Source organism: Spea bombifrons, chromosome 13 (genome assembly GCF_027358695.1).
Source record: "Spea bombifrons isolate aSpeBom1 chromosome 13, aSpeBom1.2.pri, whole genome shotgun sequence".
NCBI classification, from domain to species: Eukaryota; Metazoa; Chordata; class Amphibia; order Anura; family Pelobatidae; genus Spea; species Spea bombifrons.
The window spans coordinates 15,849,063-15,918,508 of NC_071099.1; the positions used below are offsets into that span (position 1 = coordinate 15,849,063).

Genomic DNA, 69,446 nt, shown 5'->3' on the forward strand with positions numbered 1-69,446 from the left:
TGGAGGTTTGACAAAGGCAGTGCACACTTGGCTCTTGGTAGCCCTGGGTTTGGAGGGTCACAGCAGACAAGAAAGTGGGGAAATAATATAGTTGAGAAGTCAAGTGCGATAGGGCTGTGGTTGATAAGTAGACAGCCAAAGGATTATTTGCCGGGGATGCTCGTGAATACAGCAGAAGTAATGAGCGAGGAGGATAGAAGAGAAAGAATGAAGACTATGAGAGCAGAAGAATGAAAGATGAGGAGCGGTTGAATGAAAGATGAGGAGCGGTTGAATGAAAGATGGCTCTCCAAACAGTTAGCCATAGGATGCCTTTAGGAGTAAAAAAATATGGGATAACCCGACAACAATATGGTCTGGTGGACTATGATGATAACACAAAGAGGATAACAAAAGGAGATGGACTTCAGAAGGACCACAAATTAGAAGAACATGGGACGCAAAGGATGTACCAGTAGTGGGGAAGCACAAAGGCCCAGTGTCTTTACCCACTTCATAGATTAACCCCATAAATCATCCTTATACGATGGCAAGTTCCAAGCCACCCTATAAGACCCTAAGAGCCAAAAACAGGGTTAAAAAGGTATCAGACATAGCCTATTATTCCCACCCCCCACCCTTTAGAGCTGGCGTTCAGTTGGAGTCTGAATCAGAAGAGTCTCCCGAAGAGGAGGAAGAAGAGCTGGAGCCAGATTCATTATCATCTTCCTCTTCTTCATCATCCTCTTCATTCTAAAAAGGAAAAAAAAAAGTATTAAAATTAAAGACTACGATTAACTGGTGACCCAGATCTCTAACTCTGTGGCTGGCAACTTACCTCTTCTCCTTCATCACTGTCTTCTTCACTGCTAGATTCAGAGGAGTCTCCTTCCTCAGAGGATTCCTCCTTATCGTCATCTTCGTCGTCATCATCATCGTCATCATCGTCGTCATCATCATCGTCGTCGTCATCCTCATCCTCCTGTAAACAAAGGAAATAAATAAAAAATCTCCCCAGGAATCCAGTCTTCATATGGAAGACGCCATGTTAAATGTGATGGAGGAGCTGTGAAAACTGCATCATGTCTGTGTTAATGATGTCATCGAGAGATAACGGGACACTTACGGACACGACGACCTTGCTTTTCGGGGGAGGACCTTGTGCTTTTGTTGTGCTCTTCCGCTTCTATAGATACACACACACACACAAAAAGAAGAAGAAAGATAATTAGATAATGTTATAGGTTTGTCCCAAACGGTCATGTATTTCTACCTCCGTGGACCAGAACTCACATTGTTTGTCTGCTCCTTATACGCTGCACGGTCCTGAGATGATAAACCCTATTAATAAATAAATAAAATCAATAAAGACATGAAACGTGGTCACACAAGGCAAAGAGAGGCTTCAAAGAAAGATAACCGTGACGCTCCAACGCCCTGAAAGAACATCAGCCCGATAAAGTCCGGGGCGAAGTGGATTTCCGCAGGCGACTCACCTTCATCCAAGAATCGAGCTGCAGGCGGTATGCCTTCTGCTGATCCTCAGCCATTTTTTTGTAGTATTCCTTCTGGGTAGGAGAGATCCTCTGCCATCGGCTGCCGATCTCCACCATGCGCTCTTTAAGGGGAAGGTGATTCAACTCTCCATTTGACAGAAGCTCCTGGGAAAACTTTTGGTACCCGTTCCTAATGGCACAAGAACAGCAGATGGGGGTTACAATAAGGAAGGACCACAGAATGGACCACTTGTTGGAAGACTGTTGGCCAAGACTTTCAATAGCTAGAGTTATACACGGGATGAGTAAACTTCCTGAAGCTTATGGTGGGGACAGACCTTTAACTAGATATATCACAACACAGCCAAGCAGAGTGGACACTCACATGGGGGCTTTCTTGGGTTCTCCCAGGAATTTAAGCTTCTTCCCAGCTGTAGTCGTGGCCGGAACAGACCTCATGTCGCTTAACTCTCTCTGTGGAAAAAAATTGGATTAGAAACAAAAAAACAAACAATGAAAAACTGAATACACTCAACAAATGACTTTACTGAAAAGTGGAGGAGTAACGGAGAAAGTAATCATCGCTGCAAAGGAGATTTTTAACTCTCCAAGGGATTCAGAGCATCACAAGGTACCTCATAGCGCTTCTGGTCTTCTGCTGCCTTCTTGATCCACATGATCTTCTCCTTCTTTTCCATGTTTGCCCACGTGGATTCCATAGCCTTCAATGCTTTGGCTCGATCGTTCTGAAAGGCAGAAGCAACGCTTAATCATTCAGTGCCGCTCAAGCCATGTATATGCCCCCTCATTCTCTTAATTACTAAAGCGTATAGGTAATTTCCCTTCTCACCTTGAACCGGGCTAGGTAGTCCCCAATCACGCTTTGCTGCCATATTTCTTCTGCTGTTTTGGGGGTCTCGGGGAGCTTTCCTCTCTCATCGGCCGCTTTCTTCTTTTCTGCTTGCGCCGATTTGCCTTTCCCCTGCTTTACACAAACCAGAAATCAAGAAGAAACCCAACAACAGATAAATCCATACCACCTATACACAAAACGATGGTTTTGCAGTCACTATGGTACTAACTCTAACCTGCAAAACGCACCCCACCATGCAAGGTTGCTTCTAGATGGAGCTGATGCTTTTATGCCACAGAGAAACACAATGGTGTTTGTGACACAGACTTAAAACAAGTCACCTTTGCAGCTTCCTGGGCTGCCAACTTTGATGCTGGACTGCCTATTCCCTTCTTGTTCAGACCCACCATCTTTTCTTCAGACAGGACCCTTTGCTGCTCCTCTTCTGGAAGACTCTGAAAGATAGGTACAGAAACTACTTAATACGGACGGATCGGAGCAATCGGGTCACAGTTCTGTTTTGCGGGGCATTAACCCAAAGAGTAGGTGGTGGCACAAGTCTCACCTCAAGGAAGCGTATCAACTCGACTTCATACTCTTTCTTTTTCTGCACGAAGAGAGAAAGAGGAAACATTGCAGTAGACGTCTACAACTGTTACGCGTACAAAGCGAGACATGTTAACAAAAGGAGGAACTTTCACACGAGGGGGGTTATCACAGCACAATCCACACAAGTCTACTCTTCCTTAATTGCGAGGAGACAAAAGGACCTGTTGTAAGCCAGCTTCTGTCCAGGTTCAAAACATTCTACGCGCTCCAATTTTGTAGGTTTTTACCCACTTTTAACCTCAAACGTTCCTTCCTGCAGGATAATTTATTAGCCTCCCTTTGCTGGATGTCACTAAACTCTGTGACTGTGTCTAAATCGAACATGCTCCTGTCTCCTCCATCTTGACATCTAAAATCTGTTTGAAGAACATCTTGAACTTCTGCTGGATCAGCGCACGTGCGATATCTTTAAATACGGCCCGCTAAATTAAACTTTTTTAAGCATTCAAAGTTAAACAGACAGACAAGCCAACGTGTTCATTGACATTACCTGCTCGCATTTCTTATGATACGCGTCCTTCTCCTTCTGGGAAAGCAATTTCCACTGCTGGCTGCAGAGGACCATGCGTTCGGTGCTGGGGACATCTTTCATGTTGGCCATTAGCTCGGCGCAGTACATCGAGTAACTGTTCCTGTAATTGTCAGACAAGGAATATCATCTCTCTCCACTCCGTCTTCCATTCCATACCAACCCACCATATCTAGTGCTAACAGGTTCTATAAAATGCATGGTCTCTTGAACTCACACTCAAACTTAAGTATCTTAAGTACTTCCTTTTATACTCTATAGCACAAGCAGAACGTGAGCATTTTGTGGTTTTGGGATGTTCTCACTCGATTAAACACTGATCTGCTGGTTGACTTTTACAATAGAAAGTATGTAGACTATGAGAGTCTCCCCTCGCAGCTCTCCATAACATTTCTCCTTCTGCGTTGGGGAATATTCTCCAGAACGCAACATTCTCACTCCTCTGGGATACTCACGGTGGCGGTTTAGTTGGCCGGCCATCGAACTTGTCCTTCAGCTGACGCTCTGCCTTGGTGAGTGTGGACCGGGTGATACCCTCCTCTGGAATGTTCAGTTCCGGATGCTTCTGCATGTACTCGCGCATTACGCCCTGCAGTGGCAAAGTTATGATTTGAGTTTTATGTTTATCAGTAAAGTTTTTCAAGATTCCATAACTACGAATAACCATCCTGGAGTGTAATACCCAACATTCCGTGTTCTATTTTACACAGAAACCGATCATTAAGAACCGATCTTCTCTGTTCCACCAACACAAAGTATCCAGTGCTATGCGATCACGTCCTCTGCTCACACACAGAAGAGGTGGCATCCACCCACCGGATCTTTATCACCGCGTAATGTAATTTTCCGTTAAAGACATCTACCTTGGTCCTTAAGGACTAAATCCCCGCAAGTAAGAAAGGTCCTCACCTCATACTGTTTCCGTTGTTCTAAAGCTTTGTGGATCCACTTCAGACGCTTCTTGTCAGAAAGTTGAGACCACTGTTTGCCCAGAGCTTCCTTGATGTCCTTTGTGCTGGCCTGAAATCAGCGGACACGGAATGTGATTATTCCTAACATACGTGGTTGCACGATACACACCGACGGTTGGTCAGGTCCCTCACATACAGAAAAAAAGTAAATTGTTTGCATTTTTTACACACTCACATCAGGCCGCAGTTTGAGGAAAACCTTTCTTTCGTGGTTGTACCACAACTGCTGAGGGGTCTTCGGCTTTTCTGGAACATCAGACTTCTTGGTGGCCTGCATGAGGTCTGGGTGCTCCTCTCTGTGGCAGACAATAGAAAATAGCTATGAAATTAAATATTTTTTGACCCCCTGACTTTTCTACACCACCAATGTTACCTACTGACCTGAATCTGGCTAGGTTCCTCTCAAATTCTTGTTTTTCCCTCTGGAAATCCTGAATATATTTCAACTGAAACAGAAAGGAGAAGGTCAAGGCACGATGTCACGTAATAGCAACATCCATCACATAACATAGTTCTGCCCCTGTGATACCGACGGAACCTTCCAACCAACAATTCCATACCTGTGTTTGATCATTGTTACAGGTTTTCAACAACTTTCAGCTACCCCCAGGTCCATGTTATCTGCTGAAGACCCATGGCTGCCACCCAAGATCAACTCTATGAAGTCCCTAAACTTATCGGTAAGCTACCAACCAGATGGACAACATCGCCAGCTTTACCCGTCTGCCAAATGGGTACAGTAAACATAACCCATGGTTGTTACTTAAGCCCCCCCCCTCCCCCCCCTCCCCCCCCCCCACTCCCCTACCTTTTTCTTCTCCGGTAGCTCTTTGTACTTTTTGGACAGGATCTTTGTTAGGTCCAGGTTGCTCATCTCTGGATGAAGTTTGGCATATTTCGCCCTTTTCTCCATAAAGAAGCGAAAATACGGGGTGAGGGGCTTCTTTGGGAATTCTGGATGTTTCTGTAAAAATATTTTTTTTAAAAAGTCAAGGAGCAAAATACACAGATTGCATTCAAAAATGTACGATGTAAATAAAGTTTAAATTCATTGTCTTTCTTACGACTGCTGCACCATTTCTGCCCCGACACAAAGCCTTGTGTCCTTACCTTCAGCTTCTTGCCTTTGTAGGGGTTTTTAACATGTTCCTGTGCGTCCAAGATCAACTCTGTAAGTGTCCGAAACTTTCTGACCTAAAACCAAATTCCATAATTTCTTAATGTTTCGCCGTCATATCCTGTAAATACTGAGCATGTGAGACATCGACCAATCCTGTGCCGGGTGAGAAGATGTGAGGACCAACACCTTCGTGCCTTAGAACGTCATTTATTAAAATGATATATGCCCGGCGCACGTTGACTTTCAAGCGTTTTAGTTCTCTTGGAGATCTTAATTTTCTTGGTCTAGAGGACTATTTACATTATGTGGTCTGCGGCACAATATAAGATTCCTAATCACGCTTTCCCGCTAAAGAGGAGCAACAAGAGATATACAAGCCGATACATCCAATAGCAAAATATATATCCAACGGTAGGTGAGGGCAAGGGCCGTGGTCACAAATCTGGGGCTCCCTCATGTCCCTCCCATCAGCAGACCTTTTGCTCCTCTCATCATTCTGCCTTAGATGGTGGTTTTAGCCAAAACGCTGGTTTTCTTGGCCAAGACTGTCCCACCAACCCACTGAAATCAACCCCCAGGAGATACAAAGGTGACCCTGAACTCTTCTCTACGCACCTCCATGGAAATTTCCATCCACTTTTGGCGGCACATGGGTCCCGTGTAATTCTTGAACGCCAGCTTGTTCCAATCAAGATGTGACTCGGTGGTCTTGAACTTTGCGTTATCTTGCGTCGGCAGGATGGTCTTCATTGTTTCAAGTAAGGTGAGCATATCTTCTTGTGTCCATTGGTCTGTGCAGAAAGGGACAAGGGTCAAGTTACCCAGCAGGATGACTGATCCTGTAACTTCTGGGGAACAACAGAAAGTACTAAAAAAAATCCCAGAGTAGATGGGATTTCCAGGAAGCACCACTAGAGCGAGCCATCTGCCTGCCACAACATTCCGAATCAGAACGCAGAGGAACACCAGCTATCTGTCATTAGAACGTCAGCGGCTGGTCTCAGATCCCCAGCGCTGACCAGCGAAGAGCTGAGTGACTCGCAAAAAGTCCGGCACGTGTTTGTTAAAAACATTGACATGTTACATCTAGGGATGAGGTCTCCTCACCTTGATTTTTAGGGGCAGTCATGTTGGAATCTGTTATTCTGCCGGCTGCTCCGTTCATCCTCAGCAGGACAGGCCGTTAGCTGAAGTCTTTGGGACTCTGAAAGGAGAGGAGAGCTGATGAGGACGATGCCACCCAGAACAAGCTTACAACCTGCCCTGGGGTGTATATCTACCACCACAAGCAGGCCACCTTCATCTCACGCCGGGTGAGGATGCGGCTAATAATAAAAGGTCAATGCCGGGTCTTCCAGTTCCCATCTTTGGGTCGCATCTCCTTAAACATGTTACATTAAAGCTACTTTGTTTCGTGGTACATGGCTCTGGTGTGTAGTAAGTACACCTTTTGCAACACGGTAGGGTTTGTGAAGTCCTCGATCTGATTGACTTTGACCTGCTCTTGGCTTCTCCGTCTCATGGTCATCCTGGTCTATATAATGCATGCATATTATGGGGTCTTCAGTCCCCTGCACACCATATCTGGGCTAATCTATAACCCTCATGTGGGAACAGGCTATTACAGGTCAGGTACACGCATGTGACATACATGTAACTGTGTGTTTGTGCAGAAGAGCTGCAGGCCAGTCACTCCCCAGCTATAAACCCCTTTACTGGTTTGCCAGGATGGTCTGTGCTGGTTTGTACTGGTATTTTAGGCAGAGACACCCGCTGCACACTGGGGAATGCAGCCTCCATCCCCGGTTATATATAGCCAGGGCACCCGATCCCAAAGCCCCCAAGGGCAGCCTGAGGACACGGTCGCCCCTTCACCGGCCTACAGGGGGCCCCCCATCGCCATCACCCGGAGCGCCCGCCCAGTACCGGGAGGGGAAGGATCCGGAGCCATTCCCCTCTGAATGGGAGGATCCTGCGCCGCGCAGACGGGAAACCGAGCTGCGACGCGATCACCCTCGGCTCTGCTAAAACCGGTGCTACTGCCGCCGCCAGAGGCCCAATCACGGACTGCCCCCTGGGACCACGCCGATCGCTGGTAAAGCCCTGCGAACTCTTATACGGGAATAACCCCGATCCGGCTGCCATACACCGGGACATCCGCGCAGGTTACACGGAGCCCACCGATCTCTCGTAGGCACCGCCCACCTGATGCCGGGAAGTCTCCGGTCACTCATACTGGGATTACCCGGTGCTCCGCAGACAATTTCTCAGGGCAGTCATCGCGGTCACCAAGACCCATAACGCCACAGATCGCCCCTGCGAGCTCCTATAGCTGCGGGTAGCCGGGGAACCCCAACCCATCCGCGGCATTTACTACAGTCACCAACCGCCTCCGGAATACTAAGCTTCCCCCGGACCGCTAAACCATGCACGGATCGCCTCGTCATCCTTGCCTGGCTCCCCACTACCTCTTCTCCGCACAGCACCACGTGTTCTCGCGGAAGCTCCACGGGACGCCCCCTCGTGTTTCGCCCGACACACACGCACCCTAGCCCGGCCAGGCCTGCCTCGTGGTCCCGGTCACCCCCTCCCCGGATCTCCGAGTCTACCTGAGCCTCGAAAGCGACCGCCAATGCAGGCAAAGAGAATCCACGGCGGGATAGAAATGCGTCCTGCAGCCTCCCTTCCCCCGGGGCTTGTGCCGTCTCCTTCCTCGCCAGTACGGATCACCTTCTCCCCCAGGGGGACAGCCAGATGCCGGCCTCACCTTCCGGCCGCTGGGAGGAGGAGGAGCTCGAAACTCGGCAGAGAGCGACCTCACCAGACCCAGCGCGGAACTAGCAGCCTGCCCGAGAAAAACAAGCGGCTGCCGGGGAATGGAGGAGGGGGGACCGCGGTACCGGACACCACCGACCGGGGGGAAAAAAAAATCACACCCTCCCCGGACTCGTATCTGATCTGAATCCCGGTTATTAAACCGACCCCCCGATTCATTAAATTTAAAGAGAAAATCGTAAAATTAATAATTTTCCGTGTTCGTGTAATAAAATGTGTCGGCAAATGCCCTCATTTTACGGTTAAAATAGATTATCCGCCATCGAAGATCGGTACCGGGGCGAGGCACGAAGGCTGACCGGAAAGGGGTGCGTGTTCGCCGGGTGCAGCGTGGTGGTTTTATCCGGTCTCTGGAGGTGACCTCGATGGAAGTCGCTCCTCGCCGTGCCCTCGGTCTCTCTCGATCCGTCACCCCGCCCTGGTATGTGCCTTAAGCCTGGAACGTTAGCCGATTTTTCCCCCCTTCTTCTAGCTAAAAATCAAGGGAAATGTAGGGAGCGGGTAACCCACGTTGTGCTCCCCGGCACCACCCGCTTGAAAGCCCGCAGAGTCCGCTCACCTCACCCCCGGACTTCGTCTTCCCAAGGACAAAAGGTGCAGCCCCGGGCTCCAGCGGCCGGATCTCGGAGACAAAGCAGCTGCAGCAGCCCCTGGGTAATGGCGAGATCCAGGGGAGGGGGGGCGCTGCCTGCTCCTTCTCCCCGCCCAGCGTCGCTGCAGCAGTAGCGGGCAGACAGAGCGCGGGGAGCCGCCTCCTCCTCCTCCCGCTGCTGCACCCTACACAACCCGGCAGGGGGGCACCAGGAGCTCCGGGGGGTTTCGGGGAAGCCGTGGAGCGGATCTGTAGAGCGATAACACCCCCTAAAAACCCACCTTCGTGGCGGGCGATGTGTCCGAAGGCTGCTGCCCGGACCGGGGAGTCCTCCTCCTTCCTATAGCTGAGAAGCGTCGCTTGAATGATGGCCAGCTCTGCAGCGCTGGCCCCGGGCGTGGACTAGACCCAGTCCCCGCAGAGAGCTCGCACTTCCCCCCGCCTCCACCGCTCTCCGTGCCTTTGCAGCCTTCCAATCAGCCAGGCTCCCTCCATCCTCGCCCTGCAACAGGCTCCAGCTGATCCCTATAGCCCACCCTTCCTTCCCTCCATCCCAGCACCTCTCCCTTCCAGCCCAGGCATCCAGCTGCCCTCCCCACACCCCATCCCCATTAAACACCCCAAAAAAACCAGCCACATTCGGGTTCAAATAAACACATAAAGCCATTTAATGGGGGGCCTCCGGGTTGCCCCCCCAAGGTCCACACCGGGGACCCTCTGCCCCCTCCAAGGTGCACACCGGGGACCTGCTGCCCCTGACAGCTCACACAAGTCACTCTAAACCACCTTGAAGATTTAAATCCCCACAAATGGGTTTTTTTCTTCCTGTCTCTTAAATTATATATTTCTTAATTTTTTTTTTTTTCTTTGGTGACTCCACCTTTGTTGTTGGAAGCGTCAGAGCGAGAGAGCCAATCAGGATCACAGCAGCCTGGGGTGTAAGTGAAATGGGATTTCAGGGGCAGGATTGAGAAACGCGGGGAGTGAATGGGGCAGAACCTGCATCAGCCATAGGGAGAAGAATACAGCAGTCAGCTGCTTGGCTTTCACTGAAGGGGTTAAATCTACTGGATCTTCAGAAGATTCGGGCAGCTCTCATTGGCTAATCACCTGACTTATTGCCCCCCCCCCATTCTCCAGTACAATGGACCCCTTTCTTCCTTATATAACATTGGAATCCTACCGTCACTATCTACATTTCTCTTTACCCCCCCCCCGCCTCTTTAAATGTTGTATGTAACCCCCACATATACCCCAGCTCTAGTATTAACCCTTTAAGTGCCTTTGGGCACAGCACTTGCCTACCCTCTGCACTCAGTGGATCTAACAATGTGACTGAGAAACCCAATGCAGTGCACATAGTATCTCTCCTGCTGAAGTGTGCACTCACATTTTAGAGCGCTGCTGTTTCTTTAGTGGAGAGAATAGACTGTCAGTTCTCCTGTAGGCAGCTCAGGCAGACAGTGATGTCACAGGCAGGATTATTGGATGGTGTTTATCTCCACCTAGTGGCTGAGTGTGATATTGCAGGGTTTATTGCATTGTAGGTCTCTTTTACCCCCTTTTGTGTAACTGCATTCACTGCCCAGCTTCTGGCTGCTTCCCTTCTGCTTCCCAATGCCATTGTTTTAGGGGGTATATAAACATTCTCTATGGTTTCTCTAATCTCATCTCTCTCTTTCTCTCTCCACTCCCCCCTGTTTCATCTTTCTTTTCTCCCATCGCTCTTGCTCTCTTTCCTTTCTTGTATCTCCTTCCTTCCTTCCCTAAACCTTACATTTTAGCTGATTCACTGGTAACCCATCTCCAAGATTTTAATGACATTAAAATGGCAGAGAGTTCAAAAAAACAGAAAAACAAATTTCCCCAAACCCCAGGATTTATTCACCTTTCCGGGGCCTGAACAAGTGAGCATGAGCTTAATGATATATTAGGGACAGTAAAGTAACCTTTGGCGCGCTAGAGGTTGTATACTGTAATCCCATCATAATATAGTGAACTAGACACAGACAGTGGTACAGTATAACTCCCATTGTCATATAGTGATCCAGGTACTAATGGTGGTAAAACATGACTCCCATCCTTATATAGTGATCCAGACAATGACGGTGGTACAGGATAGCTCCCATTACTATATACTGAGCCAGGCACTGATGGTGGTACAGCATGACTTCTATCATTATATAGTGATCCAGACATTAAGGGCGGTACAGCATAACTTACATTCCTATATACTGAGCTAGGCACTGATGGTGGTACACATAGCTCCCATCACTTTATGCTGAGGCAGACATTGACGGTGGTACAGCATAACTCCCATCACCATAAAAAAACACACAAATATTTGTGCAATATAGCTTCCAAGATATACCACTGCTGAGAACTACCTATGTTTCTTAGCAAGTACAAAAAATACTTATGGCTGGGCCTCGACCCCATCGAACACCTTTGGGGTGAACTAGAGCAGAGATTGCGAGCCGGGCGTATCGTCCAACATCAGTACCTGACCTCACAAATTCTCTACTGGAGGCCAAATATTCTCTCAGAAACTCCCCAAAATCTTGTGGCAATCCTTCCCAGAAGAGTCTAAATCAGCTGACACTTTGGAAATATTAACTCTTTAATAGCCTGTTGTTAAGATTCTTTGTTAGTGAGTCGCCAAATGTGCTACCCGAATGGCTCTAATCCCGGTCCTCATGGAAACCTTGACTTGTCATTAATTAAAGATACACTTAAAGCGAGTCACCTGCATTCAAGCAGGGATATCAACCATAACATACTGGCAGCAAAAGCACCAAATGGCCGTCTTAATATGATGACAGTGGGGGTAGAATAGGAAGAGTCAGCTCCATTTATCTGGGTGGTCAGGATACATTTTACCTTAACCCGATGGCATTTTATTCCACCTAAAAAGTATTTTGTGTCCTTCTGTTCTTATAAGACAATTTCCCATTTCGAAAAGTAAAACTTTTCTTGACTTTTCCGACGCAGTTTGCCCATCTCTCTTACAACGATTTGCGTTCCATTTTTATTTAAACGACATACACATTTTAAAAAGGGATTTATTCTTTGTATAAAAGATTCCATTATCTCATATTAAAATACAACTTTTAGCAAAGCATTACATTGGCAGTGCAAGTCTTATTTAAAAAAAAAAATAAAAAAAAAAATACAAACAATTAATTTCACGCAAAATAACCTTAAAAACGGCTTTGGATGTCTGCATAATTATGGGGTTCAAATTCGTTTAAATCTACGTTAAAAACCTTTGATTTCTAATATCCCTACTAAAAAATATCTAATTTCACTCTAATCTATTAAATAGGTTGACATAGTTATGCATATATACTTGTAAAATATATTATATTTCTAACTAAATATATTATTTTTCCGTAATATTTACAAAATGGTTAAGGAGAAGCGCAAAGCATTAAAAAAAATAATAAAAAAAAAATAAATGTTTTTTTGATGAATCTTGACAATCTGAAAAGCACTGATTTAGATTCATTTTTTTTTTAAATGTAAAAATCCAAGTTATCCTATTTTTATAATGGTGTTTTATGATTTTATACAGCACGCTAAAAAAAAAAATGAAATAAGTTTGAGGTCAGGAAGTTTGCGATCACCTATATTTTATAGCGACGCTTATGGCATCAACAGATGGAGGATTCAGAGGTTGTCAAAGGAAGGCCCTCCATATGATGGCGGATGCCTTAAAGATGGTTGCCTTGATATGATGTCATATCGATAACGTTAAACCCCTTCACAACAAAGCCCGTACATGTACGGGTTCACGATGCATTGCCGTTAAGGGGTTTAGTCAAGCAGAGCAAGGGTTAAACAGGCATTTGGACCTCATCGTACACATCTCTGCCGCTTTCGTCGTCCAAGTTGACAGGCGTGTTATCTGCGTCCAACTGAAAGAAATAAATAGGTGGAGTGTGAGCGGAGGACTTGTTAGAGGAGTTGATTTCAACGTCTGAGTTTAGCTAAGGGCTCGGTTCTAGGTATTACTAGAGATCACCACTCACAAGCTATGATGACGTCATTAGACTTGTGCGTTCGTATTCGGGAGAACATGAAAACAAACACGAAGGGTGCATTTTCGTTGTTCAATCCGAATATGCAAGAGCGACTCTATTGGTCGCTGGCAGGGGCCTCCTCTGGCATCAACCAATGAAGATCAGCTGCCCTTCAATAGCTGTACCTTGCCCTGCGCTTTGCCAGGGACACTGAAATCCCTGTTTCTCCCAAGCCAAGTTGCTCAGACTTAGACAACCACTCTGAGCCACTTGGCCTTAGAGGAACAGGGATTTTAGTCCCCCTGGCAAAGCGCAGGGCAAGGTACAGCTCGGAGCAGCTTGGGGAGACTAATGGCTTTGGCGTCATGAGTAAAGGATCTGTAAGAGCGACTCTATTGGTCGCCACAAGGGGGCTCGCCTGGCATCAACCAATGAAGAGCAGCTGCCCTTCATTGGTTGATGGCAGAGGAGCCCCCTGCCGGCGACCAATAGAGTCACTCTTTTGGACTTTTAAAATCTTGGTGCCAAAGCTGCTGCGTTTTGTTGACGCGTTCACCCTGTACTAACCCCTGGGGGGAAAAAAACAAACACGAAGAATGTACACGAATATTCGACTGAATAGAACCTGAGAACTGGCAAATAATCGTGGAATACCAAGGTTTTTTTCCACGAAGACGAACACGAAGACTTGTAGTTGTTATGGCCCCTTTGTATGCAGGCAGGATGGCGGGCTGCATCTTGGTGATGGATTAAAAAATCTCTATGTTACTCTATGTATACTTACGGATTTAAGTTCCAGAGCACTAAAGATGCGTGGCAGTAGGAACATTCGCAGAGGCACGGTGAGGATGAGTATGAATGGAAGAGCCAACGAGGCGGGAGTGAATATCACCGCACACAAGGTCATCAGGCAAACAACCTGCACTAGCGTGAACAGGTTCATACGCCAGGTCTTCACCTATGGAGAGAGATTGTGATTTATAGCATAAAGTTATCTTTTATCCACCTCTTCACCGATGATTTACCCAGGGGTCTATAAAACTAATAAATAATAATAATTATCTCCTTTTCATTTCCCCCATTGCTACCCCCCCTTTGTCAGTGGCCTTTGACCATCATGGACATCACCCTAGCTACTTTATCCTGCGTCTCCCGCTCCTACTTACCCGTGCTACGTAGCCTTCCTTTGGATGGTATTTGGAAGGTTTCATGGCGAGGAGGACTCGATCGTACAGCTGGATTCCGTTCAGAGATGTGACGCCCATGTACAGGAAAATTCCAAACAGAACCGCCAGTGGAATGAGAGTCAGGACAGGTTCCATCAGAATAGAAACGCCTGGGAAGAGATAAAGCAAATGTTTTAATGCCCAGAAGTGTAAAAAGGGACATCATAGAACAGGGGTGTCCCCCTAGCGGCTGCAGGACTACATCTTCCACACTCCTCAGCCAGCCCCTTAGCTGAAAGAGCATTGTGGGAAATGTAGTCCTGCAGCAGCTGGAGGGCCTCAGGTTGGACACCTCTGTCATAGAATATTATTCATTTTATTCATTTTATACCATGACTACATCATCTTTGTTATCGCATTGTTGGATTTCAATGCAGCTTAGGGAGCACCCTGTATCAGGCTGACTCTCTTGCTGTAGACCAATATTACGGGCTACACTCACCAACAAGGACTGCAACTAGCAGCCCGCTGATCCTCTGCTCGATCACATGCTCGATCTCAGGCTTCCCCCCCTTGCTCATCACGGTCAGTGCGTTGGCATGGCTGACTGTACGTACGGTGGTGGCACTGAGCCATGGCATGCCAAAGAGGGCGCAAACACCCCCCATGCCCACAATCAACAGGAGATCGAGATGGAAACCAGAGCCTTTCACGGCCTTTCGCTCCGGCTTGCTGATAATAAGCCTGTTGGAAGATACGGACCGCGGGTCAATAGGAGAGAAGACAAAGCTGAAGAAGACCAAAAAAGTGTTACTTAGGTCATGGCGGGCCTAATGATTGTTGGGATTATGGGATTATGTTGATTATGGGACCTTTATTAAATCTCATTCACAAACCCCAGCAATTTGTGATAATAAAAAGAGCGGGACAGGGTGTATGAGCAACTTCCACATAGGCACAACTGTCCTAGAAAGCCAACTATGTACCATCTTGGCTCAGCTACCCTATCCATTTTTGGAAATATCGCTTACGTTGTGATCTGAGACTCCATGAAGATTAAGATGAACACAAGAAGGGCCGGAACAACCGAAGCGAACATCAGCCAGATGGGGAATGGTTTAACGGCAGAATTCAACCCCATCGGTGGGATGAACCAACTTCGGTTCTGAGGCAAGGAAACACTGAGACCTTTGGGAAGGCTGAGTTTCTGTAAAATAAAGAAAAGATCAAATGTGCGTCCATTGGCTTGGAAATGAAAAAAAAGGAACGTTCAATAATTGAAAAAAATACTAATAATTAATTAAAACAGGGGCAGAAATATAAGTTAAGTCTAATGTACATGTGATGGTACCCAGGGTCTTCTCATTGTCTGGATGGAATGTTTCTACTCGCTGGTGGACCACTTAAAAGAAACGCTTTATCTGCTACCAGATAATCAAGGTAACTGAGATGTTTTTGGGGCACAAAATATGAAAAAAGGAATTTTACATTAAGCAGTCAGTTCATGTAACTCATTATTTTTAAGAAACATGGAAGCTGCCTCCGGCAAAATGCAATATGTTCCCCTACCTTTGTGTACGTATCCTTGATAGAAAAATCCACCAAGACCATAATAAGAATGGCGATCGGAACACCAAAATCACCAATGATGCGGCGCAACTGTGGGAAAGACACCAAGTAGGACGAGTTACTCGCAAGGTTATGAGATGTCCTTCACGTAATTAATAACGTTAAAACTATTAGCTGATACAAAGTCATGTTAAAAACAAGATGATAATTTTATTCATTGCAAAAAAAAACAAGGAAGGAGAATGTCGAAAAACGTGGCCTGCTAATAACTGATTATATTAATAAATTGTTGGAAAACGCTGTTTTATATAATTCCATCTTCTATTAAATCAACTCTGTTTTAAACAGCAATTCAAATATCCATGATTAACGAATTTTAAAGGACGTTTCTTTAATTTTAAATTAATTTATTTAATACACGTGCCTTTGTTCTTTGGAGAATGGAAATTAAACCTCGGAAAAAAAAATGGCGGATAATGTCAGTGGCACCAGCTGTATTGGTCACCCCAGGTCATTTTTCAGGCTTCCATAATCCAATATCTTCTGCTCTCCACGAGCTTCACAAATGATAATGGTTATTATTAACGGAGACGAGACCTCTGGTGTGAGCTAATTAACCTGTACTTTACCGTTTACCCAGCCACTTCTGCCGGAAGCCCATCCAATGGATTTACACAGCATTGAAAGTCATCGTGTCTCCTACCAGCTCCCAACATCACACGATCAAGAGCCGAGGCCACGTTCTTACCTTTCCAGGAAAGAAGCCACTGTTCTTGAACTGACGGAGAAAGAAGGCGATGAAGAACGCGCCGCACATCAGCAAAAGGGACAGCAGGGCTGTATTAGGCTGCGGGTATGTGGCTGGGTCGGTGTTGGTCAGGTTATAGTTTCCTTGTAAGGGATGGTGAATGAAGATCTAAAAAGAAGCAGAGAGAGCGAGAGGTTTAAGATGTGGATTTTAAAGAACTAACAACCGTAACTTTGAGATGTTTCTGACGCTCGCTTTTCTTGTGTGCTCACCTTGGCGACATTGGCAAACGTCTCATAGATGAAGATCATGGAGATCAGGACGGCGAAGATCTCCTGAGTGAATCTGGATATGAAACGCACCAGAAAGCTGCCTTCAAAAGCCACCACAACTATAACGATGAAGATTAGCCAAAAGCCGATCCACACGCGACCCACGATGTATTCTATTTCCTGGCTTTCACAGAACTGGAAGAGGAAGAAGATGGACCATTGTCGAGTGAACCATCAGGGTTGAACCATGTAGGGTTGTTTACCCTAAATGGTGACACACTTATTGGGGGGATAGATTAAAAAAATTACCCATGGTACACCAGGGTATTACAGCAGCCCTAGTGACCTACACTTGTCCTTCACTATCTAGGACATTGTTGTGAACGTTCTGCTTGGACATTCCATTGATTTCTGCCGTGATTGCTTTGTTTGATTGCCCACTTCCCAATCTTTTATGTTAAAAGTTTATTACATAGCCCACCCCCCCGCTCTCCCTCTCTTTATTATGTCATAGTGTTGGTATTAGTAAAAAGGTTAAGTGTCGGTGAAGCTGAAAGAGATGTTTTGTTCGGCCAATGCTACGGTAGCTGATGACGAAGGGGAGTAACTTACATTATAGAACGCTGCTTCAAAGACTAAGAGTGGTCCGGAAAAGCCGAGAATTAGCAGGGGTTGAGCTCCGAGGAGACAGAAGATGACACCCTGCGCGGCTGTGGACACCATCAGCTCAGATACGCCCATCCAGTTATTGGTCTTTTGTGCTGAACACAGAGATATGACAGGGTTAATATGGCGGCTGACACAGAGCTATTGGCAGATATTGGAACATATTAAATAACTGAGAACTCTGACCCCATTTTCATGGGAAATACATCCAAACCCAAGGAGAAACCCAAGGAGAAACTTAAAAAAACAGGAGGGGAAGCTACATACTGGACCCATCAAGTACTTACCCAATAAACCTCCAAAAGTGATGGCTGGAGACAGGGCTGCAAAATAGATGAAGATGACAGCAGCCAGGCACTGAGGACTTAGAGCATCCCTGATGTCACTCAGATATTGGGGGTATCGTCTACGTATGTCACGTATCAGACCCCCAAAAGGCTTGCCGGATCGACTTAGAGGATCCTCAGGAGGCTCCACTGGTGGCTTTGGTTCTATAGATTAGAAGAGACATTAAAGAAGAAGATCAGTGGCTCAACTGGAAGAAGAGTGAGTCCAAGGGCACAAACATGGAAGGAAAAGTAATGTATAGCCCAGATAGCAAAAGGTTTACTGGCAAATCCCAGTCTCTGAACACGTGCCCCCTACCTGCGACATATGGGTGCATTATCTGAGGAAGCGTTCACCGACAAAGGAGAATATTTGGCTGATTACAGGGAGAGAGCTTTGAGTAGTCGAAGAAGGCAAGCAAAGGCTGAGATTGACACGGACGAAAGCAATGTAGACGCAGAGAAAGTTACAAACAAAAGTAATACATAGGAAGAAGAAAACATGAGAAAAAACTGATAGATGAGAATCGAGGGAGGAAAGAAGGCAAAAACCGTAGGAAACATTAATTATTTAAGGTATCTATAAGCAGTAAGTAACACGAATAGCGCGTGCATCGGAGATTAGCTCTACCTTTTTTATCACCATCAAAATCCGCCTTGCTCTCTTCATAGCGCTTCTTGAGCATTTGTTTTTGGTATTGGACCAGGTCCTTGAGCGAATGCTCCCCCGGGACATCGCTGGGTGGGATAACTATGCAGCAGTCCATGAATTCATTAAGGGAGCGGAGGAGATCCTGCTTCCCGCCGGCCAGGTACATTTCGCTACGGAAGACCTGAGAAACAGTAAATACGTGCAAAGTACAAATAAAAAAAAGTGTTTCGGGACTATAAAGATCCAAAAAGATGTTCTCCGATACAAAAAGAATATTAGGAGAACAATAAAGGCGTTATAAGAGGGGTTATATAGTTATATAGTATATGGAGCATTAGGAGGGTCATGGGGGGGGGTAATTGGAGGAGATATTGGGGGTCTCAGGCTAGTTGTAGTTAGGAATTGAGTTCTTTGTAGCACTCACCCTTTCTGCCATCATGCTTGACACAGCTGTGCCAACATCATGGTAGCTGATACTGGGTTTTTCTGGACCCAAGACGATAAAGAGGAATCTGATGGGCAGAGAAACCTCTATGACGGACTCGATGTGCACCGCTTCCTTCAGTCGCACAAACGCCACGGCTGGACTTTCCAGAAAGCTGGCACCACCTGGGAAAACACGGCAAGGGAGGGTGAAGGTAGCAGAATGGTAAAATCACATGATCACGTGTATGGTGTATCTATGGGAGTAAAATTCCATTTATTCAAAGCGGAATATGAAGGATTTATCTCCCCTCCGCACGACCCTGAGAATCTTCCCTTCACCCGAGACCCCGGGATTGCGAAATATAGCAAAGTTAATATTCAGTCCGTTCCACCAAGCGTCCTTCTCATGATGTAGATGCTCAGGTTACAGCGAGAGGGTTTTATCAATGCAAATGCATTAGTTTTACGCGATGATCATGTTTTTGCTTTTTACGTTGATTGATTCGGTTTTGAGCGTGATTTACGCCCGTCTTTTGCTCAACCACAGCATCTGCTTGTATCTCCGTCACCTGAATCACAATAAATGATTATCGCTTTCTAACCAGGACACGCCCGTGGTGTAAATATACGGGACAGGACCTACAATGGCCATAGTTACCATGTTGTATTTGTAGGTCCAATGAGTCGTTGATTAAAAGGATGGTCTACTTTATGGATGCTCCACAAGTATCACTAGGACATTACAACTAAAAAAAATGTTGAGGCTTCTTATAGAATCTTTTGAACAGACTAATATAAAGTTCCGCTTACCAACAAGGACCACAGAGGCTTCAGCCCCCTTTGGAACCCGAGTTGCCAGCTGACCCTTCTCAGACACCTGTAAAGTACAATAGGAGACCATCAGATAACAGAACCTACCAACCATACTAAAGTCATAATATACATTAGGACCACCGAGATGCTTTTGGAGATAGACCTGGCCTATAATCAAAATGTGGGAAAAACGGCCAAGCTCGGGATGTGGGGAACATTAAACCACCATCTACCTACTGCTTGCCTGAAGAAGTAGAGCTGAGTGCAAGCGTCTGATCCGTATGGAGAATTTGTTGGGTTATGTCAGACATGGGGCACCATTTTCTACAAACTGCTCACCTTTTCAGGAATAGTTTTCATTTCAATCTGAGAAATCAGCGGCTTTTGACTCTCAGGATCCAATTTCTCTATCTCTTCCGGGCGGCTGCAAGATAAAAACCATAGATTTATCTCTCAATGTATTTTGCACTTGGGTCACAAGTAGTATCTATAAACGCTGTCTGGGCCCTGAGGACATTTTGAGTCTCCTCTTCTCATACTACAACATTTTCAAGTCCTCATCTATAATCCTGCCCCTAACACCTCTACGATCCTGTAGGAATCATCAAAAGCACTTGTACCTGTGTTGTAAAAGGAGCAGCCGTAGAACCTCTTCCCGGTGATCAGGTTTAAGTTGTTCTTCGTAGATCATCTGATCGATCACCTGGCTGGTAATCCCAGGCAGAGTCTTCTCCTCGAGGTCCAACATGACCGTACCTTCAAATGAAGAACACAGTAAGAGAGGGAAATGGATTCAGTTGTAGCAAAGCATCTCTAGAAACTACAGCTAGTGGATCCAATAGAAGACTCTTCTAGAAGCTTTTTAAAAATCTCACCTTTCTTGAAGACCTTTTTCAGCTCAAAGAGGCTGCGGAATGTCAGATACGAGATATGAGGATTGCCCCACTGCTTGATGTTTTGTTGGTAATCCTCCTCCGTCTTCAACCAACGTGCAGCCTCCACCCAACGGTGTTCCTTGTTGGAATCCATAATACATTCGTGAAGTTCCACGTAAAGCTGTGGGGAGTTGGAAATAAAAGCATGAGCTACAATGAATAGCCATAGCGTTGTATGTATCAGGAATGAAATGGTGAGCGGGAGACACAAGAGAGTGGAAGAAATCTTGAGAAAACCCCATAATGCTAGAGGAGTGGAAAAGTTGACTTATTGATAAAGCAGAAAACCCCGGTCACACAGAAGAAGGCTTTCCACGCAGGATGCAAACCTAACCATGGAACCCAATAATACAGAGTCCCATAAGAAACATGCAGACTCTCCCAGCCCAGACTAGCATACCGACCCTCATTAAATACTGCATAGAAAATCCACAGAAGGAACACACAAAGGTTCCCGTCAAGTTTTGAATTCTATTCAAAGACCAGACAACATCTCCCAAACTCTACTCTCCCCGTGTGGCCATGGTGGAACGGTAAATAAAATAAAAAAAATGGCGGGTTGTGAGAAGATTCAAGAAAGCTAAGCGGCGTTTGCCTGTCTCCCTCCAGCACCCTTGTCAGGGGTTCTTCTTTGAAGAAATTGGACATTACAAATGTAAGCAATCCTCAGGAATAACAGGAGCCAAGGGCCCAAGTCAGCATCAATTACATTGAATACAATAATAGTAATTTAACGGGGGGGGGGGGGCTCCTTTATCTGCAGCCAAGAAGCAAAATGCATGGAACAAAATGGTTTTATCATAGAAAAAAACAAACCTCTACATACATATACTCTTAAATACATACATATACTCTTAAATACATACACATACTCTTAAATACATACATATACGCACGCTTACTCTCCCTGCCCTTCACCTTACCCCAAAAAAAGATTTCAGTGTCAGGAATCTTTGTGGGGGGCCCGGCATCCCACCCTGTAAGCCATGCCGTCAGTATATGGGACGGCCGGGAGGACAGGGTGACATGCCATTTGTTTCTTTATTGCAGATTCGGTGGCGGGGCGAGAGGAGGAGGGGAGAAAGGCAGAGGTGTAAAGCTGATCTGGCTAAACCTGAAATTCTGTACTTTGTGTGATAAGGTCTGTGCGGGTCTGAAGCAGGATTCTCTTTTCGTTTTTTTTGGATAAATTACAGGGGGGGTGAACTGTCCTATGTTTTAAGGGTTAAAGGTTCAGGCCTATTTAAAAACATATTGACCCATATTGGATAAAGTTGCCGAATAATAGTGGCATATTTGAGGGGTTAAAGTGACCGTCCCGTAATAACGTGATGACAGCGACAAGTTAAATGGGTTAAAGGGACCCAATGGGATGTGACATGTAGGTTAAAGAGACAGTGGCCGGTAGAGTCAAAGAGACCTAATGACAGAGACGTGTGTAATGGTCAGTCTTACAAAGTGACCTAATAACAATGGAGAATTAGATGAGGAAATGATAAAAACTTCCATTATTGGATCTCACGACAGTGACAGACTGATGATGAAACAGATTTAACCCTCTACTCTCCATGATACCTGCAGAACAGAAGCCAGGCGGTTGTGTCTGGTTCTTCACTGCAGGGCAAGAGATGAGTGACAGGTGGGGTAATGTTTTATCTACAAACACGGCCGGCCGTTCCTTCGCACAGCATGCAGGGCAAGGGAGAACGGCGAAGGAGGGACGTTAAAGAGAGAAGGGCACACAAAGGAGGTGAAAGCAGCGAGAGAGAGTCTGGCTGTTCGTTATGGGAGTTGCAGCCTACAACATCTCGAGTTCCAAGGATGTCCCCGGAGAAAAGAAGTAGGGGCCTGAACGATAAAACACTAACATATTCCATGGTCGTTACTGCAAAGGTCCCAAAGGGTGGGTCATTTTGAGACTCACCTCGGGAAATCCACTGGTAGATGGTATATAGGAAGGAGCCACCGGTGGGAAAAGGGGTGAAGGGACGTCTTCAGATTTAGATGGATCTAAAAACGAGAAACATAAAAAGAATGAGAAAATTGCTGCTATATTAGATGTTCACGCACATTCCCTATTACATATATTAAGTAAGAGAACCACCTTGAGCTAAATATACCTTCGATGTTTCTGAAGACAAGTTGTATTCAGTAAAACGTGAGTTGAGGGTGAGTAGACCTATTCGTAGCCATGCCTTGAGAAGGTCAACCCTTGTGACGTTCTCCTACAAGAAGGGTCGATCTGACCTTGCATGATGCATGGGTTAGGGGGTGCAATTAAATACGTCAACTCACCGACAACTCAAAGTAAATCAGAAACACCTACGTTGATGAACATTAAAATCTTGCGCAGGTTCTCTATAGATTATTCTTTGTGTTTGAAAGAATGATTAAATACAAACTTCATGCAGCTTCCATAAAACAAGCTACTTCCTCACACGTTGATAACGTTCTTATAACCTTCAGATTGTCCACCTGAAGGTCCTGCATCTCCTCTTAAGCTTATGCGATGAGTATATGTAAATAAACACCACGCTACGGGTTAAAGAAAATGTTTTCGGAAGTCATTTAGTGACTGCTGTTATCTGAAGGTGAAAATAAACCAGTTATTCCTTTGGAGATAACGCCAGTTGTAAAGTGTTGTATAAACAGAGACCTAAAGGAGATCAGTATTTACAGCACTTTAAAAGTGCTGCAAGAATGGAATACCAGCTCCCTGTACCCCTACCTCGCAAGATTGCTACTACGTATCGGAGAACTTCACGATTATTAGTCAATACTAGTTATTGGAAGCATATAAACTTTAAGAGATATAATGAAGAACTAAAGAAGAATAAATCTTAATATACCCCATTCTAGAACATCGTCAAAGCAGAAGTTTCCTTACATGTGTGAGAAGGACATAGTAGGACGCATAAGAGGAGAAAGACATTACTAGGCTAAATGAGCGGTGGGATGATGGGGTCAGAGGAGCCACCATCTAGGACTTTAAGTCTAGTTTCTCCAGAAAGGTGAAATCTAGCGGCGGTAACTCTTTCTTGAGTATTGTTGTACCACTCCCCGAGCGACTGAACCACTCCAAGGTTATACCTCAAGCTGATGCACCACTCATCTTAAGAAGGACTTGGCTTAGGCCTTCAACATCAGTCAAGCTGTGCTACCAAATGATGTTCTGCTGGGTTTAATGTTAGGAACGTCTTCCGGTAAAGAGATAACACTAACAAAATGATTAAAAATGCCATTAGACAACTAAGAAAGAAGTTTAAGAGCTGATGAGATCAAGGAGATGAAAACCAGGTTGACTCTTCTCACCTGCCCAACGTCCTCTGGAAGGATGGGAAGAAAGTCAGACTGACACTTATTGTGCCTTTTATATAATGACACCCCGTGTGCTCCCCAGGACCGGCCAATCCACTCCCGTGTGTGAGTTGTCCCCATAACGAAGTTATGGTGTTTCCCGTGCGGCCTCTATTTACACTAAATTAAAGAGCAGTTCACCCCTGCTGACTGTAAACACTTAAGATAAAGTGGATGATTTTGCATTTCTTAACCCTTTCACCATACAAAGGGGACCCCTTTGTAATTATTTTATTAAGTGCCTTTTAACTTTGGAGAGCCAAAGTACTTACAAGGAGCTGCGTTTCCACTTCCATGATTTTTACTTTAGATAAATCAGCAAACGTGTTTTATTATGACATCATCATTTAAATCTCATTTACAAAATCATTGGTAGGTGGAGCCAAAGGATTTATTTTGTATCCAATAATATTAATTACGTAAAGACCACAAAACATATTGAAGCGATAATAAAACGATGTCCATTCTAGAACCCCGGTGTAGATCCAAGATGTGGACCAACTGGCACAAAAGTGAGAAGACGCGAAGCATAGGGACTCGAGTGTCTCAGGGGCCCGAGATGGTTTTACGACCATTTGTGACCCTTAAAGATTTGAAGTTGGGCATCCTATCTGATAAAATATCGTATAGAATTATCATTTTGGAAAACCCCACAGCCTTTGGGGATTCTGTATGGCTTTCTGCCTGAATACGACGCAAGGTCAGGCCAATAGTGCTTAACCTCTAGGTTATGACCCCCACTCAATAACCCCCAAATTCTGCCCCTGGCTTCATTTAACCATTTCCTGGAACACCAACAATATTGTTGTGCTCCTCTGGTTGGTGGGAAGGGGCACGAGGACACTTGAAATCAGCTTTATGGGGTAAAGAACTAGGATGGGGTTCTGTCTATCAAATAAAGTCCCTTGTCATTGCAACGTATATGACTTAAGACCCCTAGCATGTATTTGCGGTCCGGGGTCCTATTGCAAGTAGGTCTTAATTGCCATTAAAACTCCCAAATCTGCAGTTTGTTTGTAGGGTTTAGGGGTATTTAGTCTGTACACAGTGGACTAATTGCAATTGTTCTCTGTAGATTACTTCTAAACAACTTTGAGAATTCCTGTACGCCAGCCGCACACCTGCTGAAATGACCCTGTAAACCGCACCGTACAAAAGGCTTTATTTATGGTAAAGACAGTGTCTGTTTTTGGAATTCTGAGGAACGAGGTGAAGATTGATCGCTGTCAAAGTCACTTCAGATGGCAATGAGACGGAATGAGCAGTCGCTGTCCATACAAACCCAGCATCGTCAGAGCATGTCCTGATAGCCTACAATCAAGAGGTCGCTGTACGTTAGATCTAAAGCCGGAGCTGTCTGATCCGGTCCTGGAGGTCCGTATACATTGCACATAAATCCAGCACTGTCTGAGCCTGTCCTGATAACGCTCTGTCAGGGGGTCCCTGTGATATAGACCTTATATTTTATAATATAATGGGTAACCGGTAACCACCGGTGTGGCCAAAAACATCAATGTCTTTCCCAGCAACCCAGATAGTTACGAGCCCTTGGGAACCCAAGACTAAAGACTCGATGGTGGCCAAAGATTAAGAAAAAACAGCCCTGGTCCCCACCATTTGTTGAAAACGAGGAACCACCTACTTTCAAGATATTGTCCTCCCTCCCCTCTATCTTCCATTCGTCTCCTCTTATTCAGATCATACGATCCACGGATTCCCCAAAATAAGGACTGTCTGAAAAAACAGACATACAGGAGGAGAGTGTAGGTAAAGTGCTCATTTTACCCCCCTGCCCCAGATTAACGGCGGTCTCCCCCTTTATCTACGGAGATACCCCTCACACCAAATTCAATCTAGGTCATAACTTGATAAGATGTCCCGGGCTCGCACTTGCTATAGTGAAACAAATATTTAGGGTGGTCAGGTCATACAAGGAGACCAGGAACAGGCTAGGACAGTGCTGTGTTTATGTGTCGTGTAGTGCGACCTCTTGACTTTGATCTACAATGATATGATCGAGCAAACACAAGTGTGATTCATTGGAGGATCAGTAAGCTCTGTGGTTAGATCAGCCCTGCACACAGTGTTAGGAGTGAGTGCACACTCACCGACCAATTTTGTACAGTGTAGACCTCTTCTTCTTTTCACGATCTTTTTTTCCTATACAAAGCAGAGACTGTGCCATATTATGCTTCGAGGAACAGAATAACACCAAACACTCAATGCTACGATCAACGGGGGTTACCAGCCAGCCATACATTAATGATCTGTTGGGCATGGAATTAGTACAGGACTATATATATATATATATATATATATAGTATATAGTATATATAGTATGTGACAGTAGGTGCAGCCCTGGCTGCTAGTTTTTGTTGGCAAACAGGTATTTGCCTACTCTCCAGAAAGGTCTCCATCCCCAGACACCGGACACCTGCCACAGGTAGGCACCTTGCCAAAGTTTGTGTTTTCCTCTATTTATAGTTGATTTTTGCCCCGTGTCAATATTTAACCAACATGACTGTAAACCTAGTTACAGGCAGCTTCAGTAAATATTGACATGGTCCTTCTCGAATTATCACTTATTGTCCGTTTCATTGACCGAGCTGGGTGTATCGTCAATGATTAAGCAAGATGGCCTAACATATGACAACCCCCCCCAACGCACACCAATTGCTCCAATAGATGGGATGCGACAAGATATGAACGCTTATGTTAATATCCAATGCTGTTATATAAAGATATTCTTAAGCAGATGACTTTGCTCCACAAAGTAACAATTACCCCTTACTTTCCAAGGGTTCCGATGGGTTCTAGGTATAGTAACGTGTTACCTTCATCGTGTCTGAAACTTTCTCCAGGGTCGTCGTATTCGCCGATGTCTAAGGCCGCTTCCAAGTCTATGTCAGATTCGAGCTTTACGGAGAACAAAAGAATTAGGGTCCTCAGACAGGAGAATAGAATAGAAGGCTGTGTGACAACTTAATGGTTCACTCATTTTGATGTCTAGGACTATTTCTTCAAAACATATTCTAAGCTATTATATCAAAAATGATATAACATTCATAGACATTGATGTCTAACTGGAGGATTCTGGATCACGTTGTCAGAGTTCTAGTTAGGAACATTGGATTTGGGTACAGTAGGCATAAATACATTAAGAGAAGAGATCCCTATATATATCCCTAACATATATAAAACAGGTATATTATTATTATTTATTGTTTTATATGGCGCCATCATATTCTGTAGCGCTGTACAATGGGTAGACAGGACATAACAAGTAGTATTAGACATAACAAATCTAAATCTCAGGAGAGGTCAAATAGAATGATTGATTAATACTCACTTTAGACGTCATCGTTGCGATAAACGATTATATCCCTTGCTGAGCCCAGCGAGGGACACTTATAACCTGCACATTTAGATAAAAGAAAAACCAACGTCTATTAGAAGGTCATCAGCAAAGCCATTAACTGTCAGATATGTTTTGAGAAGACAACGTACGTAATGATATACGATTACATTAGGGCCTGTCGAAAGCTGCCTTTACCTGGCTGAGCAAATGAAATGAGATTATCATTGGCTGTCATCATCATCATCATCACCACCAATGTGAAATGTCTATGGCTTGAAAGGATTTAGGTTTATCCTAGAGCTTCGTATGAACCCCAGCCATGAGGGCATTGACTTCAACTTCATACAAAGTTTTTAAAGTACGACGAAAAGCTATGTGTTGGATGACAACCTCTGCATTCCCCATAAAGATGCCATCAATTCAATATCCAGTGGATATTGGTCTTTTACGTGCTGTATAAACTTTTACTACCACTGTTTACATGTTTAACTTTCATCAGGACCGTGCGCACGGACAGTGATCATAAAAGGATTCCATTGCCCCATAAAGACTGTCATGACCTAGAGTGTAGTGTTCTACATATCTAGAAACCAATGAATTTTAATGGATGCTTTCCACTTATAACCTAGATATCTTCAAGAGATGTATGTTGGGTAAACAAGCCCCAGGATGGTTTTATTACAACAGAGCCACCACAAGTATTTCCTCAAATATTTTGCTATCGGGGTGGCTCTAGGTTTCAAGGAACCTCTATACTCATGTAGAGCGACCATTGATGAACGAGATGCTTGGATTGTGCATGTGCTGGCATTATTTACGTACATATCACCAAGGAGATAAAATATTGAGGACAGTAAGCCAGTGAAGTGCGGCGTTTCAAATAGTTATCTGATGTTGTGTTAGTCCTACTACCCATGGGACTGCCATCTCTTGTGCTCTGGACCTGTGCCAGAACTTGGTCTGCTCTGCCAGATAAGAACCTACGTTAAGAGGGAACTCCCAACTACGTGAGCTTCCAGATAAGAATGGAAGAGGAATCCCCACCCAACTAACACCTCGACCTCAAGTCTAACTCCATCCCCTTCATCGGGAGCGCCTCCTCATCTCTTAATCTAGCAGCGCCAGCATTTTTCAAAAATATTGCCTGTTTTTTCAACCAACAATAAAGAGGGGCTGGTAGCAACAAGCTCAATACAATAACATCTTCGGTGTAAAAGGATAAGTTGGTCTAGAAACAATGAGTGACATAGAGTCACCTGCATAAAGATTTATTGGGGCAAATATTTAATTTTTCAATGTGCCCAAAGAGAATCACCTAATATTTTAAGGTGTGACTTTTTTTCAATTCGTTTTAAGGCTATTTGTGCAGTAAAGTCGTTGATTTTCCATCAGAATAAGACAAATAATAATAATAATATATTAATAATAATATTAATATTAATAATAATAATAATATTCTTCCAAAAATAACCAAAAAGGCTACATTTTACTGCGGTGATCGGCCCAACTGGTAACACCATAGACAGCCAACAGAACGACCAATAAAGCATTACTGTTTGCAAAAAACCCCAGAAACATACTCAATACTTTGAGCGCGAGAGATAGAAATCTACCCTTATTCCTTTTTTGTTTAAGTCACATCGTTCAGACGTATTGATGATGCCCACGGAGATATGACCTTCAACCTCACATTGTGGCTCAGAAGAAACTTAATTTAATTAAAATCAGTGTGCAGGGGAATCTATTTAGGGTTTAAGTGATGGCACCCAGTTTGGACCTGGTTTTCATGGCTGTGAATATGAAGCACCTACACATAGTGAATTGAAATGGTGATTGATCCTGAATTGGTCATATTTAAAGTTGAGTAAGCGTTTAAAATTAGGTAAGAACTCCAGAATTAGGTCTGAACTCCATTGAGACAATGTTGCTAATCAAAGTTACCATACCATTTACACTCTTGCGTCTTATATTCCAACAACCATCAGCATAACACAATCTATACGACTTAGGGTTTGGGACTAAGTCTACAAATTTTACGTCTACAAATCTTACATATTTAAGGCCAAAACATTGCTTCATCTCCATTGACTTGAAACTAACTGCAGAAGCTGACTTTGGATTTACTAAACTGTGAGGAACGTCTTAGCTGATCCATCAGTTTGCAAAGGAAGACCCATGCAATAACATTCAGTATTATATAAAACCTAGCAGCCTAGGAGTAAACCTACACATTACAGAAATTAGCAAAATCCCATCCTTGCGTAACCCAACACCACCTACCTGGGGGAGTCTTTAGGGTCTCCGTCCTACTCGGGGTCTTGGTGTCCCAGGACCAACTGTTGCTTCCAAAACCCTGAGTCACCAAAGTCACTTAATCTCCTCCCAGTAGTAACAATCGCCTTATCTCCACATCCACACGTCTCCCTCAAAGTGGCTTCTCTAACACTCCTCCCCAGGATGAGCTTAGCTTTTTTTTGTCAACCCCCCCCCTTGTCGCCCTAAATGGGGTGCTATGGATGGGGGATTCCCTGTAGCGAAGTGCGTAATATGTGGTGGTCATAGGAGAGAGGGAGAGGGAGGACTGGACATTTAAATGAACCAATGAGAATGCCACCCTAGCATGTTTAAACTCCGAGAGGGGTCAAAGCACCATCTTCAACGTATCTTAACCATCAAAGTATCTAATTTTCAATTTTTTCCCACTATCTACTTGGATATCTTTGCTTTCTCTGCCCTTTCTTCATTATTTCCTTCTCCTGCTAGCCTTTGCCTCTCACATTTATGTTCTTTTTCTCTATGTCCCTCTTATTCACACATTTAGTCCTTTTTAATTGTTTCTCCTTCCCCTCCTCAGTTTATATTTCTAGGTCTTCTTCTGCTCTCTCCCTCTGTCCCCACAGCTCACCATAGTCATTGACCTTGCAATGAAGCAGAGCAGAACCTTTACTATTTTGCCATCTCTTTTACTAAAACAGCTCATGAATTATATATATTCAGCATTGTCTCGGATCACCTGACCCCAGGTCTTCTCTTTTTTAAGTCCACAAATGGATCACAGCCCCTTAAACCCACTCCATCCACAGCCCAAATGGCAAATGCAACCACTCTTAATAGGTTTCCTTACTTAATTAATGTCCAATGTGTATTAATGAATAACGGTGTGTATAATACACCAACATGTTAGCCCAGGGGGGCAGGGGGCAAGTCTAGCCAAATGGCTAATTAGTAGAAAACCTCCATGCAAGTTCTCTAGCCCCGGCAATGATTATAAAAGTTATCCAGTAAGTATGCAAATGCTGGATCTATTGTCAATCTAGAGTCTAGACGTCCAAATGGCTGTATGGAAAACCAACCATAAAAAAAGCACTAGGCAGCCCTGGGGGCAATTACCATCCTACTCCCTGCCAGTCCTCCCTGTATAAAAACGTATATCCCATATCCCTCTGTTGGCTTGGTTTGGGGTATATCCAGTAGCCCATTCCCACCTAGGCCGACTAGCCCTAGGGTGGGCGTTCCAGGGGGTAGCAGCCCCTCTGCTATATCACTGGGTGCCAGATCACTGATTGACCCCCCGGTGCACAACATATCCATGGGCCAGTTGGGGAGACCAGAGATCTGCCTTGTAACCAGCCCATATACACTATGGAGGCTGTGCTGACTTTGCGCCTGCCGTTCATCGCATGGTTGCCGGCGCCTGCAGGGGTAAGAGGTGGCTGGGGCTCTGGATCAAGCCTGGGGCAGCACCCAGCCAAGATTCAAGTGCATCATAGCGTTCTACAGCCCTAAAAAACCCAATAATGTCTATATAACCCTCAGAAATGCCTAAACAGGTGACATGGGATGTCATTGTAAAGCCCAATCCATAGCCGCACTTCCAACCCCTACACCACAAGTGGTCCCTAATCTGCATCATTATAGAAATTAGAATGTATAGGCGTATAAGCGAAGAGTGGGCTCTCGTAAAATCCATAACGTGTAGGGACTCCCTTATTAGAATAATCAATAATTCCTTGAGTTCATGTCGACATCGTAAAGTCCTTATTATGCTCCTTTTTCTGCGTCTCTGCGTCTGTCACTTGCTGATATATGCAGAGATGGGGCATCGGGGCTGGTTCAAGTGACTAAGCTTCTTTCTGCCCTCTCGGCCTCTATCTGCCCCAGCACACGGACTTATCACAGCTCTAACAGAAGAGTACGGAGTATGCACTTTAGGAGCAGAGCACGTAGAAGCGCAGGTTGGAGACCCAAGAACAGAACTGCGTGTGTAGGGTCTATACGGAACATCAAATAGGGCTATAAGTGTCTTAGAGGTTATAAATGCGATGAATGATTAGAGGATCACAATGCCTAAGACATTGACTGTTCTATCCAACACCTGGCTCGCTACTTGCTCAGTGCCGTTCTGGGGGTTAAAGCTATGACGTTCATTCTGCCCCTTAATTAGCGGTGATGATTATAGGCATCATGGTATAGAGACGAGGTTATCTTAAACGTAGGACACGGCCAGGATCTAAGTGGGTAAGGTAGGTAAGAATGACTCTTATCTTATCCATCTAATTCTGTTACTCTGTTTCGGTAAATCATCTGGCCTTAGAAGAAGTTGCCCAACTCAAATTTTGACTGAACCAATCAGAATTGCTATTGTATTATGAAATGCAAAAAAAAAAAAGAAATATTACTGGACGGTTTGAATCCCTCTCTTCATTGCGATTGGACAGGCAGATTCTGTCCCCGCGTGTTATCAGTCTCACACAGCTGGGGATGGGGTGTTTCTTTGCTAATTTGCAAAAACATTATAGAAGCGTAGCCGAATCTCACGTTTCTATCCTATAAAAGCAGCCTCTTATAATTCTTACATATATATATATATATATATATATATATTTATATATATAAAGAGATTCCGTATTGCCAGCTAATGTTCCTTAACCCTTGGAAGGTTTTTTTATTAAAATTGGCTGGTCCTGTTACTGGGTCATATAAACCCTTTACTGATCATTTTATCGTCTCATCGCTCTCCCTATAAATCCTCTTATTTCTCAAATATTCTCTGCCTATAGACCACCGTCAGAGTCTCCCGAGAATGCATATTATTATTATTATTATTTATTGTTTTATATAGCGCCATCAAATCCGTAGGGAACTATTAAAATAATCACACCTTGTCTAAGCATATGGTCAAAAAATGATCTAAATCTGAAATAACACTAATTACTAAATAATGTATCAAAATGTATCACTGAAAATCTGGTTTACGCCATCAAATATATCCATACAACCTCTCCCTATCACTCATATATCCCCTCCTATTACTCCTATAACTCTCCATATTACTCCATATAACCCCTTCCTATGACTCCTCCTGTAACTCCATATAACACCTCCCTATAACTCCTCCTATTACTCTATATAACCCCTCCCTATAACTCCTCCTATTACTCCATATAATCCCTCCCTATAACTCCTCCTATTACGCCATATAACCGCTGCCTATAACTCCTCCTATTACTCCATATAACCGCTCCCTATAACTCCTCCTATTACTCCATATAACCCCTCCCTATAACCTCCTATATCTCCCCTATTACAACATATAACTCTTCCCAATACTCAGGGAACCCCTCCTATTACTCCCTATAATCCCTCCCCATAACCCCTCCTTGTACTCATATAACCCCTCCTATTATTCAATATAACTCCTCCCATTACTCCATATAACCCCTCCGCATAACCCCTCCTATTACTCATCTAACCCCTCCTATTATTCCATATAACCCCTCCTCTTACTCATATAACCTCTCCTATTACTGCCTAAAACTCCATCTGTTTTTTGTGAATAAACCTTCCTCTTCTCGCTAACCGGCCCCTGCCGCTCCCTGTGCTCTTCACTGTCTCAGATTAGGACTAGATATCTCGTCATCATGGGAATAAACACGTGAAATGACGTGCATGTCATCATATAACCGAGTAAACCCTCTCATCCAGGAACTATACTGCCTATTGCCTGGAATAATAATACATCCCGGTCTGCTCTGCACTCTTTTTGTGAATTCTCTCTGCCTCCCCCTCCCCTCCCTATGGCCACATGACCCATTCTCACAAACCCCAGCTGCCTCTCCCCCTCCTCCCCCACAGTGTCCCTCCTCCTCTCCCCATGCTCTCGCTCAGGTTTGGTGACGTCACGTGCCGTGTCTACAGCTTCAGCACCAAGGAGAGCAGCCTCTACCCATCCCTCCATCCCTGATAGAGCCCCCGAAAGAAAGGGGCTACAAGGAAGGATCCTGGAGGGGGTGGTCTGCAAGGATTCCCATAAGGGAGAGAAGCCTGCATGACTGAGGGTGGCGTGGATCTGTCCTGTGGGGAGAGAGAGCTTGGATGCGCTGTTGTGGATGGAATCAAGCTTCATCCAGACGACCATGGCTTTGGGATTGCCATCTAAAAAGGCATCCTCTAGGAACATTGCAGTGGAGAGGAAGAACCTTCTGACTGTGTGCAGGTTAGGTGTGGGGGGGGGCAAATGGGGCATTAGTGGACACTGCATGCCTGGAGGAAGGGGGTAGAACTGGATACTGGAAATAAAGCAGATATAAAGGGAGGAGGTCCAGGGGGAAGGAGGACCTGCAGCCAAGAGAAGCAGACGGATTAAAGGGATGGAGTGTCAGTGACAAAGACAGGAACACTTGGAAGAAGAAAAAGAAGGGAGGAAGGTCAGGGGGGGTTGGGGATAGGAAAAATGGGCCTGGGAAGCACCTAGAAGGTTTATAACGGTGGGAGACCGGAAAGATGGTTTGGGATGGTAGATGTCGGGGGCATTAAATCAAACATCGGTGGTAAAGGCGTCTTAATAGAATTATTGAATCCCTGCGATGAAAGGAGGTAGCTGGAGGCGGTGAAGCGAAGCAGGATAGAATATTTTTTTATTCTCTTTGGTGTGGGATAAGCGCACGTTCCTATCTATATGAGAAGATCAGGCGTTGGTGCGTGTTTATACATAATATATCGTACACATTAGAGATACCACTGCTGTCTGTTACGGGATCCCTCTCTAAAGAAAATGCTGGTAACAGGGAGGCGAGGGCAGGAAGTGACATCACGGCTGTGCATTTGATGTCATAGGCTGGGTGCAGAAGGAGATTGAGGACATATTAGAGGAGTGTTGTATATTAAGGAATATGGAATAGACATATATAAAAGAAGTGTTCAATCTATATATCTCTATCTATCTATCTATCCATCTATCTTAATATGTGCACTTGCTTGTCGCTCTGTACAGAATTAATAACACTCACGTGTACTAAGACATGTGAATGTGATCTATGTCAGCCCATACCCCTCTTCCTTTACATTTTGTTTCCCTCTGCACATCGCTCTCCCTCTCCTTAACATTTTTTCTGCTCCTTGCTATATCCCGGATCTCCTTTCTTCACTGAGCCTCCCCCTCTCCTCGCCACCCCCCCTCCACATATCCATCTTCCCGTCCCTTCCTGCCAGACTCGTTAACCTTGTATTATTCACCATGCTGTCTCTTCCAGTTCTGTTTCATATAACCGCTGTTATTATATTGGCCACGATCATCCTTATTCTCTTATACCCTTATCTCAAAACGTCCATCTTGCCCACTCATTACATTCCCTTTTCATTGACTCATCACTGGCTATTCCAATTCCTGAGACCCACTCATGCTCCTCTAACTCTCATCCTGGTTCTGAGACTTGTGAATGTCCTCAATTACCCTCCTCAGAATCTATACGGCCAATCATCCACTCTCTCATTACTGAGTCTAGCTGCCTCCCGGAAAATACCCCCTGACCATGTCCCAGCTCCTATGGGCAATGCCCCTACTAACCCTAACACCATCTAATATCATTCACACCCTTATCCTATACTTTTCACAGGTTCTCAGTAAAGACTCTACTTGAAAAATACACAGCTGAACCTATAGATGATTCCTCAGAAGAATTTGTGAACTTTGCTGCAATTTTGGAACATATTCTGAGCCACCGTTTTAAGGGTAAGAGAGGAAGAAGAGCAAAAACACCTAGAAATAGGGGGTAAATATTAGGGTGTAAAGTGAATGAGAGGAAGCGAAGGAATGAAAAGGTTGTGGAAGAAGAACAGAACTGTGGGGCTGTGGGGCTTTGCCCATGCGTTCTCTCTTTCTCCTCCATCAAAGTTCCAGAGACCCTGTCCGCCATTTTGCCCTGTCTTTTGCCCCCGCCGTCCTCGTTGTGCAGTTATGTTATCTTTTATCTATTATTCACCTCTTGTCCTGCTACTTTGTTCCTATCTCTTTCATTAAACACCCAGGTCCCGTCAGCTGGTTTAGCACAGATGGCCAAAGAGGGTTCTGGGATTATATCCGCATTGCCTGCAGCAAGGTTCCCAACAACTGCATCAGCAGCATTGAGAACATGGAAAATATTAGTACTGCCAGGGCCAAGGTGAGGCCCCGGCCATTAGAAGTGAAAGTGTCCATGTCTACTAGCTGCAATTATACTGCATGGTAGTCGTTGACTCGGCTTGGTTTTGTGTATGACCGTGTTGCATGCTTTCATCATGTTCCTGTATCATCTTGTGATGCTATTGTGTAGTTCTGCTTCATGGACCAGTTCTAAATTTGCTGTATCCATGTGTTTTAGGGCCGGGCCTGGATACGTCTGGCTCTTATGGAGAAACGTTTGTCAGAATACATAGTGACCGCACTAAGAGACACAAGGACCACAAGGCAAGGAATATATGAAGCAACCATGAATAAATGAGTGCTATGGGGGGGGGGTGCACTATGAGGTCTACACTCAATACAAATGTCACACCTGCCTTATTCTCTTCAAACTCATACTCCAGTCCCCACTTAACTCTCGCTGTCTCTTTTTTAGACGGTTTTATGATGATGGGGCCATCTTGCTGCGTGAAGAATCGTCAGTGCTCACGGGAATGCTGATAGGATTGAGTGCTATCGACTTCAGGTGAGGAGAGGTAACTTCACCCAGCCGAATCCTCACACTCATTACTGCCTCATCTCCCTACCCTTCCACCGAATAAATCCTGCAGTCTGCTTCCTTTTGATTCCTTCACACCCATCCTTACGCAGCCTTGGGCTGCACCCGCCATGATTATTTCATTATTACACACACTTCAAACTGACATAAGTGTACCCAAGCTGGTAGTCTTGTAATGTTTTTCTTACGAGTCCCACTCCAATCTCATTCTCCTCCCATCAGCCCCCTTCCAGCTTTTTGCTCTGATACCAAACTCCCATCAGCCCATCCTTACGGTCACGGAAAGCAATTCTGGGCAGAGTAAGCTGCCGCCCCGCAATCTGATCCCGTAATGCACAATCTGCTTGACTCACTGGCTCATTGAGTCATCGAGTAACATCATTAGCCTGATGACCGTTAATGTCCTGGATAGGACTTTGCATGGAAACTGAAGCTTCATGTGATTATAAACCATTTGGAAAATTATTGGGCAGAATTTGACATGACCCCCTGACACATTCCCGTGTTGCCTTTCCATACTCCATGCACTGGTTCTTGGCCAACCTACAGACCTCCACGACGTTCTCTTTCCTGCCACCACCTTGTATATCTGCCCCGCCACTCTTTCTCTGTCCTCCTCTTTCCTCATGTACTTTGTCACCTGACTCTTTTGCAGTTTTTGCCTGAAAGGCGAAGGCATTGATGGGAAAACGCCAGCTGTCATAGACTACACCCCTTACCTTAAATTCACTCAGAGGTGAGCTTCTGGAGGTTTGGGTGGAAATGTCTACCTGGGGGTTGTGTGAGGACCATAACCTTTCTTTTACAGAGGAAGCCAGATAACACCATTTGTCCTCAGGGCTTACATCCTTATTCTGGCCACTTATAGACTACGAAACAGTTTCTAAGTCTATGGAAACATTGTAAGCTCTTCAGATCAGTGCAATATGTTCAGTTATAGAAGGGATTCTGAAGGCCAGGTCCATTCAGGGCTCCAGTGATGTTAATGAGACCTTTGTGGATACAAATAAGGTTTTTGGGAACACATTTTGGATGCCAAAGTTTTCAGCAGTTGGTATTTTGGAGGGATAGTAGGTGTTTGGGGATATTCCTTTTGTGTGGTAGTTAAAAAAAATGCAGTTTATCTTTATCTCAAGTGGGTTAATATGGATTAACGGTCATGTGCCCTCTCTCTCCAGTTATGACTATCTGAGTGAGGAGGAGGACAGAGAAAGTGTAGGGGGAAGCAGTAGCGAGGACAGCTCACCAGAACACCCCTACTTGCCGCTTCTCACCGATGAAGAGAGCTGGTACAGCAAGTGGCGCAAGATGGAGCAGAAGTTCCGTATCGTCTATGCACAAAAGGTATGTTGTACTACTTGTCTACTTACACTGCGTAGGATGTAGTCAACGCGTTGAGAAAGCTTGAGAAAAAGGGCTGTTCCGAGATCTTCAGGAGACCACCACGAGGATCGATTCTCATGAAGAACGCCAACTGGTCAACTGTTGGCTTCTACATATCCTTCTGGTTGTAACGATGGCCTCCTACATGTATGGCCCTGGAGCTACTACCATGGGTTTTCTTACCCAAACTGGGCAAGATTGTCAGAAAATGTTTGTTTAAAATAAAAGAGAATTCTCGCATCATACACGATTAATTAAGCAGTTAGTTGCGGCCATCAAGAAATCATTCTGAAGGACTCCTGTAAGGAGGGCCCATGTGACCCCTTGTTTTTTCCTGTTTTATTAAAATAAGATGAAATGGATCTTAACTTATCAAGTCACCCATAATGCAATGCAGGAGCCATACTCAAAATATACAGCGCCCTGATGGATTTAAGTAGTTAATATAAATACAATCAGAAGCGGCCATAGGCTTTTCAGTGATTTCATTTTATTTTGATGGACCGCAGTTTTCCAGGTTGGTCCAATAAGTCATATAATCCAACACTGGCATTAAAAAGTGATGCCGTAAGCCTTCTGCTAAGGACACTTTCTGCGTACATGCAATATGTTTCCTGGAAAATGAAGCCTCATAAGGCTGGTGTATAAATGTATCCTTGACAGAATGACCACAGATTCAGCGATAAGACGCATCAGCCTGGTGGAACTTTCCATTCTCTGTGTATAGCTCCCGGAATGCTCCGTGTGATGCTCTCTGTGTATCCCCGGCGTTGAGGGATGGAGAATGGTGCTATGATGCCGTGCGCTGCACGGGTGGGGAATGCCTGCGTCCGGCATATTCGCCGTCACCCTGGATTTGGGCCGTTTTAGTTGGGGTCGGTGAGGTGTCTGTTATCCCGCCGGCGCCCTCCAGAGGCGGACTGAATCGTCCACCACCGGAGGAGCAGGTTGGGGAGATGGTTGATGGGAATCCAAGATCTGTTTTAACGCTCTGCGCGACTGTTGTTGATTTTGGGCACCGGGTTATGATGTCATATCCGAGCGCCCAGCATTGAAGTCGCATGCTGAGAGGGACTGCTGGTACAGGGAGCTCCCAGCACAGGACCACAAGGGCGTACATACAAGAAAAAGGGAATAGAAGATGAGATGAAAGGGAGAGGTGGAAAAATGGGGAGAAGGGAAAGACAGGGAAGAGGGTGGAGTGAAATGGGAGAGAAGGTAAATGAAAATGGAGAGAGTGTATTTATGTTTTGATCACTTTGGGCCTTGGTCCTTTAGCTGGTTTTTTTTTAATCAACAGTGAGGCTGATGCTTAGCCATTTATAAAGTTTATTGGCCATTTATAAAGCTTATTAGCCATTTATAAAGTTTATTGGCCATTTATACCTAGTACCTGACGGGTGCCATTAGTATACACAGGCACAACTAGATCAGTCGCGACATAAGCAATATATGTATTAGAGACCGGCTCCATGTGTTTACTAGGATCATTTTGTATACATTTGTTTCTTTATTTTTTCTCGGTTCTTTTCCTGCTCATAGTTCTTCTGTCTCCTTGCCTTCTTAGGGGTATCTGGAAGAGCTGGTCCGCCTGCGAGAGTCTCAGCTGAAGAACCTAGAAGCAGAAAATAAGCGTCTTACTCAGAGGCTCAGCGAGCAGGGAGAGCAGGGCCTTCAAGAGAAGCACCAGCTGGAAGGAGTCATCTTGGAGCTGCAGGAGCAACTGTGAGTCTCCGGGCGCTAGACCCAAAATATACCCACCTTTTACCCACAATGAGATCCGCTCGGCCAAGCTGCCTAGCCTGCACCAGATAATTATTCCTCTCTAGGCATCCATCTTTCCATAACAAGCCACCGATAAGGGATTGAGTTCTCCCCAAAGACCTAGTTTAAGAAGACCCTTTAATAAATTAAGACCCTGATCGATGGGGCATACTGCTGTCCATAGGACACACACTCATTTACTAGGCATTCATTTAAAGGGGCAGAAAGTAACCAGACACCCATTCAATCAAGCTACACAATATGTGTATGCATCAACACAAACCAAATAACCAAATATCCATCACAGAACAACAGCTAATATCCCAGACGCTCATCCACTGGATACCCATCCATTATTTTGGGTCAATGCCAAGGAATTCCACCAGATAACAAGCATTGGGATCTACCCAAACACTCAGTAATCAACTGGAAACTGATACCACCAACCCAACGTAGGCTCCTTCCTCCTGGTGAACAAAAATCCCTGTACTGATAGCATTTAACTGAATCATGCTGACTACTCGTTGGTCCTGGACTAACACGCCCATCATGCACCGCGACGCATGGAGGCCGGATGGTAGTCAGTCTGTGTATTGATGTATTTTATACATGAGTGCTCTCTCCGTGTGATTCCAGCACTGGTCTCCTCCCTTCTGAAACTGTCCCCATCAAAAAGTTCACCCCCAACCTCGGAGCCCCTCTGGGAAACCAGTGGCCGTCATTGGGCACTCTTAATGATAATGAGGCATCCGTTAACCCCTCGCTGTACAGGAGGTAAGACAAAAGGGCATGCTGACAAGTTAAAGGATCCATAGGCCACATTGTCACGTTCCACTGTTCCTCCATGCATCCATGAAGCCTGTTCCACATCCATGGAGCACATCATCATCATCAACTCAAACAATAGCAATGTTATGAGCATTGCCCTCTTAATATGATGATATGCCAGGTTGCATTTTTTTTTGACATGTTCCTAGCCATCCTCTCTGCTCATATCTGTTACCTTTACAAAACCTCACGCGATGCTGGGATTCCGTTCAGGATAAAGAAAATACTTTGGAAAGGGGTTATAAATCACGGTTCCTTATAATCTGGCAACACACAGAAACATAAGTTCCATCTTGCTTGTGTCACTAGATGATGCAGTGCCCATGATATGATGTCATATCCCAGCACTTCCTGTCTTGGCTCACCCAGAAACACAAGGGAGCCGTGAGAAAGGTTAATGTTGAAGGAGACTTCATGATCCCTTCACCAGGCATGATGCCCCTTACCTAAGTGGCAGGGGTTTAAACAATGGGGGCATCTATATTGTTACCCTGTCTGTGGCCACATGGATTCTTAGCGCAGCTCTTGGGTCAGGGCTTCACCCTGTTTTGGACCAAAGCCTTTTATTTTCACAAACTCATAGGGACTCGGGTCCCACAGAGACAAGCTTCACAAACGAGGGACCCTTCGGAGGGGTGGGAAACACATTCTAACATTTAACCCCATGTTACTTTCTGTAGAGCGTTGTATTAACGGCGTGCTTCCTACCTGCAGACACAGCTACCTGAGCACAGAACATCTATCCGCGGAACTAAGTCTGAGCTCGGAGTCTCAGCGAGGAGAAGGGAAGCAGGACGCGGAGCCCTGGGGTCCTATTGGTAAATAGAAACACCAGAAAATAAGAGAGATGGGAAGAGAGGTAATGGAAGGGGGACAACCGCAGGCATTGTGTGTGAAAATGTTTACGAGTAGCCAGCACGTAGTTCTTCGGGTGCCGTGAGAGCACATAAGGGAATAAAATGTTGGACTGGGGGAGCTGGGCTTTGCAAGTTCCAGGGGAAATATAGACATTTATTTAGGGGTAGGAGAATGCGATAACGTTAGGTCTGAGAAGTTATTTGGTGGATTGTAGAACGTTCGTTTTAATCATTATCTGAACTGACTTTTTCCCAGGGAAGGATCCCACTCCCTCCATGTTAGGCCTTTGTGGGTCTCTGGCTTCGATACCTAGCTGTAAGTCCCTGCCTAGCCTGAAATCCAACGAATGCCTTGTGAGCAACAGCAGTGAGACCAGTCCAACGGGAAGCCCCAGCTGAGTCCACCAGGCCGAAACGCCACCCTTCCACCCTCAAACTAGGAGCCCAGGCTAACCCCCCCCACGGCTATCACATACCCCCTTCCCTCCTCCAAGAGGACAGTGGCTCGATTGAGATCTCCCAACGCATCCCAACCGCTTCCAGAACCGGAGGAAATCCTTTTTTTTGTTTTCAGGAAAGGTTTAAAGCATCTGGATTCCTCCAATCTGCTGTCCAGAAGCTAAAACCTAAAACACCCAACATGGTAAATGGAGCACACCAGACGATGGGGAGGACTGACAGGATAAACACAGGGTCCCTTTAAAGAAGCACACGTTCAACCCTCATCGGCCTAAAACGGATCATAAAACTGGGGACCCGTTAGAACATCTGCTAAGATCCTTCCCATTAATGGTGCTCTACTGCAGAGACAGCTTACAGGACTCGCGCTCCAGGCGACCGCTCCGGGACCCCTAAAACTCATCCTCTCCCCCCCCTAGAACAACACATTTGGATCGTAACCATTATAAGTTTGCATTGTGGCTCAGATCGAGAATTGTACTGAATGTGGGAAAGCCGGACTCCCTCCAAACACGAGTCCGTTGTATGTTGTGTGTCAGTCTGTGTGTAAGTGAAATTTCTTCTGCAAAAGGAGGGTGCTCCGCCATGCCTATTAAACATCTTACCCTCCGCAAAGTCATGTACACGCGTTTCGTGAATAATTCAGGCAAAACCAAGTACAAGATACAAATACATTATTCTTCTTTGTCCAGACACGGTACAAAGTATCTAGATCTTTCTGCAGTAGTATGTAGTCTTGATGGAGAGAGCTGGGGGCACCCGAGGTCTTTGGTTCTACATGGAAAAAGATTGAATCTGCTAAACTACTCCATAAATATCGGAGTAAATATAATTATACAGCTTACAGGGTTCGTGCTGCCAGTCCTTACACCCCAAAAAATCAAGATTCTTGTCCTTCAAGTCAGCTTCTGCTCTGATGTTAAGCGACCCGTTTGTTCGTAAGATAAGGAGGGTTATGTTTTTATACTGAATTCCATATAACGCTGGGGTGTCCGTGTATAGAAAGAGCATAGAAAAAAAATTATATATAAAAAGCACAACAAAGGGTTTTTTTTATAAACATTTTACGAATATTAGGAAAAACGTAATTCCTTACGGGAAAAGATTTGTTTTCTCAGAACTATTTGGGCTTTTTAGACCAATACTGTACTTCTGTCATGGGATAGGTATCATTAGGTAACTCCAGGTCATCGAGTAGCCCCCCGATGTGGATGAAGTGTCAGCAGGTGGACCGGGGGATACTGGATCACCTCCTGACCCAAGTTCTGGATCACAGACATCCCCAAAGAGATCAGGTCCCCAGACAGCCTGTCGGGTGGTCCACATGCATTCCCTCCGCACAAGCAGCGCGATAAGGCAACAATGAAATAAACCAGTCCGAGACGTGCTGCATTGGATGCAGTTTTATTGTCCGCGTACATTTAATCACTAAAGTTTGTGTCTCACAAAAGGTCGAGCGGGGACGCGGGGGTTCGACAGTTTGGGATTTTATCCACATTTTGCGTTCACAAAACAATGAACCCGGTGCTGATGTTCTAAAAACAAAATTAGAGGAAAACATGGGGTTAACTTACAACTGCACTCTTGTGTCTTTTCTGATCACAGCACAGCTCTGCAGACTCTTGCCTAATCACACTTCAGGCACCTTTTACTTACTTTTAAAGGCTGGCTGCATTAGTTTGCGCGTGAATCGCGTGAGGTTTGTGTCGCTTAGGTTTGCATTTGGTCCGTGGAGGTTAGACTATAAATTATCGTCACGTCCCCTCTGAGAGAGAAAGTCTGTTTCCAGCGCGATCGGAAGAGCCGCACAGAGCCTCGCTGTGATCAGAATATGGCTGAAAACGTAAAAGCGGCCGTTTACTGCGCCCCGGTCTCTTTCCCATAGTGGTTTTTAAGTGCTTGCCCTCTGCTTTCATTCCTCCCCGATACCCCGCGTGGGTTATAGCTCTGCTTTATAATGAACTCTAGTAATGACTGCCCGGCAGCTGAAGCCTTTCCTCTGCCAGATCTGCCTGCAGCGATGGCAGTGAAAAGATAAAGCGGCACCGGGGGGTTAAAATTCACCAACCTGAGAATAGTGGACCCTCGGAGGAGAAGCCAGGAACTCTCGCATCTCCTTCCCCGGGCGATCGCCACTGAAGCTCTGATAAGAGAGGTTCCGCGGGTTTAACCCCGAAGCGAGAGCTTCAACGAGACCCGCCAGGACCTGAGGATCCCAAAATGCTTTGCAATGGGATAATGCAGCACCCTCGACCCCCAGGTCAGTGAATTAACCCTTTGGTGCGCACCCTCCTGAGACGGCAGTACAGAAGCGTACTAGCGGCTTAAATACAGTGGTACGTTTAACGGCTCAGTCTATTTTCTACTGAAAATGAAGGTTTCACGGTGAAATACCCCCTTCCGCCACGCCTCTTACTGACGTGATACAGAAATATTGTGTGTTGGGGCAAAAGTCAGAAATATAATGATGATGATGATGATGATGATGATGTAATAGCGGGGTAATCAGGTATTATTGTTATTGTCCAATACCCCTAGCCAGAGCTATTTGTAATCTCAGAAGCTCAATTTATCCAGATACTGCTGGAAACATCGGGATTTTAAATCTTAGCAGTGAAATGAATTTATTCCCAAGTCCCGCATTGCATATTTTTTTGGGGAAATAATGGAAGGCTTTTATCACCTACGGTCAGTTTATGACTTTTGCCGTAACAACAATCTATTTCCATTTTACCAATGACACTAACAAAACAAACAAACAAACAAAAAACAAATTCTGATTTTGATGGAAGACCAGTAAGACCATCAATCGGAGGATAAAAACTGCAAGTTTAAGGTAATTTACCAAACTAGACATAGACTTGCACTATAAAGCCATTTTGGAACAGCCTCCAATTGCCCTGGTTTGGAACAAGACATGCAAGCTTAGCCCCAACTATCAAACCTCTTTTGCCCCCCCCTGGAGCAGCTAGAAGTTGCCACTTAAAATTAGATTGTAGGCACTTTAGGAAAATCATGCCCGACGCTCCGGGTTTGCCGAGGCGGCTGTAGCTAGCCATGCTTCGATCCAGACACCTGGCAGAAGAGAAACAAGCCTTCTAGACTGCGAGTTCAGTGTTCTAGACTCAATCACTCTTCTTCATTCTACTTTTGCACTTAAATAGTTTATGATGGAATCCGGTTGAAATCGACGAGCTTCAGCGTTCCGGTTCCACGGTTCGTTTTCTCTGGAATATTAGCCCTCGGCCAAAGTATCTTCTGCCAACTTTTCTCGCTGAGGTTCCAGATTTCCTCGGTGCCGAAGCTCTGTGATTAAAGCGTTTGCGGGCTGCGCGTTATCTCACTACCCAAGCGAAACTTTGATTGATGTCGATGCTCCTCGTAGGTTACGGGGAAACGCTGGGATTGTTTCTTTGGTTTTTATTGCGGTTACGCTTGTGGTCTTCAAAGCTCTGGAAACGTATTATCAGCTTTGTGGAGATAGCGTTGGTTGCCGATATTCCCACTTATAGCTTATTTTGCGTATTTAGACTCTTTCTACTCGCTACACATGAATCCATGAGTTCAGAACCAATTATGACTATGTTTTTCGGGTATCATTGTGATCTGTCGCGTGGTATACAGTAGAATGCTATGATTTGCTTGATTGCCTACATCTAATAAGGATTTCCGTGGTTCTAAACCAAAGACTTCTCAGCATCACTTGGTCTTAGTTCTTGCCGTTGGTCCCGCAGCCTGGACTTGGGTTTCCTTTGGCTCAAAATTTAGAAATTGCTACATTTTTCTTGATTCCGCTGCTGAAAGAAGTTCTTCCCAAATTCGTACGAGCTTATCATGATGGCACACGCCGGGGCCACTTTAATAACACGGGGCATGAAACCTGCCGAATAACGGGAGAATATTTAAAGAGCGGAAAGGGAGAAAGAAGGAACTTGAGACGGCGAAGCCAGAGACGCGCAGGAGTGCCGGACGTGGTTTGACTTTACCTGCAAAAAGACCTCTTGTTCCGGATTCTGCTCGGATCCTGCGCATGGCTCCCCACGTGGAAGTTCTCTTAGATTTCTTAGATGAACCTGTAGAAGGGTATGAAGTAGTCATGTTACATGTATCTGTTTTTTGTTCTACATAGAGGCTATCAGCAAGACCGGCTGCCATATCGTTCTTTAAACCATGGCTTAGGATAGAAAAAAGCTTTTAAAGGCTAGCAGGACAACGCATTTCAACACAACGTCCTTATCTGAAATGGAAAGTTTTGCTGCTATAAGTCGAGGTCACTGCGCTTACACATTGCTATCCCAAAGCCATCCCCTGGGAACAGAAGGAGGACTTTCCCCTTCAAAACAAACATCCTTTAGAAGAGCGTCCAGAACGCCATGCGACTGCCAGGAGGCTTGCACCAGGAACCAGATTAATTATGTTTAAAAGTGGGTTTTTTGTCTGTTTCTGGCATAAGTAGCAAGGTTTATTTAGAAAGAACATTATTAGGAAGACCTGGAAGAGTTAGTGTCACATTGTTTCCAGTCGGGAAGGTCAGTGTGTCTCATGTGCTCATGCTACAGAGAAGGAAAGCAAGGTCCCTAAATAAGCGCCCCCCATCAGGTTACTCGCCATGAGTTGTCTCCACGTCTCCCAGCTCTATCTGCCTCTGGGTTTTCACCACGTCAAAGGGAAGAGTGAGGATCGCTGCCACCTAGAAAGAAGAGGGAGAAGGGAATTAGATGGCATTGGGGGAAATAAACCAGACAGAGAAAACGGGACAAACGTCTTCCGACTCACCGCCCCGGACACGGCTCCCGCCGTGAAGCTGATCAGGAACGGAGACTCGGCGAGTTCCTGGGACGTACTCAGCCTGCGCTTCACCAGCTCGTAATTAAACCAGTAAAGAGCTACAAAAGAGACAGATCGGCATTAATGTATCTTATAAGGGACACAATCCGTGACGGCAACAATTCCAGGGAGTAACGGGAGTTCTCGGCTACAAAAAGAGGTATTACAGCGAGAACGAGTAACACGGAAAATAGACATGTCTCAAGAACCCTAAACTACAAGCTCTATGGGGCAGGCGATGGCGGAAACATACTTTACGTAACATCAGCACTACACGAGGATTCATTTACCCGAGAATGGAACGTCTCTCAGCACTGTTGGTCCCCATCCCTTCCACAGAGACAGCCAGCCATCCTGGGAGACGGATGAACGTAGACAGGCCCCCAGCTCCATGTAAGAGAGCTGTCGGGACTGCATCTTCGTGCGGATCAACTCCAGAGGACTGATGACTGTGACTGCCCCCACTGGAACATACAGGCGACAGAATTAAAACACACACACACGAGATATCATCTCACACGTGACGCGGGAAGGGGCTTCCCTGTATACCCACATCGAGCGAGGGCTCCGGCAACGAGAGGAATGTGGCTTCCGCTGTATCCGAGATCATAGCGCAGGAAATCTCTGAGCCGGTCGTAACAAGTGAAGTATATAATGGTGGCAGGTACAGCCATCACCCTGCAGGGGGAGACACAGAGCAGGTCTTTATTTTCATGCAAATGCACCACAGATTATTAGATGGGGGGTATTAAAATAATACGGAAACGACACCTTAGATTTCATTTTAAAAATAAAAACATCACAAAAGGGGGTGATAAGCTGCAGCTTATAAAGAGTTTATAAAGTCCTGTGGATTGTCAGTATGCGGTGGTCCCAATGGGAGAGTAAGACTGAGCAATTCTGTTTAGCATAGTGAATTTACATATAACGTAGGCTGGGATAAGATAGCACTTGAGGAAAAAAAATATCATATGGAAACTATTCTGGAACAGAAAACTTGGAATGCACATGTATCCAAAATAATAAACACACTGTGCGTGTTAATTACGTGCCACTGGGGACAGGGGTAAAGAAGGGGGATAAGAGAAGTGTTAAAGCTCCTATACTCTTTTATGGAAGCGATCCAGAAGTCAGGGAGTCACCAGCATGGAATTAATAGCCCTGTCCCCATAATGTAAGTTCTAACGCGTCGGGACTCACAATGTAGGGGGCAGCCCACTCCAAAGGGATGTCAGCCCCTCATGGCGTGTGATCTTCACAAAAGCATCCTGTGAAAGGGATTTGAAGGAAAACAAAAGTTAAAAACATTTTCTTGGCGTCCATCTATTTCTACAAATATCACCATCGCTCTCAGTCCCATCACTAGATTCTCCTTCCCTATTGCCCCCTTCACAGAACCCGATCGCGTTGTGCCCGTGCCCTCCTCACCAGAGTTCCGCTGAAGTGAGTGGGAGCCCGGTACCAGGAACTGCAGACGGTGGCATGCTGGCACACGAACAGATGGTCCATCAGCCCGTTACAATAGAGGAAGCAGCGCCCTGGTGGAGGGTAATAAGGAAACAAATGAGAGACACTGCCTTGGTGGCCACCAGGACAGACCGTCGGTTGGGTGGGCACCGGGGATAGCGGATGTTAATGGGGGATATTTTACCGGACATTAGGACAGCCAGTTATATGAAGTCTGGGCGCAGCTGGTTATACACAGCAATGGGGAGAAAGCTGGGTATATACAGGGTGGGGGTTCCCAAAGCAAATTGCATTAAGGGCATCCCAACACAACGTGTCCCGGACCACTGCTTTGCCTTTGGGAACGGTATGGAAGCGGATATGAAGATCTACGGCAGGGGGTGCAGCGGAGACTGCGGGGGGGTAACATGAAAAGCCGGGGAATGTATAAGCGGGGGCTCTGTTAGAGGAACGCATTATTCACAAGCGCAGCGTGGCGTGCATAGCGTACCCAACAAAAATACCCAACCCAAGCCAAACTCTACCCTATCTATAAGTGTTACTCCAAATCCACCAACGCGACGCCAACCGAGACACGTTGTGCAGTCTTAATGGAGACCTACGTTTCACCATCAGGGCCATTTGGAGTCAGATACCAGGGTGGTCAATGCACACCTGCCCCATCTTCTTCGTCCTAAAGCCATATCCCTAACGTATCTCCAATGCCAACCATCATCCTAAACCAGGACTACCACACTACGCAGATGCTGCCTATGTAATAACAGTTCTATCCCATGAGCAGTAAATATATGGCGTGATGGCGTGTTATGACACGTAGGGTCACGGCACTTTTTTTTCCCGCGGTTGGGTGGATAATCTGCATGGATATCGGAGGCTGTAATCGCGGATGGTACGGTGTCGACGCTCTGCCTTGTGTACTCACATTTGGGGTGACGCATGGGGGGTGCCCAGGGAAGAGACTTTACAGACAAAACTGCAACACAAGAGGACATGATTAGGGCGACCGGATAATGCAGGGTGTTCTTTATTATTATATATAATCTATATATAATATCAGATGTACGGATATCCCCGCTCAGTGCTGGGTTAGTGATGCAGCGATGTCAGAAGCTTCATTAAAAGGGACTATTTAATAACCTCGACCCTTCTGGGTATAAAGTGACAAGGAACGGGGTTAATCAGGCCAAAGCGTGATAGAGAAAGCGAGAATGTAGCGAACGGGGTCCGCCGCACTATACCTCCGGACAGCGGCTTCCTCTGCGCCTGCAGTCTGATCTTTACTACGTCCAAAGGGGTCACTGAACGCGGGGAGAGAAAACGAGACAAGGAGGTCAGTAGCAGCAGGGAAGCTCCTCTTCCTCCTCGCTTTCCGACGTCATACGAGAATAATTCATACCAAAAAGCGAGGTGAGCAGAGCGCCGGTTCCAGACGCCAGGATCTGCTGGAATGGGGTGATCCCAGACGCGGGCGAGGAAGACTCCTCCGCAGCCATTTCTGTCCTGGGTGGAAAATGGGGGGATGAAAGGGGGAGCTGGGGGGGGGGAAGAAAAGTTGGAGAAGAAATTAGGAATAAAAGAGAAGGGGTGAGATAAGAGAACGTGTAAAAAGTTAGAACGCGCATCCCGGTGGCCGCGCTCCCTCCTCCTCCTCCTCCTCTCTCTTATCTGTTCCCACCCTGGGCCAGGCGCGGCTCGCCAGGCATTGTAGGTCGCCGATAATAATGCTGACCCAGCAGGGGCCACAAAGGACAATCCCCCCCCCCATACGATACAAGCGACTTATTACTCTCACCTGGAGTCTGTCCGGGACTCAGATTTCCCCTCTTCTAGGTGACAAATTACACTCCGCACCATCCCGGTCACGACTGTGAGGGACAGTTACACGTTAATACACATATTTACACTGCGGTACATTACATACACACACCTCGCTATACAGCTACGCGACACACACACACACACACACATATATATATATATATAAATACACACACACCTCGCTATACAGATATGTGATAAAGCACCGCTACAGTATGCATTCTGTCCGCACGTGAATCGGATTTATATTTGCTACGTTGTAACGTAACAAATACATAAAGGACACACAACTAAACAATGCCGCTCAGTGCCACGGCGGTGCGATAACACACCAAACCACGAGCCGTGCGGCGTCACATTATATAATAGACTCATAAACACACACACTGTACACAATGCCCACAAAGTAAGTCACACAGCGCCATAAACACTATTCCGCAAGCCTTTAAGAGCCATGTTATGGAAATCCACAAGCCATGCACCCTGGTCCATGTGCCAGGCAGTGCCATGTTCCCCGGATCCATATGCCAGACAGTGCCATGTTCCCGGTGCCAAGTGCCAGGCAGTGCCATGTGCCAGGCAGTGCCATGTTCCCCGGTGCCAAGTGCCAGGCAGTGCCATGTTCCCCGGCGCCATGTGCCAGGCAGTGCCATGTTCCCCGGCGCCATGTGCCAGGCAGTGCCATGTTCCTGGTGCCATGTGCCAGGCAGTGCCATGTGCCAGGCAGTGCCATGTTCCCCGGCTCCATGCGCCAGGCAGTGCCATGTTACCTGGTGCCATGTGCCAGGCAGTGCCATGTTCCCCGGCACATGTGCCAGGCAGTGCCATGTTCCCCGGCTCCATGTGCCAGGCAGTGCCATGTTCCCCGGTGCCATGTGCCAGGCAGTGCCATGTTCCCCGGTGCCATGTGCCAGGCAGTGCCATGTTCCCCGGCGCCATGTGCCAGGCAGTGCCATGTTCCTGGTGCCATGTGCCAGGCAGTGCCATGTGCCAGGCAGTGCCATGTTCCCCGGCTCCATGCGCCAGGCAGTGCCATGTTACCTGGTGCCATGTGCCAGGCAGTGCCATGTTCCCCGGCACATGTGCCAGGCAGTGCCATGTTCCCCGGCTCCATGTGCCAGGCAGTGCCATGTTCCCCGGTGCCATGTGCCAGGCAGTGCCATGTTCCCCGGTGCCATGTGCCAGGCAGTGCCATGTTCCCCAAGTCCATTTATTAAGCAGTCCCATGTTACCCGAGTCCACATGCCAGGCAGCGCAGATTAGTCGCGTTTACAGTCTGTTACACAAACCCACACAGCACGTTACACAACTACACGGAACCCCCCATGCGGGGCGCACACAATTGTGTCATTAACACGGCTAGATCAGTTGTGAATACATTCCGGAACACACAATAATGCCTTACCCCGCACTGCCTGCCCGCTGGCATCCCGGGGCCCCGGGTCCTAAGGGCCACATCTCTGTGGCAGCGACCAGCCGGGACAAACCGGTCTGCGATCACAACAACATGTCAATCAAACCGAAGCCACGCCCGTTATGGAAGGAGCCGACCCCTTGCTACCTCCCAGCATGCTGTGCGGCAGGAACGGGCGCTGGGTAAGCTGTGAGGGGCGGCCATTCGTGTGCTCGCTGTCCGTACGTAACCGGTGAATTTACTGCCATGTCAGCCTCAATCAGGCCCGGACTGGCCATCGGGCACACCGGCCATTTCCCCGGTGGGCCGGGCCGCATTGACTTAGGGGCTGATGGAGCTGCAGCTCCAGGCTCCTACCTTAAAATAGGCCCAGTCAGGACCGGACTGACTGGGCCTATGCACCTGCCCCTTAAGCCCGCCGCAACTGCGACCGGGTCCGCCACTCTAAGGGGCCGGGAAGCCCCCACCAGGGCCGGCCTTACGGGTGTGCGGCCGCACAGGGGTTAACTTTATTTAACATGTTAAATAAAGTTAAAAAAAAACAAAACCCGATGTTTTAAATAAAAATGGGCTGCTCTGGCTTAAATTCCCGGGCCTATTTTTTTTGTCCAAGTCCGGGCCTGGCCTCAATGTACACCAGCTGTACAGATATTATTATTATTTATTATTATTATTAATTTATTAAATATATTACATTCGGTAAACTGCACAGAGAGATGTACATCTCAATCTGTTAAAAGGCATACATGCCAAGTGCCCCTGTTTCGGAGTGGCAGTCTTTTCCTGGGTCCCAAAGTCCCCTTTTCCTCCCTCGATCATTTCTGGGACAGCAGAATGTTTGCCGGGTATGTGCAGCCCTGAGAACTTTATAAATGTGACCCTGTCACTCCTGGAATATTAACCCTTTAATAGCCCATCATGGTGATTCTACGCAGCGACTCGCCAAATGTGTTACGCAAACGGCTGTAATACCGGTCCTCATAGAAACCTTGGCTTTAACCCTCGTTATTTAAAGATGTGCTTGAGTCACCTGCATTCAAGCAGGGAAATCAACAAATCTGCAGACTCTCTGTCTCTGGCTACCCAGAGCCCCCACCTTGCGGGATGTATGTAGGAGGTCCCGCTGTTATCGCGGGACACACAGACCTAGAGAAGCAGCAGGACCACCGACCCGCATCCCGCAAGTAGGGGGCCTGGGCATACCCAGGTATGGTCACCCCCCAGCCGGCCCATTAACACTATGGAGGGCGCGGGTCTCTTATAGCTTGCTTCTCCCCGGCACAGCGTCTTTACTAGAGGGGTACAATAAATGCCGATATACTCATGGATATGGCTATCTACATATCTATCAATTATCTATCTGTATTAACCGTCTCAGAGTGATAGGAGTTATGTGACACCAATAGCCGTGGTGGAGGTCGACCTGTTGGCCTCTGCCACTGTATACAGATGACAGTCCAGCTTCTGGACCGGAGGGCTGTTTGCTTTGAAAGGTTTGGCATGGCTGGCGGGGTCAAAGTACATCTTCCCGGCAGAGCACGGAGTATAAACGTTTCTTTGTCTGCCGGCGGTGAATCAAAACTTTATCCGCTGCGGGCAATTAACTGACGCTAATGATTACATCAAACTTCTCTGCATCGCTGCCGCACCTTCGTTATCTCGCCTACGCTTTTTGTTTTTGAGCCATCTCTCCGACAATTATGCAAATAATCCCTTCCCTGCCGCTGGCAAACCCTATAGAGGTGTTATGCCCACCTCAGGCCTGGTCATAGTGCCCCTCTACCAATAGCTCCACCGATCATTGACCAAGGTATTCTTATATTGCCTATCATTCCTCCCACAACCATATCATTATACGTTCCATACTTATCAATGTAACCCCCCCCCCCGTCATAAATCTCCCACACATTTTGTTATCGGTATCTTTTCTTTCGCTCAGGTTGAGATTGTGATAATAATGGGGGCTTCGTCTAAGAGCGGTTAAAGATGTCATGGAGTGAGCAGCTCTTACTAGTGCTTTCCACGCACCCTGAGGCTCAACAGGCACCAGCGCCAACTTGATTTAGTTATACGTCGTGCCCTCTTGTTATTATACAATATATCCCCTCTCTATTTGTATAGCATACAACTTTTTTAGTTATACAGCATAACCCCTCTTTAGATATATATCATATCCCGTCTTTAGATACAGTATATATGATAACCCCTCTTTAGTTATACAGCATATCCCCCTCTTTAGTTATATATCATACCCCCAATTTAGTTATACAGCATATCCCCTCTTTAGTTATATATCTCACACCTGCTCTTTAGTTATATATTATACCCGATCTTTAGTTATACAACATACTCCCTCTTTAGTTATATATCATATCCTTTTTTTTTTAATTATACCTCATGTCCCCCCTTTAGTTATACAGCATACCCCCCTCTTTAGTTACACAGCATACCCCCTTTTTAATTATACCTCATATCTCCCCTTTAGTTATACAACATACCCCCTATTTAGTTATATATATCACACCTGCTCTTTAGTTATATATATTATACCCGCTCTTTAGTTATACAGCATATCCCCTCTTTAGTTATACAGCATATCCCCTCTTTAGTTATACAGCATATCCCCTCTTTAGTCATACAGCATACCCCCCTCTTTAGTTATATATCATACCTGCTCTTTAGTTATACAGCATGGAGTGAGCAGCTCTTTGCTTACTAGTGCTTTCCACACACCCTGAGGCTCAACAGGCACCAGCTCCAACTTGATTTAGTTATACGTCGTGTCTTCTTGTTATACAATATGTTCCCTCTCTATTTGTATAGCATGCAACATCTTAGTTATATATCATACCTGCTCCTTAGTTATACAGCATATCCCCCGCTATAGTTATACATCATACCCCCTATTTAGTTATAAATCATATCCCCTCTTATACAGCATACCCCTTCTTTAGTTATACAGCATACCCCCTCTTTAGTTATACAGCATACCCCTTCTTTAGTTATACAGCATACCCCTTCTTTAGTTATACAGCATACCCCCTCTTTAGTTATACAGCATGTCCCCCTCTTTAGTTATACAGCATGTCCCCCTCTTTAGTTATATATCATACCTGCTCTTTAGGTATATATCATACCCCCTCTTTAGTTATATATCATACCCCCTCTTTAGTTATATATCATACCTGCTCTTTAGGTATATATCATACTCCCGTATCCTCTCTAAGATACCTTATTACGGGCATTCCTTGGCGTGTAGCGGATGGACAGGCTGGCTGTGTCTTTTGTTAAAGAAGAGCGTTGCAGAATATTAGTCATTTAGCAGCTGTGGGTAACAAGCTCCAACAAGAACATAAACTGGCCCACCAGTAATGGGGTATTTGTGGGGTGCGGCCCTCGGCTAATTCACTGTTCACTGGGTTTCTCACCGGTTGCCATGTCTCATTATCATCAACCTAAAGTGACACCTGCAGCTGATTTCAGGACGGGAGGGACTGCGTTTCCTGAGGATATCACTTCTCTTCGGCCCCAGCAGGGAAATGCCCCAAAAGGGACTCTTTAACCCCTTAAGGACTGGGCTCGTTTTTTCTTTTTGTACCCTGTGGGACCGAGGCTGTTTTAATACTTTTGTGGTGCTTGTGTTCAGCTGTAATTTTCTCCTCACCCATTTAGTGTACCCACATAAGATATATATTGTTTTTTAAGGACAAGATGGGCTTTCTTCAGATACCATTATTTTGATCGTATCATCTTATGTACTATAAAAAAAAAAAATCGTTGATCGCCTCCTAAACGCTTTTAAAAATAAATGTCTATCTTGTACTTTATTAAAGGTCTTTATGTATTTACAATACAATACATACAATGTATGGCGGCTGTTGACGCCCCGGGGAGGGGCCAGACATGGCCCCCGATGCCGATCTCGGCCTTGCTGAATGCCTCGACATCGAGGCATTACAGTAACGCAGTTTAAGCGAAGAAAGTGATCGTTGATCACTTTCTAAGCTTATTTAATTTTTTGACGGTTCAGGACCGTCAAAGGTCATTAAGTGACCGTTTTTCCATGACGGTCCTGAACCGGCAAAGGTCGTTAAGGGGTTAATAAATGGAGCGGCTTTATACAGAGAATAACCACCTGTTTAGGGCCACAACACAGTCGGCTCCCCATCAGGCAACAGAGGAGAGAGACTTCTTAAAAGTTTACAGGTTTATCCTAAAACCCCAGATGGGTCCTCACCCCCATTTTGAGGGATTCAATAGGGACCCCACTGCTTGAGGTGGAGGAAACATGATGAGATAAGACCAAGGCATATCTATAGCTTGGAGGAAAGATAAGAGGAGATGTGATAGAAACAGTTAAAGACATAAAGACCTTTTAACCCCTTCGTGACAAAGGCTGATTTTACTTTTTGTACCCTTCGTGACAATGGCCTTTTTAACATTTCTGCGCTGCTTGTGTTTAGCTGTAATTTTCTTCTTTCCCGTTTACTGAACCCACACACATTAGATATTGTTTTTTTCAGGACAAGAAGGGCTTTCTTTAGATGACCTTGTTTTGATTGTATCATATTATTTGCTACTAAAAAAAGTATAAAATATGGTGAAAAATTTAGAAAAAAAGGACTGTTTCTAACTTTTAGTTGAAAAATCTTTTACTCATCTATAAAAGGTAATGAAAAAACCTGCTAAATAGATTCTACTATTTGTCCTGAGTTTAGAAATACCCAATGTTTTTATGTTTTTTTGCTTTTTTCTACCCATTATGGGGCAATTCTTCCCCCCATGTGCCATTTCGGGTATCTTTGAACCCGGCCAATGCAATTTACCCTATCAAATCATATATTTTTGAAAACTAGACAGCCCAGGGTATTCCAAATGCTAGTATTTTAACTCTTTCCATGCACCATATCTACCACCAGTCTTTGTCAAACTTTGTGGTAATTTTTTGCATTTGTTTTGTCACACACATTTTACTTCAGGTATGAATTAAAATGTTCTCGTTTATGTCACTATCACAAAACACCCCAATATGTGTTCAGCAACATCTCCTGAGTACAGCGATACCTCACATGAATGATTTTGCCTGGCTGTTTGGGGGCAAAAGGGCCACATTTGGGGCATGCGCATTTTTCAATGTTGAACTTTGACATTTGGGATCCACTGCCCATGCCCTATTTGGTACATCTTTGAGCCGGGCCATTTCAGTGTGTCCAACAAAACCATATATTTTTCAAAACTAGACACCCCAGGGTATTTTAAATGCTGGTATTTTAACTCTTTGCATGCACACATTTTACCACCAGCATGTTTTCAAAGTTTGCAGTAGTACTTTTGTGTGTGTATTTTTCCCACACACACCTACTTTATGTATGAATTTACAGCTCCTGGTATATGCCGCTGTCACACGACACCCCATAATGTGTTCAGCAACATCTCCTGAGTGCAGTGATACCCCACATGCATGGGTGTGTCATTTTTGTGGGAACTAAAAGGCCACATTTGGTACGTGTGCATTTTTCTAATTGGAAATTAGATGTGTGGCCATCCTTCCCCCGGTGTTAATTGGGACCTTGTTGAACCTGGCCAATTCAATTTACCCCATCAAATCATACCTTTTTTAAAAGTAGACACCTCACGGGCATTTAATATGCCAGTATTTTAACTCTTTCCATGCGAGAATTGTTTTAAGCTAAAATGCTAATTTTAGGACTTGCTCACAAAAATATATTTTTTATATATATATATATATATATATTTATTATTTTTTTTGTCTTTTTTTAAAAAAAAATTTAACATTTTTTTTTCAACTTGAAGGTTCCCCTGATAGTGACATCAGTGGAAATGATTTTTACATTTTACTATTTTTTTACTATTTTTTTTTCTAATTATTATTAATTTTATTTTATTTTTTAATTTATTTTTACTAATCACACTGTGATTAGAAAGCTGGGCTCCATTGACTTGCATGGTGAATGCAGTACCTGTATTCAACCTGCAAGTGGAGCCAAAGTTCTCTAGATGGTCTGGACCATCTAGCGAACTTTTAAAATTTGTTGGTTCCTGTTACAGGGCAGCGGCCATCTTGCCTGATGGCGAAGATCATCGGTAGCTGCGGCTGTGACCGCTCTCCGGAGCGGTCACAGCCCATCGAAAGGTAAGTGTTTGGTGTCGCTGGATGCCTCCTGATCGAGGCATTCCAGCGACACCATTTAAGTTTAGGAGGCGATCGTCGATCGCCTCCTAAATGCTTTTAAAACGGGCGTCCGCCGCCATACAAAGTATGGCGGATGTTGACGCCCCGTGGAGGGGCAAGTGATGGCCCCTTCGTTCCGATCGCGGCGTTGCGGAATGCCTCGAGGTCGAGGCATTCAGCAACGTTTTTTGGGTGCAGAAAGCGAAAACAGATCGCTTTCTGCACCCGTTTAAAGACGTGCCAGTCTTTAAGGGGTTAATAAAGTACAAGAGAGACATTTATTTCAAAGGAGGAGAAATGTTAGAACAAAACGCCGTAATCTAAAACGAAAAAGGATCAGAGACTTAGATGTAATGTAAGGGAGTTTAAGTTTACTGAGAGGTAGATAAGTGGAATAGCCTCCCAGCAGATGTGGTATAGGCTGAATCATTTGCATCAGCAAAAAAACTAAACTTTGGCTCGCATTCCCTATTTCTATTTAAGCTATTTGTTTATAATCTTTAACCGCGTCTCACTTTATTGGGCAACTCCATTCCTTGATACCGACCTACAGCACATAACTGTGCTTTAAGCATAAAAATACAATATAATAATACTTGAATTTTCCAGGAATTAGTATTTTTTGAGCAGTTTCCGGAGTGTCTCTCTATCCCCACCTAGTGGAATGAAGTGACGGTGCAGTATGTTTTCAAGATTTGATCAGACCAGGAACCTTTTATTATGCAGGGGAACATCAACAACCGGAAAAAGCAAAACATTCTTACGATGACTAAATGAAAGGCCTTTTTCTCATATAAATGTTATAGAGTCTTGGTGAGTGTACTAAAAGATTGAAAGGTGCGAAGATACAACCTCATGATACCCCCCAAATTTTACACAGGTTCTCCAAATCCCCTTCTCACCTTTGCTCCCCTGTGGACCCTCTTTCCTAGGAGCTCAGGCCGCTTGCTGGATTATGGTGCCCTAGACCAAGAACGGAGTGGGTATAAATATCAGCCCTGGCACTTTAAGGCCACATGACAAAGGACAGGTTCGGCCCGTGCAGTGAATCTGATAAAACCTGTTTGGAACCGGGCAGCCATTCTTTCTGTCATCTTAAGCATTTTTTTTAATGTTATGCAAATTTCAGCGAAGGAAAAAAAATGCATTATTTGTTTCCTTTCCATAGAAATAAAACATGACTTTGTCTTCATGACAGTGTTTCTCTATGCCCCTTATCTGTACATTTCTTGTGGTTATATCTTTTTGATAGCATTCTCGAAGATAACTTTTTAATATGACCACACGGTGGTTAAAGTTATGCACCACTAGGTAAGATAACACATTTTAGATCCCGCTTATCAAATAGAGATAATGTGCTTTTGGTTTTTGTTACAATGTTCCTAGTTATACTTATTATACGAGCACATCTAAGGAATCAAAGGTGGTCAACCTTGACCACCAACCGCTGTTGGAGTACAACTCCCGGATCGTAGGGTGAGATGTTGGGCTGTGAGTTCCCTACCCTCCATATATCAGACATTTAATGGGTTCAATGGGAGTGTTTTCCTGCCACTGATTGGCTGCTTGAAGAAGCCAATCAGTGGTAAGAATAATAATGTATTATTTATATAGGTTACTTTATCAGCAATGCATCATTACAGAAATCATATTTAGCCCCTTAACGACAACGGGCTGTCCTTAAACCCATTAATGACAATGCATTATGAGCCCGTACATGTACGAGCTTTGTCATGGAAGGGGTTAATAATCGTAAACAGTCTAAACATTGATACTGAGAAACAAATTATAGCTTAGGCTCTCGTGGCAATCTTCATATCCACCACCAACCAAACCTGACCTCTATGTTGCAACCGAGTTCCTCTGGCTTCTTGGAAGCCACACTTGAAGGCTGTCCTTAGAACTGCAAGGAGAAGAACTCTTCCCTAAACACTTCTCAGAGTTCTCTAAAGTTCCAAAAGTCTTTTGCTAAGCTGCAAGGTTTTGGACAGCTTTGCCTTGGCACATCCCAAATGGTCTGCAGGGTTACGCTTACTATTATAGGAGGGTTCTGTGAGGTTCTAGTGGCCTAGTCATGCCAAGGTGTTCTTGGTGATCCTAGTAAGCAGTGATTTGTATTTTTATCATTTGTGGTTCGGTGACCACATTGTATCTGGCATTCTTCTGCAAGGGTCTTTAAGAGGAGCTCAGGGAACAAGCCCGAAATCTTTCAGTCATAGCAGTCCAACAGTGTGTACCTCTGAAGGAGCATTGTGGACGTCAGCGGGATTTTACATTACGGTTGCAAATTTGGTGACCCAAGTTTTAATGCACGTTTCAAAACAGGAAAAACGACTTCTAATGACTCATCTTGTTTTCTCGGCAAAGTAAAATGAAGGATTGTAAAATGGGAACTATAATAAACGATACCATAATCTGTAAATTCACGTCTCTTATAGGTTAAAGAGCTCGTCCACGTTTGCATGTATGTCTATGTATAAGTGTGTGTTAACATGAATGTGTGTGTGAAAGTGTTTGTGTCAGCATACATTCACTGGCCACTTTATTAAGTACACATTATCAATTGCTTGTCAACACATAATGCATTTAGGCATGTAGACGTGGTCAAGGCAACTTGCTGAAGTTCAAACCGAGCATCAGAATGGGGAAGAAAGGGTATTTAAGTGACTTTGAACGTGGCATGGTGGTTGTTGGTGCCAGGCGGACTGGTCTGAGTATTTCAGAAACTGCTGATCTACTGGGAATTTCACCCAAACCAACTCTAGGGTTTACAGCGAATGGTCCGAAAAACAGTGGTTGTCTGTGCACATCGCCCACCGGCTGCCAGAGAGGATGATCCAGGCCTCCTGCAGCGCTGCGGGGATCTGGATCTTAGTGTTATAGTCTGACCTCTATTTGAGGTTGGATTATAAGATGAAGGGTCTTATAGTCGATAAAATCGATTCAATTAATCGATAATGAAATTAATTGACAACGATTTTCATTATCCATTATTATCGATTTTATCGATTAGTTGTTTCAGCCCTACATAATACCATCTCTGAACGCACAACATGTGGAACCTTGAAGCAGATGGGCTACAGCAGCAGAAGACCCCACCGGGTGCCGCTCCTGTCAGCTTAGAACAGAAACTGAGGCTACAATTTGCACAGAATCGCCAAAATTGGACAATGGAAGACTGGAAGAACGTTGCCTGGTCTGATGAGTCTCGATTCCAGCTGCGACATTCAGATGGCCGGGTCAGACTTTGGTGTAAACAACATGAAAGCACGGATCCATCATGCCTTGTATCAACGGTTCAGGTTGGTGGTAGTGGTGTAATGGTGTGGGGGACATTTTCTTGGCACACTTTGGGCCCCTTAGTACCAACTTTACATCATTTAAACGCAACAGTCTACCTGAGCATTGATGCTGACCATGTCCATCCCTTTATGACCACAGTGTACCCATCTTCTGATGGCTACTTCCAGCAGGATAATGCACCCTGTCACAAATCTCACATCCTCTCAAACTGTTTTCTTGAACATGACAATGAGTTCACTGAACTCCAATGGCCTCCACAGTCACCAGATCTCAATCCAATAGAGCACCTTTGGGACGCGGTGGAACGGGAGATTCGCATCATGGATGTGCAGCCAACAAATCTGCAGCAACTGCGTGATGCCATCGTGTCCATATGGACCAAAATCTCTGAGGAATGTTTCCAGCACCTTGTAGAAAGTTTGCCACGAAGAATGAAGGCCGTTCTGAAGGCAAAAGGGGGTCCAACCCGGTACTAGCAAAGTTTGTGTGTTAGCATGAATGTGTATATATAGTGGCATGAGAGGGATTGTGTTAGAATAAGTGTGTTTGTGAGTAAGCGCATTTGTAAACGTGCGTTAGTATGTGTAATTTTGTGTGACATAATGTATGTGGGGGTAAAGAAGGCACAGACAAGCTGTTAGGTTGCAATGATGGCACTGATAAGCTGTTTGGGGGGCAAAGGAGGCGCTGACAATGATGGAACTTTATCTTGGGATGTGAATTTCCTTAATCTGATCACACATCAAAACACAGGAAGAAAAGTGTGCGTAGCTTTATAACATAGGATGAAGCTACACTTTATATTATCAACCCAGAATAAACACCGGATACAAGCCTCGCTCATCGGAACAGTAGGTTACTGAAATCTTGAGGGATCTCCTGTCTTTTGCTGGTTACTTGTCCACAAACCAGTATTGATGCACTGGTCTTATGCTGGATATTTTTGTAGCTTTGATTAGCAATCCAGGCACCGTTATATTTAAAGAGACGCACAAATCCATAAATGTTGTAAAATAATAATCTATAATTTATATTACTGTATGCAAATTAGGGCACGCATTCTCATTTTATTTCAGCATCAAGCTGACTTCTGGAGAAGTATATATATATATATATATATATATATATATATATATGTAAATATATATATATATATAGTTCAGACCTTCAGTCTCCAGACACTATGATTTCACAACAGGGAAATTCCGTGGTTAAAGGAACAAGGTCAAAAGCTGATATAAAGAGCTCCTGTTAATGAAGAAATCAGATTATTGTCTTATTTTCAATTTGGGCTAAAATCTGGACATTTTATAACTGCTTGCGTGCGTGGAAAATAATCAATAAAGGCACAATCACAATACTATTTATACTTGTTTCCTGCCGCTGCCCTGGCTGCTTGCATGAAACAAGCAAAACTGCCATTAAACATTAACCTTCTAGATTGCAAGCTTATTTGCGCAGGGCCATCCTCGCCCGTTGTTTTAAATAGTTATGCGATGCGCTGCTTGTTATGTCCTGTGTACCCATTGTACAGCGCTACGGAATATGATGGTGCTATATAAATCAATAAACAATAATACTTATTCTGGGGAAATAAAACAATATATATTATGTTTAGGTAGAGAATATTCGAAGGAGGAAACCGACACAGCAAAAAAAAATAGCTGTAACAATGTCGTTGTCGCCCGTGTGATGTTTACAGTCAAATGACTAAGGATTTGATCATGTGACTTTTAGGGATGTGTCATGTGACTTTTAGCCTCCTCCTTTCAGACGATTGCCTTCTGTGGGGTGCGTTTGTAGACAAAGACCTCCCACATTGATTGTAGGCGGGACACGGGGGTTAATAAATTGGGATCAAGGGGCAGTTTGAAGTTAGATACACTGTGTCTGGCAGGTGAGTATAGGGTGTGATGCGTGTAACACGGTAATTGTGTTTCTATTGCGCTTTGTTTTGTGTTTTAGTCATATCATGTAAACAATGTACACAGCAGCTGTATTCGATAACCTGTGATACCTGGGTAAATTGTGTTGGCTCGTTAATGCATAATGTAAGGTGTGGCCGTGGCCCAAGGAGCTTGCAATCTAAGCGCTCAGGACATTCCTAAAGCTAGCCTAATTAACACCGGTCTGGTTGGGCAACTATTTTTTTTTTAGCACATGTATTGTAGGCTTGGTGTTTAAACCCTGGAGTTTGTCATCCGGTGGTGCCTTTTTATCCTGTGTATAGTAATTGAAGGGTTAAACCTGGTGTTCAGGCATGTTTAACCCTTATATGGCCAAGCTGTGTGTTTCTTTGGCACCAAATGGTGTTTGTAACTTAATACGATGCTGTCTTTTTGCACATTGCGTTGAATGAGGTGTGCGCGGGGAGCGTATAGGGTGTCTCGTGTTTAAATTGCAGGCTTTTTTTGAGTCGTAAGGGGTTAAGTTTTTGTTTTTTTTGTAAAGCATATGGGGGTGGGGAATTTCCCCGAAAGTTGCTGCAGGGAAGAGAAGGCAAATAATCGTTCCAAGTCCCCTCCCTTCACCCCGCAACCTGCTTCCTAACTGAGCAATCGTTATAAATCACATGATTGTGATGGAGGTTTCACAACATGGCGTTTCACGTCCGTGCGCTGCGTGTGCAAAGGGAAGTGCAGCGGCTTAATGCCCCTGTCTGCCTGCCCCTGTCTGTCTGTCTGCCTGCCCCTGTCTGTCTGTCTGCCTGCCTGCTGCTGGCTTGCGCTGTGCAGACGGAGCATCTGACTGCATGCATGTAAACTCCTAAAACTACAAACCAAGAGCCCAGCGAGCTGGGAGCGCTGGGATAATTTATTACCTTATTTATTAAGCGCCAACATATTCCGCAGCGCTGTACAATTTTTAAATGGGGAAGTTAAGGCGTACGTAACACGTATACAATAACACATACAGGCGCCGCGGGCGTGGAGGACTCTGCCCTTGAGCTGCCATCCAGCTTTATGGTATTTTTACACACAGATCTGGCCAAGAATGGCGGGTGAATGAGGGCTCCCCACGTGAGCTTACAGTCTAGAGGAGCAGTATGGGTAATTGGCACAAGAGGAAGGTGATAAAAGGGAGTAGTGGCTCTCTTGTAGCTGTGATTTTGGGGGGTAAGTGGTTTCAGGATGCAAAAGATGATGTATATGAACGGGTCAACAACATTGTTTTTTGGCCAAATGTTACTTTTTTATTATTATTAAATGCTGCTCCTGTGGTACCCGCGTACGGTGGGCTCCTAATGCATCGGTTATGGTCCTTGAATAGTCTTCAGATGCTGAGCTCCGTGTTTCAAACGGTGGAAGAGGTTGGGCACGGGCCGTGAAATATGTAACATTACCTGTTCTTTCCGTAAGATAAACAAAGGCTTCATGCTACTGCTGCCGAGCCTGTGAGCCTGTGATGCGGTGTCTTAGACTTTATATACATGGATTTGAAGCGGCTGCGGTAACACCGGAGTCACTGGCGCGGTAACACCGGAGTCACTGGCACGGTGCGGGGAAACCGTATGGGATCTATAGCCTAACCTCAGCGCTTGGAGAGGAGCTAAACCCGCCTGCTCATGTGCTTCATCATGAAGGGCTTGGTGGGCAACTCCAGCATGAAGAGCCAAGTTGGCCCTGTGTCATGCATTACTTAATGAGGCTCATTTTGAAAGTCTTCCTACTGGCCGATTTAGTAATGCTGGAGAAGCTCGCCGGGGCAGCTCTTCATAATGCAGAATCTTCGCTGGTTGTTCAGCTTCTCTGCAAACTCAATGTCTTACTTTCCGATTCCTATTCTTGTTTGAAATGGACACTTAACTCTTTGTAATCAGCTTTAAGGGCAGCCTTGATCGTCCATGCTGCATTCATCGTGGTTGGTGTCTACCTTTTGGCCCCCGCGCTATAACCACAGATTTGACCCTTAAACATCAGCGATGCGTCTGTGCATCATTTTTCTTGACTCGGGTGGTGGCAAGGGTTTAGGTTTATATATAAATCTATCTATCGGTGGGGGCTCTGGCAGCCGGGTGCGGAAACGCACGCATACGCACCTTCATGCCCGAGTGAGCGGAATGTTTAAAAGGCTTCCTGTTTACACGAACAAGACTTGTATGACCCGCAAGCCATATGAGTTAAACCGACTCTGTGCATATATTTTTGGAAGGATTGGGGACGCCGTATTCACAATTTATGGGGGGGGGGGACAGGTTTGTATTACCCTTCCCATTTCATGTTACTGAGTGTGGAACGCACAGTGTACTCTTTAAAGTAACGCTTGCCCTTTTTTGTTCCCTCTTTGATAAGGATGGTGCTACCTTGGCTGGCCTTGCTGTTGGCATCTTCTGTTGGTGCCACACTATGCCCTGATGGCACGGCGTGCGGGGAGGACAGCCTGTGCTGTGAGCTGCCGGGCGAGCAGGGATACGGCTGCTGCCCCAAAGAAGAGGTGCGTATGCTGTACCTACGGCCCCCGGCGTGTAAACCGGTTCCTGAAGGCTCCGTTCAGATATTCTCGCTACGAGGAAGAATGAAGCCAGGGGAGAAATGAAAATGAAAGCGCTGGCACATCGAGCTCTTTGTTTTGCAACTAAAACAGAATCTTTACTGTAAAGCCCTTTACTTCTTATATTTATTCTCCCAAATCTAAAACCTCCGCATACTTACAGTAAATACAGAAATCAATGGTAGGAAGTAAAACTCCTATAGACCAACCGGTACATTTTATATAGTTCTCTATTCGCAGTAGCAATGATTGAGGGCTGACGTAGACCGTATTGTCTATTCTTTGTAGGTCATCTTGCGTGCTCTACCAATGATCTCCGTCCAGGCGCTTTGTTCTGACCCCTCCAGTTGCCCTGATGAATACACCTGTGTGGAGACCCCCCAGGGCAAATCTGCCTGCTGCCCCTATCCCCAGGTATGTAGTTAAAAATATCCTTTTGGGAAGGATGTACAAATGTTATGTTGAGGCTCGGAACCCATTTGGGATGCCTTAGCTGTCCAGTGTCACGATGGGGAGGGCAAAACGAGACACAGTATTGCCTTTCTGGACCTGTCTGTGATCTTGGTGCTCTGTTATACTGACCCTTTCTCCTGTCTAAAAGGGAACATCTTGCCAAGATGGTCACCATTGCTGCCCCTCGGGTACCCACTGCTCCGCCGATGGACAGGAGTGCATCCCAGGTCAGAAAATATCCCCAAACTCTCCTCTTTCTGTTCTCCCTCTACTTCCATGTACTACATTCTCCCTCAATTATTTGTATCCTCAGCTGCCAATCAGTCCGCCATTATCTGCCCCGATGGAAGATCTGAATGCCCAAATGATGCCACCTGCTGCATGATGCCTGATCAGAGCTGGGGCTGCTGCCCAATACCCCAGGTGGGTAAAGATCTTCACAAAGACATTTAACCAAAATCCTATCTTCAGTTATGTTTATAGGATCAGGTGTCTATGGTCATCCAGACATGGACACCAGCCATAGGCACCTACAATGTAACATGTTCTACACTTCTTCTTAGAGGCGCCTAATCTGGGCTTGGGGGCTTTTTTTATACTTTATTTTATAATTTTGGATAATTATAAAATATTAACGTGTGAATGTCTGTGTTCTAATACAGTGTTTGGGGGGATGGATTTGAGTTGACGTAACCTCCATTGTTCTAGGCCTCTTGCTGCAGTGACCACCTGCACTGCTGCCCCCATAACACGCAATGCGACACGGAGCACGGCCGATGCATCTCTGAACACGGCGCGGTCCCCTGGATGCGCAAGCTATCTGCTACAGTAAAGATGGCGCCGTTGGGTAAGTGCTGCTTTTTTTTTGAGGACTTCATATCGTGCATTTAATGAAAGCCACAAGTTTTTGGAGAGTTGCGCAATCTGCTCTTCTACACGCAAGAATCGTAACACGAGAAGGGTGGGATATTAGCTTTATTTGATTCACATGCAAAGTAGTGATTTATTATACATGAAATAATCTTTAGTCTTGTGTCATTTACATGGTTTCGTTGGTCATGCAGGGGAAACGGTCAAACGGACTCCCTGCCAGGATGGCTCCTCCTGCCCAGATGGGGCTACTTGTTGCAGACAAAAAGATGGTTCATTTGGGTGCTGCCTCTTCACAGATGTGAGTGTTGTAGCCACAGCCTGTCCAATAGTACCCCCCCCAACAAAAAACACCCCCTCTTTACAATATTTTCTTTGATAGGTGGTCTATTTCACTTAAATCAGTAAGCGGAACCTTCTAACTTCTCCCTTCCATTGTAGAAGTGTCTGGTCATCAATGGCTTCAGGGAACAGTTTAGACTGTTTGACAGGACTGTAATGGAGTGCATTTTCCTGCATGCAAATGGGTGCAGACATTCGTTAGTTGGGGGAAACTTGGCCTTCTGTCACTTAAGCCCTGATCGGCTGTCTCTGTATGCTCCTTGCACAAACTCTCTAGAACTTCTGTTCTAATTCTGTGGATTTTTAAGGATGTGTGTGAGATAAGTGTGACAACCCGATCGGGCGGCCGCCTCGTGATCGCCAGTCCAGCCAGCAACTAAAGAACGGATGCTCCCTCTAGCAGTAAAGTGCATGTGAAATGGACTCCAGCATGTATTACAGATATGGTTTCTAATAGAAATTAAACAAAGCTGAAACACTACTTTTTGTGTGAGGGACAGTTTTCAATGTTTTGCAGGCTGTCTGCTGTAAAGATGATATCCACTGCTGCCCCTCGGGAACACGGTGTGACCTGCCTCGCCAAAAGTGTGTCTCTTCGGACCTGGAGACACCTCTGTTCCAGAAGTCCCCGGCTTTACGCGAGAAAGGCAAGTCTACACACGGCTACATGTGGTGGGCCTTGGTGGGACGTCTCTTTATAGTGGACCAGACGGTTACTGTAACAATGCTGGTTTCATAGCTTGGAATACTGAATCAAGTTGTGTGCATCGGCAGCTTATGGTTAAGGACATCCAGTGTGTGTGTGCGCGTGTTTGTGTGTCTATCCCACCCACCCTGGCCAGTCTCTACAGCTCTGACCACACAACGTGCACTACTTCTAGCACACACTAGAAACCTCTTGTGATGTTGCTATACTATGTTCCAGATGCAAAACCCTACGTGGGCCATACAATAACATGGTACTCTGTTTAGCCACAGATGTTAAATGTGATGACACTGCGAGCTGCCCAGACGGGAGCACCTGCTGCCGGATGCCAACTGGAGAGTGGGGGTGCTGTCCCATTGTGAAGGTATGGATTTGAGTGGAAGGACTTGGTGTCGTTGGTAACATGACTTGTTTCAAATGCAAATCTCCAATGAGTTGGGTTTGTGGCAAAGTATTTTATGTAGACCCATCCTATTCCACATATTCCGCTGTATAATGGTAACCTACAAATTTGGTTTTAATTCCATAGTGGGCTAAAATGTAGCTTTCTAATTAGACTTGCTAATTGCCATCTTGACTCTGCGGGCTTAAGTTCAGCATGGGCTCTGGTGTCGTCTGTTTCTAACTAGCGGCTTATGTTTCTGTTAATTGGATGTTCTGCACTTTTGTAAGCTATAAAGCCGGCTGAATCAGATCAGCTCTGTTTTAGGCTGTCATAGGCTGATCTTGTTTTCAGAGGTACTAGGGTTTGCCACTAAAATGTTGAAGTCTTCTCAAAACTTTCCTGTAAGGGAGTTTCGGCAATGCCTGTGCTGGAATAGCTCTAGAAGGTGGGATGGAGAGCTATCTAACTTGTCTGCCAAACTAAATGTTAACTGAGTGGAACGTTCATGGTCTGTGAGTACACGGTGCTGTCTTTATGCTCTCACTAGGCCGTCTGCTGTTCTGACCATATCCATTGCTGCCCAAATGGCTTCACGTGCTCAGGAGACAGTTGTATTGGCGACGGCGTGTCTATTCCCTTGCTTAAGAAATTCCTAGCTGTGCCACAAAAGGGTAAGCAGAATGTGTGACTTGTAGTTTGGGGGAGAGGAAAATAATGGGCATATGTTGACACTTGTGCTGTAAATGTGCAGCTTCTGATGTTCCTTGTGATGAGACCTCAAGTTGTCCCGACAAGACTACCTGCTGCCGCCTGGCATCTGGGGAATGGGGTTGCTGCCCCTTGGAACAGGTCTGTAGAAAAGCACAGGGTTTGTAGTTTGAATCTTTCTGGGTGTTGGGATGTTCCCAAAGCTCATGAGTTCTCCAGGAGTACCGAATACCCACCAGATGCCTTCTCTCCCCAGGCTGTGTGTTGCTCTGACCACGTGCACTGCTGTCCCTCTGGCTACACGTGTTCTGGTGGAAAATGCATTCAGGGTGGACTCTCCATACCTTGGCTCAAGAAGATTCCAGCTCTGACACAAGAGGGTACGTTTTTGGGTTGAGGGATGAGGATGTCGCCTCTGCACAACTAGGCAAAGTAGTTAAAGCAACACACAAAAGACTGCTAAATAATGCCTATGTTGTGTCCCGGTGGAAATAAATGTATAAAACATACATTTGATGGAATCTAGGCCCGTTGTGATCACTTTGCTTTAGTTTGCCTACTTATATATTGTCCCACCTTGCAGTAACAAATGTTCAGTGTGACGAAGAAACCAGCTGTCCAGAAGGGAATACTTGCTGTCGTTTGGCCACCGGAGAATGGGGCTGCTGTCCAATAGAGAAGGTATTCTGCTCTCATGCCCTTTGTACATTTTTATATGGAAATAAAGTAGTTTTCACATCTACCTTCTAAGAGGGGCTTTTTACACCTGCATGTGTTGTCATGCCCCCTAAATGTAAATGTTTTGAAAGATTCCTATATAACTCCCACTAATGGGGTGGAGGGACATGGTAGGTAATGGGCAATAGGAACTATTGGTACTTAACT

At 45.2% G+C, this 69,446-nt stretch overlaps 5 protein-coding genes across 13 annotated transcripts in view; 2 read left to right on the plus strand and 3 right to left on the minus strand.

The window, feature by feature from the left end:
- Positions 1-220: 220 nt before the first annotated feature.
- On the minus strand, positions 221-9,409 carry UBTF (upstream binding transcription factor). 6 transcript variants are annotated; one of them, XM_053453152.1, is made up of 20 exons: positions 9,266-9,409; positions 6,665-6,761; positions 6,173-6,348; positions 5,548-5,631; positions 5,246-5,401; positions 4,819-4,883; positions 4,613-4,733; positions 4,376-4,486; positions 3,922-4,055; positions 3,428-3,569; positions 2,894-2,935; positions 2,670-2,783; positions 2,326-2,460; positions 2,111-2,221; positions 1,861-1,949; positions 1,476-1,665; positions 1,273-1,320; positions 1,106-1,165; positions 818-961; positions 221-732 (listed from the first exon to the last, which is right to left on the minus strand). In XM_053453152.1, exons 2-20 carry the CDS (start codon positions 6,720-6,722, stop codon positions 634-636), a joined length of 2,079 nt encoding a protein of 692 aa, XP_053309127.1. In that variant the 5' UTR covers positions 6,723-6,761; positions 9,266-9,409; the 3' UTR covers positions 221-633. The 6 variants fall into 6 exon arrangements, with proteins under 6 accessions (XP_053309127.1, XP_053309129.1, XP_053309128.1 ...); XM_053453154.1 differs by lacking the exon at positions 9,266-9,409 and adding an exon at positions 8,952-9,099 and having other exon boundaries at positions 2,736-2,783; XM_053453153.1 differs by lacking the exon at positions 9,266-9,409 and adding an exon at positions 8,952-9,099 and having other exon boundaries at positions 2,326-2,457.
- Positions 9,410-11,998: 2,589 nt separating this feature from the next.
- On the minus strand, positions 11,999-29,711 carry SLC4A1 (solute carrier family 4 member 1 (Diego blood group)). Of its 2 annotated transcripts, XM_053453344.1 has the most exons (22): positions 29,575-29,711; positions 27,286-27,351; positions 26,771-26,852; positions 26,045-26,096; positions 25,579-25,670; positions 22,504-22,589; positions 20,520-20,700; positions 20,265-20,400; positions 19,984-20,068; positions 19,642-19,708; positions 18,830-19,014; positions 18,385-18,586; positions 17,715-17,918; positions 17,374-17,522; positions 16,762-16,956; positions 16,490-16,657; positions 15,742-15,831; positions 15,204-15,379; positions 14,675-14,916; positions 14,173-14,342; positions 13,791-13,964; positions 11,999-12,901 (listed from the first exon to the last, which is right to left on the minus strand). In XM_053453344.1, exons 2-22 carry the CDS (start codon positions 27,295-27,297, stop codon positions 12,821-12,823), a joined length of 2,829 nt encoding a protein of 942 aa, XP_053309319.1. In that variant the 5' UTR covers positions 27,298-27,351; positions 29,575-29,711; the 3' UTR covers positions 11,999-12,820. The 2 variants fall into 2 exon arrangements, with proteins under 2 accessions (XP_053309319.1, XP_053309320.1); XM_053453345.1 differs by lacking the exons at positions 25,579-25,670; positions 26,045-26,096 and having other exon boundaries at positions 29,575-29,709.
- A 3,784-nt stretch (positions 29,712-33,495) lies between these two features.
- RUNDC3A (RUN domain containing 3A) lies at positions 33,496-42,192 on the plus strand. Of its 3 annotated transcripts, none has more exons than XM_053453248.1 (11): positions 33,496-33,790; positions 35,190-35,305; positions 35,602-35,735; positions 35,934-36,019; positions 36,171-36,260; positions 36,949-37,029; positions 37,472-37,637; positions 39,244-39,401; positions 40,077-40,214; positions 40,983-41,086; positions 41,382-42,192. In XM_053453248.1, exons 1-11 carry the CDS (start codon positions 33,684-33,686, stop codon positions 41,522-41,524), a joined length of 1,323 nt encoding a protein of 440 aa, XP_053309223.1. In that variant the 5' UTR covers positions 33,496-33,683; the 3' UTR covers positions 41,525-42,192. The 3 variants fall into 3 exon arrangements, with proteins under 3 accessions (XP_053309223.1, XP_053309225.1, XP_053309226.1); XM_053453250.1 differs by having other exon boundaries at positions 40,983-41,127; positions 41,382-41,487; XM_053453251.1 differs by lacking the exon at positions 40,077-40,214.
- A 2,066-nt stretch (positions 42,193-44,258) lies between these two features.
- SLC25A39 (solute carrier family 25 member 39) lies at positions 44,259-51,226 on the minus strand. The gene is made up of 13 exons (XM_053453323.1): positions 51,102-51,226; positions 49,671-49,743; positions 49,275-49,410; positions 49,117-49,176; positions 48,801-48,851; positions 47,840-47,949; positions 47,612-47,679; positions 46,965-47,089; positions 46,702-46,875; positions 46,361-46,470; positions 46,193-46,274; positions 45,571-45,657; positions 44,259-45,464 (listed from the first exon to the last, which is right to left on the minus strand). Exons 3-13 carry the CDS (start codon positions 49,369-49,371, stop codon positions 45,349-45,351), a joined length of 1,080 nt encoding a protein of 359 aa, XP_053309298.1. The 5' UTR covers positions 49,372-49,410; positions 49,671-49,743; positions 51,102-51,226; the 3' UTR covers positions 44,259-45,348.
- Positions 51,227-62,367: 11,141 nt separating this feature from the next.
- GRN (granulin precursor) overlaps positions 62,368-69,446 on the plus strand; it is an 8,504-nt gene continuing 1,425 nt past the window's right edge. The window contains exons 1-13 of the mRNA XM_053453347.1: positions 62,368-62,503; positions 64,899-65,040; positions 65,386-65,511; positions 65,699-65,777; positions 65,864-65,973; positions 66,259-66,397; positions 66,615-66,721; positions 67,280-67,409; positions 67,735-67,832; positions 68,401-68,524; positions 68,605-68,702; positions 68,818-68,941; positions 69,145-69,242. Coding sequence (XP_053309322.1) covers positions 64,900-65,040; positions 65,386-65,511; positions 65,699-65,777; positions 65,864-65,973; positions 66,259-66,397; positions 66,615-66,721; positions 67,280-67,409; positions 67,735-67,832; positions 68,401-68,524; positions 68,605-68,702; positions 68,818-68,941; positions 69,145-69,242 — 1,374 coding nt within the window. The 5' untranslated portion in view covers positions 62,368-62,503; position 64,899. The remainder of the gene's footprint in view (positions 62,504-64,898; positions 65,041-65,385; positions 65,512-65,698; positions 65,778-65,863; positions 65,974-66,258; positions 66,398-66,614; positions 66,722-67,279; positions 67,410-67,734; positions 67,833-68,400; positions 68,525-68,604; positions 68,703-68,817; positions 68,942-69,144; positions 69,243-69,446) is intronic.

Excerpts from the sequence above, each read along its gene's own strand:
- UBTF (XM_053453152.1), bottom strand. The coding sequence starts at position 6,722 with ATGAACGGAGCAGCCGGCAGAATAACAGATTCCAACATGACTGCCCCT. Across the intron at positions 2,461-2,669 it reads CAGCCCAGGAAGCTGCAAAG|CAGGGGAAAGGCAAATCGGC; the intron begins GTGACTTGTTTT and ends GTTTGTGTAAAG. Across the intron at positions 1,321-1,475 it reads AGCTCGATTCTTGGATGAAG|GGTTTATCATCTCAGGACCG; the intron begins GTGAGTCGCCTG and ends ATTTATTAATAG.
- SLC4A1 (XM_053453344.1), bottom strand. Across the intron at positions 19,015-19,641 it reads AGCCTCTGTGGTCCTTGTTG|GTGGTGCCAGCTTTCTGGAA; the intron begins GTAAGCGGAACT and ends GTGTTTTCCCAG. Across the intron at positions 13,965-14,172 it reads AGGAAGGCTACGTAGCACGG|GTGAAGACCTGGCGTATGAA; the intron begins GTAAGTAGGAGC and ends CTCTCTCCATAG.
- RUNDC3A (XM_053453248.1), top strand. The coding sequence starts at position 33,684 with ATGGAATCAAGCTTCATCCAGACGACCATGGCTTTGGGATTGCCATCT. Across the intron at positions 35,736-35,933 it reads TTAGTACTGCCAGGGCCAAG|GGCCGGGCCTGGATACGTCT; the intron begins GTGAGGCCCCGG and ends CATGTGTTTTAG. Across the intron at positions 36,261-36,948 it reads TTGAGTGCTATCGACTTCAG|TTTTTGCCTGAAAGGCGAAG; the intron begins GTGAGGAGAGGT and ends ACTCTTTTGCAG.
- SLC25A39 (XM_053453323.1), bottom strand. The coding sequence starts at position 49,371 with ATGGCTGCGGAGGAGTCTTCCTCGCCCGCGTCTGGGATCACCCCATTC. Across the intron at positions 47,680-47,839 it reads CTCACTTCAGCGGAACTCTG|GATGCTTTTGTGAAGATCAC; the intron begins GTGAGGAGGGCA and ends TCCCTTTCACAG. Across the intron at positions 46,275-46,360 it reads CGGGAGCCGTGTCCGGGGCG|GTGGCAGCGATCCTCACTCT; the intron begins GTGAGTCGGAAG and ends TCTTCTTTCTAG.